We start from the raw sequence: 62,056 nt of genomic DNA on the forward strand, positions 1-62,056 counted from the left end.
GAGGCATGGATGGTGAAAAATGTTGGGATGGCATGAATCCCTTCAGGGAGAGGCTGTGCCAGGAACTGAGCTGCACGTGCAGCGACTTTTATGCTGTTTTTCTGAAGACAGTCTGGTCCAACGTGACTTGCTCTTCGGAAGTAAATCCAGTGTTTCCAAAGCAATACTGCGGTTTTCCAGAAAAAACGAAATCTTCAAGGAAAATCTACAAAATCACTTGGATATTTCCAGTGGAAGATATCCTCAGACATTAGATTGGGTATTCACCAGCTATTATATATATTAAAGAGGAAAAATGACACAAAATGTATTAAAGTGGCCCCATTGTAAAGAAGTCCAGTCCATTAATGATGGATAATGGACTTTCTTTTCATATTCAAGATTTCTTAATATTGTTTATCAGAATCACTCATAACACCTTTCTGTCTTAAAATTAAGCTGCAACTTTTTCACCAAAACCATTATTTTATTCAAAAATAATAGATCCATAGAACGTCTAGAGTGGTGCAGATTAAAGTTTTAATTTTACAGAAAAATGTATATACAGTATACAAATAATTATTTTATAAATTTTGGCGGGTCCAAAATATATAAATATTTACTTCTGGGTTTACTATTCCTATCGTTGCAGAATAGCGCCGATAGGAATAGTAGGGTGAAGTCATGTGAGATGGAGCTCGGTTGTCGCCAGATCGTAGTAACTCCGCGATGGCGCTGAGAAATGGCTTCCTCTCAGCGTTTCATTTCTCAGATTCAAGCTGACAAAAAATTAAGCGGTCAAGGTTTTGATCATTCTTGCCAACTTAAGGGAGCAAAGGGGCTCCGAAGCCATGCAGAAGTTAACACTTTCCTTCTGGACAGGTATGCTAAATGTTTGCTAATGCTAACTGTTATGCTAATGCTAACCGTTATGCTAATGCTAACAGTTATGCTAATGTTAACAGTTATGCTAATGCTAACCGTTATGCTAATGTTAACAGTTATGCTAATGCTAACCGTTATGCTAATGCTAACCGTTATGCTAATGTTAACAGTTATGCTAATGCTAACGTTATGCTAATGCTAACACTCCCGGACCTGGCAGCCAGCTGGCTAACAGTTGAAGGTTGGAACAAGAGTTTAACTCCTCACACGTACTGGCTGGGAAGAGTTAAACTTGTAACTATCTCCTTTAAATATGCAGATTAACCAAATTTATTTGTATCCTTGGCTGATTTATATCCAAAATAATTTTCATTTAACCAAGAAGTGTGTTTCTGATGAGAATTGATAGCTTACTGACATCAGGGAAAATATAATAAAACAATATCAAAGGGGATTCACTTTGGGAAAAAAGATAAACGTAGCTATTTTTAATGTAAATTTTAATAAAAAAAATGGCATGCAAAAAACATGTTTACCTTTCTCTATAATCAATGTAACAATCTTTGTTGGCACCGCAGCAATAAAACCCTTCTTATAATTGCTGAGCAGCTTTGTGCAGGTTTCCACTGGTATTTAGAGGATTTATCTTTGGTCCAAGTCTTTGATGATGGACAGCCTCTTTGCCAGTCCCCTAATCTATAGCTCCTCTGTAGATTAGATCATATTCACACAAGCTAGGCCACTCAGAAAAGTTATTATTTTCAGTCACACAAAACAGTAGTTAGCTTTAAATCTAAAATTGGGAGGGGTATGAATCATTTTAGGCTTTTATTTTCTTTGTAAGTTGATCAGAGTTTTTAGGAATTTTTAATAAGTAACCTATGACTTTCTGCGTCTCTGAGGTCTTTGTTCTAGTTATTTTACTTGCAGGCCACAAGGCTGGACGAGAACGTGCATTTATCCTGTCACCAATCATATTTAGGAAGCTGGTAAACTCCAACTGTTCGAGAACTGGAGTAAAAAGTAGTATTCAGAAGTCACCAAGTCTCCATTACAACTATTAGACACTCCATCTGTGCCAAACATGGTAACTCTAAGATTGAGTTTTTGTCACTAAAAAGAAATCCAACACTCCAGGTGGGTTTGGTGTGAAACACAGAAAAGCCACTGATGCCTAATGTTAACTAAGGTAGAGAATCCATGATGCTATGGGCCAATTTCTCTCCCAAAGACCTGGAAACATTGTTAACGTTGAGGGTATCATCCATTTTTTTACAAATAAAGGAACATTTTAAATATAATTCTGGTGGCCACTCAAAAGAAAACTGATAATGGGTCGTCCTAATCCGGAAAATATGGTCAAATCCAACCAGAAATGGTTCACTAAACACAAAATCCAACTTTCTCCATGTCTCTGTTTTCTCCGCCTTTGTTAAATGTTATAGCAGACGGCTAAAAGCTGTTCTGGGAAAAATGGGGGTAGCCAAGACCTTAAAAGCAGGGCCAATACTTATGCCCTGGACGACCTTGTGTAACACAGTTGTTTTTCCTTCACTAAAAAAGGTTTACATTTAAACTTGTTAGACTATAGTTGCACAATAAAATTCTGTACCCTGATGCCATAATTTAAAACATTTATTTGTTTTTTTTTAACACATTCTCATATGTAAAAATATGTAAAAATACAAAACATGGTTTTGTTGCTAAATCAAATCATAGAATAAACTCTTCAAAAAAAAAAAGTTACAAACACATATCAGATGAACATGAAAACTTCTTTTTTTAAATCCTACAAAAAAAGGCAATAATTTACCTTGACAATACAAACCCAAAAAAAAAAAGCCTGCATGGTTTCTCTAACCTGAGCCTCTCCAGCTAATGCGAACAAGCAGGCGGTGAATTTTTGAAGCGCTGAGCCACTTGGTGTCATCGCTCTCACATCCACTGATCTCACCTCTACAGACCAGGAAGTTAAAAAGGACAGTCTTCCTTTCAGTTATTACCACAAACATTGTGACGACCTTTTGTGTGCTGAAAAACAGAACATATGGCATATGAAATGGACAGCCCCTGTGAAATGTAGTCTGACACGTCCAGCCTTTCAGGCAGGGGGACTTTTCCCAGGATGGACTATCCCTCAGGGCCTTCTTTGCTTTCTGTATTTTACGACGTAGCCGGAAAGCGCTGGCAGTGGTATTATATTCCAGGAAATTCCCAAACGACCACTGTTTTCCACCTGGGATTTGGCGCTTTTTGCTGTTACCTCTTTTGGAAGCTGCTGTGACAAATGGAAATATCCCATCTGTGAAAACAGAACTTCTTCCATCACGGTTATTTTGGTCCTTGTGTGCTTTTTTTTTTTTTTTTTTTTTTTTGCTTTTTTTTATTATTAAGAAGTCATTTTAATCCTTACTCTAGATCCATCTGAGACACTTGTATTACTACATCTGTCCATTTAACAAATAAATTAAATTATGCTATGGCAGATGTTTTCGTTTATTTCTTAATAGAAATACATCTATCTATATATATACATATATATATAGATATATATATAGATATATATAGATATATATATATACATATATATATATATATATATATATATATATATATTTGTGTGTATATGTATGTATGTATATATATATATATATATATATATATATATATATATATATATATATATATATATATATATATATATATATATATATATATATATACATACATAAAAATATGGATGATTTTAATGCAAAGACGTCCAACGTTTCATGAGAATCCGGTGTGGTCAAAGATCTTGTAGAAGAAAAAGCTGGAGATCCACTTCAAACGATCACATTGTCCTTCCTGTGGTTTCAAAAGCAGCCTCCTCCATTGTTGTTTTGCTTCCAGAACACCCAGAGCCGTGTGCCATGGTGTATTTTTAGCTACACTTGCAGGACTTAACTACCATGTTGGACAGCTGGTCCACCTGTAAGTAGAAATGAAGCGTAAATCATACGCGGGCGTGCAGCTTTTCACATCGTCACGTTCCGTAAACATTTCTGCTAAAAATATCGGAGGCATTGATACCCTGTGTTGCCTTCCCACGTAGTAGAGGATTGGCAGCGGGTCCAGTGTCTGGGGAACGCAGCACGGCTGGGCGGACGCTCCTGGGTTGTGATGTTTATACAGAGCCAAAATCTGCCAGGGGGGGAAACAGACAGAGAACAAACGAGCTCAGCAGAGAACTTCAGGCGCCGGCCAAAGCGGGTTCATCAGGTCCGGTCCGGTTAAAAGGGCGCCGAGGTTTAAAAGAGTAACTGAGCCGAACGCGCTAAAGATTTCCTGCCCAACCGTTGAGCCACGCTGCCGTTTGATTTCCTCTGAAGGGAGGCCGGAGTTTCCTCTGGCCGTGTGGGGCCTAGAGTGATGCCCCCTCCCTCCCCTGTTGCTGCGCACTGCCAGTCAGCTGGCAAGTCAGCTCTTTGGGCTGCAACCGTTGGGCGATTTTTTTTTTACTAATGCTTTTATACATTTTTAAACATTAAGTGGGGAAAAATGCATCTTTCTTGGCTGAAACTGACGAAATACCAAGACATTTCCCCAAATAAGCGAAATCACAAGAAATTCACACGTACAGAGTTAAAGAAAAGGAAAAAAAGAACAGGAAGCTTTCACACCGGAACAGAAACAACTGCTGTGTACGAGTTCTTAGGCGGCTAGATCACCGCTCACTTCATCACTTTGCAGTGCTGACTTTGTAATATTTAAATATGAATTAAATGTGATTAAATCTGGTCCGTTTTAAGAGCAACGCTACACAACACGCACACACGCAGCAGATGGGCCCCCGCCAGCAGCTAATGTTATCTTGTTTGCTCACAGGCTGATAGCAGTCGGTAAATCTGTTTTTTCTGGGTCATAATGAGCAGATGGTAGAAGTAAAGATATAACAGAAGACACCCGAAATGCTTTCTAACCGTCATTAGACTGTTTGCTGCTTTGAAAGCTCCTCTAACTATGGAGAAGTGTTGTTTTCTGCTGAAGGGGGTTTAAACACATCTCCCTCTTCTCTGGGTTGCTGCCGTTTCAGAGCAAGTTCTTACTAAGCGACTGAAATAACTCATTAACTTATCAAGAAAAACAGCAGTCTGCTTGTGAAGAGAAGGTTGCGTACTGACATCCTACCTGAGAGTATTTATTTTCAGCGTTCCAGATGTATGTGCAGGACCCCATGCAGTAGTTAGCGTGGTAGCCTGTGGGCTTGTGTATCCACTTCCAGCCCAGATCTTTCCTGAAGTCGATGTACAGGCTCCGCACGCAGCAGTTCTCCGTTTGGCTACGTCGGACAAATAAAATGAGAACATGTTACTACTGTGTAATGTCAGATCTAAAAATTAAAAAACAACAACACATGAAGCATGACATACAGCTGAGTGAAAACGAGGCAATCCCAAAAGTGAAACTGGAACTTAATTCTGAACTGGACTGAGTGGATTTTAATTTGAACCCGTTTGCTTCTTTGTAAATGTGTTTAATTTCCATTAACTGGTGAAACACACCGTCAGTAAAACTGAATTATACTGAAACCAAACAGAAAGGCTGTTATTTCCAGCTCTGTTTAGTGACTGGCTATAAATGGCTTTAGTGTGACTTACCGGGACACTTTTAAAAGTCTAACTCTCCCTGCAATATTTGCTCAACGAGAACCCCGTCTATAGACCATGGGTTAATAATAAACCTGCTCTTATTGATTTGCACGTGCCAGCAGGGATGCCCTCAAATACGTTTTTGCACATTGATTATTTCATGCGTTCAACACCTACTCCCTGTGAGAAAACTGAGTCAACATAATTGTCCCCCATGCCAAATCTGTCTTAATTAACTGTGATTAAGCTGAGTTCAGTATCGCTAACCGCACCCAGCTCTCATTACTGTGAGACATCTCTAAAAAGCAAGCAACACTCTATGTCCCCATCTCACGATATTCAAGGGCAGAAAGGGATACAAAGTAATTTTTTAAGCTTTGGGACTCAAGCAGACCAAAGTGAGAGCCACCGTCCACAGATGGAGAAAACCAATCTTGGCGTCTTTAAAGCTCCGGGGTAACGTAGCTTGGTGCGACACCGCGGCGCCGTAAAGCTCCGGGCTCGTGATGCAGGGGTAGGAAAGATAGCGGGGGAAGTTCAGAGGGGAAAACCACTGCTGACCGGACCAGGAACAACACCAAGGCACGTCTCACATTTACCGAAAGCACTTCCTGGTGATCTCAGTACATGGGGGGGGGTTTCTGTGTGGACTGAGTTGACAAGGGATTTTGGAAGGTGTGGCTTGCTGGTACATCAGGTGTAAAACTAACTAAGCATGTTGGGAAAAATAAAATATGCCCGAGAGTTAAACCAGCAGAAAGGGCAATGTGTAACCGTCTGGTTGTGCAGAAGGACAACGATCCGAAGCAAACGAGTAAATCTAACTCTAAACTACTCTAACTACTTATAACAATTAGAGTGGGTCAGAACTGCTCTGCAGGGCTTTAAAACGCTTTGTGCAGTTCACACCAGTAGTTACTTTTTCATGTGAAGCCAGGTTGGTGTGGGTAAGGCAAGGCAAGGCAAGGCAAGGCAAGGCAAGGCAATGCATTGGGAAGGCAAGGCAAGGCAATGCAAGGCAAGGCAAGGCAAGGCAAGGCAAGGCAAATTTATTTGTATAGCACAATTCAGTACAGAGACAATGCAAAGTGCTTTACATGATTAAAATATAGGAATAAAAGCAAGTAGGGATAGAATGTAGAAACAAAAAAGAACATTAAAAACAGTAAAACAGTTTAACTGGAACATTCAAAGGCAATTTTAAACAAATGTGTTTTTAATCTCGATTTAAAGGAACTCAGGCTTTCCGCACTTTTACAGTTTTCTGGTAGTTTGTTCCCGATAAGTGGAGCGTAGGTAGATTTACGTTCCATTAATAAATGAAATTATCATTTGAAAACCTTTATTTGGATTCACTCAGAGCATCTTTGCCCGATATTAGCATTTGTTTGATGATCGGAACAATTTAAGAGCGACGACAAAATTTAAATAAAAACAAGAGGCGACAAACCTTTGGACCACATTGTTTAAAATGTGAGCAATAACATAAAAATATTTTTACCGTGAATTTTTTTTTTCTTTTGTTTTACCTGGTCAGCAATAGCTTGGACATTCAATATTTAATAAGACGTTTGCATTGATTAAAAAAAAATGGCTAGCAGTTTCCTAAATATTTGGGTTGAATGTTTTATACTTTGTTGGTGTAGAAAATGTTTTTAGTCTATTCGGCTAAAAAGGGTCTTTTTGAGTAAATAAAATATTAAAACGAAGGCAAAAAAGGGCAATAAAACAAAAATACTTTGGGTTGAACAAAACCTTTCCATTTAAAAAGAAATGCATTTTTCATGGAGCATCTAATCCTAAAAAATGTCATACAGTGTCTGTCTGCATCAGCTGGAGGGCCAAATTTGGATAATTCTTGAACTGTGTTACAAAGGTATTGGTTTGGACATCCCTGAAAGTGTTCAGGGTGCCGCTCTGAAACAGATTCTGCAGAGAGGAGACTCTTCCAGCTCACCTCACCATCCTCAGCAGGACGCCAACACACCACAGTTCTGTAGAAAGCTGTGGGGAAGCTGGTAGGCAGTTTCAGTTTCCACAGAAAGAGCCTCTACTGCAGGGCCTCTTTCACAATCCCAGCGGAGTTTCTAAACCAGGTGAGGTCGTTGTAATCTGCACGCTGAGGAGGTTCACGCTGTCCAGCCTGTCTGCTGGAGGGTGTTAGCGCTGCTCATGTTGGGAGACCTCTCATGATCGCCTTCGTTCTGTGACGGCGCATCGGGACGTTGTCTCTAGATGTTTGACTTCCTCCTTGTTCATCGTTCCTAAGAATTTCTCGCTACTCCATATCATCCAAAGAGCCAATGATGACGTGTTACAGTGTAAACTGCAGTGGTCCGAGCCCTCGGCCTTGTGGAGACCCAGTTCTGTCACCCTGTGGTTGTTTTAGAGCACAGGTGTCAAACTCAAGGCCCTCGGGCCGAATCCCGCCCGTCAAGGTAAATAATCCGGCCCTCAAGAGCCAAAAAAAAAAAAGGCACATCGAGTCATAAAGTAAAGGCATATATCCTTTTAAAGTGTATAAATTGGCTAAATCTGTGCCTCCTGTAAGTTTAACTCACCCCAATATCAACTTTTGTTGCAGACAAACTGTATAAACTGGGCCTAAGATTGCTACTTTTATGTTACTGTGCATTTTTTATACTTCTATGTGAACTGGAATGAAATTAGAAATTGAAAAGTATCCTCTATACACGTGCAGCTGGCCCTTTTAATGACTTCATGACACCAAAGTGGCCCCATATATAAATGAGTTTGACACCCCTGTTTTAGAGGGTAAACCTCTGCAGTGCGATGGGTCCTTCCCTCATGGCTGTCAGCTCTTACTCCTCTATGAGAAAGCCCCCCTGTCTCTCCACACTGTCATTGTGCTCACTCTCGCCGACAGGTAAGACACTGACTGCTCGTAATTTACACATTGCAGCTTTTAATTCAGCAAACCGTCAATTTAAATGAAAGCCCTATATTTGAAACACTCTATTTATCTTTTTGGTGCTAAGGTGAACTCAGAAAGTTGCCTTAAACTTACAGAAATCTGTAAAAGTGTGGAAAGCCTGAGTTCTTTTAAATCAAGATTAAAAACACATCTGTTTAAAATTGCCTTTGACTGTTCTAGTTAAACAGTTTTACTGTTTTTAATGTTCTTTTTTGTTATTACATTCTATCCCTACTTGCTTTTATTCTATTTTCTATCTACATTTTATTATTTTGCTATATCTTAATCATGTAAAGCACTTTGTATTGTCTTGTACTGAATTGTGCTATATAAATAAATTTGCCTTGCCTTGCCTTGCCTTGCCTTGCCTTAAAGCACTAAGTTGATGATTAGTATGAGGGATTGCTGCAAAGACATGTACAATGCAGACGACTCTCCCTGTGGCTCTACGGTTCTCCAGGAGTGAAAGCTGCTTGTTGGGACTTTGAAGCAATCAACTGGTTCCCTTATATAGGAAATTTTTGTATAATATTATTGAATTTGACTTTGTAAAGTGCCTTGAGATGACATGTTTCATGAATTGGCGCCATATAAATAAAATTGAATTGAATTGAGTTAATTCAAGGTGTAAACCTCTGTTTTAAAAGTACTGTATGTCACTTTGTGCAGGTGGGGTTACAGTAAAACACCACCTGCTATCTAATGTCTCAAAGTGATGCACAGGTGCGTTGTGTTTACCACAGCCAAAGGATGACCACAGCTTTTTGAAGGTAGATAAGCCGTTATTATGAATTGCTTACGCTGTGCAGGTTTCTGGTCCGCTGGTGGAGCGTTTCCTGCGTGACGTTTGGGGGCTGCTCATGTTCTTAGGGATGGACATGGTCAGGATGTACGGCGGTTGCTCCACCATCGATTCCATGGATGCCGTGTCTCCTCGTTTCTTCCCGATCCCCGAGATGGTGAAGGTGAACTGGCTGGATACCGCCTGCTCACATTCGCAGAACACGCGCAGTTCGAACTTCTGCTCATCCTCTGGCAAACAGACACGTTGGGAACATTTCAGCCAAACCGCACCAAGCCAACCGAGACACGGGCTGGACCAGAACACTGACCACGGGCTAAGGAGAAAATCTCACCTTTGTCTTTGAGCCACTCCTGCAGGGGTTCGGTGACGTCGAAGGACAGCCACTTGCCTTTCATTGCATTGGTGACGAAGCGGGAGGCGTGGTAGCGGGTCGAGGCTCCCGAGCTGTAGTACAGCTCCACGCGCTGCTCGTCGGGTATCGAGGTGGTCTTGACGAGCATCCGTAGCTCCGCACTCGTCAGCAGGTGGAAATCGCCCACGCTGTTCCGTATCTCAGCGATGTTGAAGGACATTGTTTTGGTCCTTTCTGAGGTCATGTTGCCTATGTGATGAAAACAAAAAACAGGTAATTAATTGTTTGGTCTTAATTTCAACGACCTAAAGGAAAGAAATGAAAAGAATGCATTTTGAAAACATTGAAATCTGGGGGATGATGTATGAATTACTGTGTGGGACGGTGTTTCCAAACCCGCTTTGGTCCAACAGAAAAGCACCAGGTCAGATGCAAATGTCAGAATCTAAAATACCAATCAGAAATACTCAAGACTGCAAGATAACGAGGGAATAAAATATCACTTGTCACAACCTCCACTGTGTCCTCTGTTTCTTTCAGCTCCTGACCACAACGAAAATACTTTAGTATTAGACTAAACGAGTCCATGCTTATCTTGGCTTGGGCAATCCTTTCAACCTGACGTGCCAGACAGTTTGTTACTGAGCCGTCTGTAAAGTATTCCTGTTTGGAAAATGGCCGGCAGATGGATGAAGCATCTGCCGATCCTCATTCATCGAACACCAGATGGATTCCCCAGATTCAGAGCAGCAATTATCTTTATATATATATATATATATATATATATATATATATATATATATATATATATATATATATATATATATATATATATATATATATATCTTTTTAATGCTTTATAAATGTAATTTAAATTACTCAGTGTCCTGCCACATGTTATTGGCACCTCTGGCAAACAGATGTCTAAGTATTGAAATAAGCTCATTTTCTAAATTGAAGTAGTATAGTCAATGAAATGATGAAAGCCTATTCATTGAATCCAAGTAAAGTTCTGTTTTTAGTTTACATTTAACTTTTTTTTAGTAACTTAAAAGTCATTAATGACTTTCTGTTTCCAGGGGGGACTAATATGGCGTGACACACATTTCGTGTCAACATGGAGACGATGCAAAAACAAACTATTCTAGTAAGAAATGTTCACTGATGTCAGAAAAAAGGGTGAAATAAAGAAACTCCTGACCTAAACTTTCACATATCTATAATCAGTGCTCTTTTACATTTTTTTACTTTTAGTAAAAAAATGTTTTGGACTTTTAGTTAGTAATCCTTAACTGCCTCTTTTTCCTGGGGATAAAAAAAGAGATCCCCATCTCTCTTAGCCTCTCTGCAAAATAGGAGAATCTGGTGAATATGGAAAACAAGAGAGGAGCAAACAATAACAATAAAAAAGGTTGAAAACTGTTTTAAATGTGAGAGACGAGGCCGGCCGAGGACCTAAGTTTGTCCTTAAACCTCAGATAGAGAGTAGGATGGTGAGCTGAGGTACAAGAGCTCACAGTTTTAGGATCCAGCAATCAAACAGTGATGTTTTTTACACTACATCTTTACCTAGGATGCAAATGTGGAATTTGCTTTAAAACTGTTTTATATTTGTGCCAAATATAATTACGATAACTAAGGTCAAACTTCTGGGTCCAAGAAAGCAAAAAAAAAAACAAACTCTAAATTACTTTCTTCCTCACACTTCACTTTTTATTTGAGAGGTATCCTACGGCAGGTGCAGGGCGGCGCCATTTTTACGATCTGTTCCCTCAATTCACACAGGAAGTTTTGGACGTTATAGTTTGCGGAGACCAATAGAAAGGTAAGAAAACTTAAAGGTAAATTCAGTGGATTTAATGCGTAAACCTTATTTAATACCTGCAGTTTAACCCCTCCCCTGAGAGCAGGAGGATGAGAAACCTAAACCTAAGACCAGTTGATTCAAGATTAGGGATGCACCAATATGAAAACTTGGGCTGATATCGATATCCGATAATAATATTGCTTTTATGTCATGGCAACCGATATTTACCGATGTGTATTTATATAAATATACACACATTTATATTTCTGTGATGGTCAAATTTTGTACAGTTTGTACCGAGTGAAAGCTATGCTAGCTGAACTTTTGAACGTGAATTATAATCTACACTTACACGCTGCTTTTCATGTCTTCTTTCAACACCATGAAAAATGGCCACACTGCTGACATTTCTGCTTCATTAAAAAAAAAAAAACGTGACCTACCCCCTCCCTTCCTCACACGCAGACACAAAGGGCAACTAAATGGATAAAAAAAAAACATCTGTTGGTAATATCAACCCAGTTTTACTTATCAGATGGATACCGATACCTTAAAAAATGACAAACATTGGCCGATACTGATATTATGGTCGATATATCGTGCATCTATATTTAATATGACTTCATTAACTTCCTGTTGGGACACTGTTTATTTTTCAGATTAAACCTGCAGGTTGTTCTCCATAAATATGAGTCATTAAGTTAGTCCTCATTAGACAACAAGTCCTTCCAGTTGCAAGTCAAATATCCTTTAGCAAGGCGCGCTCTTTGGCAAACAACAATTCTCATACTGGTGTTGGAAACAAATCCTCTGGAGTATCTAGTTTGCATAGGCCTCAGTAAGCCGATGATTAATAGATATGTATTTGAATGTTCACTTAAAATGGTTTAGGCAACGAACATAAAGTCCCTTTGATCCAGTATTTGCATCCTGCAAGTCTGCTTATCCCCATAATTGTGTTTTCATTACTAAAATGTTTGTTTTTTTCTCATAATTCGGCCATCAATAGCCATCTGCCGATTTCACAGAGTTACACAATGATCTCAACTAAAGCCAAACATTTATCTCTTCCAGCTGCTACAGCTGAGAGTTTTGTTTTCCCAAAGTGTTGCAGCAACTGTAATCCCCGAGCCTTCCTATAACATGACAAGCGGGAACATTTCCCCTGCAGTTTGATCAAACACAGAGTCAGGCTACTGAGCGCGGCTACCGACGGCTTTAACAGCGCAAATCTTCTGGTGTCATACAGTTCATTATCGCAGATAACGTAAGATTGAGGAGTGCACAGATAAGGACTGAAAAGAAGGGTAAACAGGCTTTCACCAACGTTTAGAAAAATAGAGATGGTGCAGCAGCAGTGTGCAGGAACAGGGTGGATGCATAGAAAAACAGCCTTCACGGCGTGCGAAAGGGTGTGAAGAAATTGGAGATGCACATATATCAATGCAATGCCTGGCACTGGACCAAATCCTCCACTCTGCCTGAGCCTGCCAAAGCCAGGAGGTCTCTGCTCCCGGGTCCAGGAATTACTCTGACAGGAACCCAACCCAGCCGTGCATACTTGCTCTGCACGCTCGGCCCAGGCCGTACCAGGATTCTCCCTGCCACGGCTGCTTATGTGTTGTTTACCGCCGCCGGCGCTTGACTTGTTGCAGCCGTTGTAAAGGCGGGGGGTGGGGAGGAGGAGGGGAGGGGGGGGGTGCCCAAAATGAAACTGAAAAGCGCTGATCTGGAGTGCAAGGGGAAATGAGATTTTTTTGACGTTCTGCCGGTCCCACCCAGAATGGAGTCAAATGTTTGGTGGAAAGACGGAGCATCAAAACCGAGCGCGGCGCGCAGCAACGGCCAGCTAGCTTAGCTGAAGTGTGTGAAAAGTTAACAGAAGTGCTTTTGCTACAGGAAATTAAGTCACTTCCCTTAAGAAGCGCGCCTGCTGCAGTTTTGTGTTTACAGCAAACGTTGGTCCTCGCTTCTACTTCTCCACAGCTCAGTGTCTCTGAGTGGCCATTAACAGCTTGTGTGCATGATAAAAAAAACACACAATGAGTGGAGATTTTCTGCTTTATTCTGGACTGAAACATTGAAGCCTCACTCCTTCAGAGGTAGCATCCTGCCACATAGGTGTGTGTTGGTGAGGGGGGGGGAGGATTTGTGTGTTGAGCTAGGGCCTATCTGCAGGTAAGCCAGGGACAGCTGTTGTGACAGGTTGGGAGACAGCTCTGTAATTACCAGTGGGAGGAATCAGATTCCAGCAGCTGGCTAAATGTCTGCCTTCTTTATGCTCTGCTTCCTTCACTCGCTCACTGATGTCTTGCTTCAATGATTTACTGACGGCCCACCGCCACCAACGCCTCATCTCGTTTCAGAAAAAGACGCTCGTACAGCACCTTGCGGTTGCTTGGCAGAGAGGTGAGGGCACGCTGGTTCGTTCCACGCCGCACACCGGCGTTATGGGAGAGGCCAATCTGTGTGGTCTTCTGGGGAGGGATGTGGCTGAAGCAATTTCGCCTAATCTACGACGAAATTACCGCAACGGAGACTTAAAACTATTACGTTTTAAAATGCTCTGCACCCCCCGCGAGCTGTTTCTGGTTTTCGGGGAAGAGTGAGTCATTCTGTAAAAAAAAATAAGACAGCAGATTTGGTAATGAACGCCCGACAGCGCCCTTCCCCTGCGTATCGCCACCGCTGGTGAAGACGCGTAAAACACTGCTTCTTTTCTGAAGAAGAAATTATGCAATCGCAAATTGCATATTTTCAAACGGGACTAAGTACTAAATGACTTCCAGTGCCTCTGGGGTACAAATGGCCTGACCCGGGCCTATTTCTTCTAGCCTCTCTCCAACACAGGAAAGACAAGAGAACATAGGCAAGGCAATGCAAGGCAAGGCAAGGCAAGGCAAGGCAAGGCAAGGCAAATTTATTTGCAAAGCACATTTCAGTACAAAGACAATGCAAAGTGCTTTACATGATTAAAATATAGGAAAATAAAACAGAATAAAAGCAAGTTGGAATAAAATGTAGAAACAGGGAAAATAAAAACTAAAAGCAAATATTAAAAACTGTTTGACTACAAACTTGAACTAATGATGTTTCAGTAAAACAGTTTAACTAGAACAGAGTCGAAGGCAATCCTAAACAAATGTGTTTTTAATCTTGATTTAAAGGAACTCAGGCTTTTACAGTTTTCTGGAAGCTTGTTCTTGATAAGTGGAGCATAGGAACTAAATGGAGCGACGTGGCAAAGAGGTTTGGGAGTTCATCTTGCAATTGGCGGGTTGCCAGTTCGATCCCCCGCGCTGACTGTCTGTCGTTGTGTCCTTGGGCAAGACACTTCACCCGCATTGCCTGCTGGTGGTGGTCAGAGGGCCCGGTGGCGCTGGTGCATGGCAGCCTAATTTTTGTCGGTCTGCCCCAGGGCAGCTGTAGCTACTAGTATAGCTCACCACCGTCAGGGTGTGAATGAATGGGTAAATGACTGAATTTTGTGTGAAGCGCTTTGGAGGTCGTCAAGACTAGTTAAAGGGCTATACAAGTAAAAGCCTGTCTCTACCATTCAAGCAAACCAGAAGAAAACAGCTAATATACTTACAATATATGTAACTGTAACTGTAACCACAACTGCAATAACTAATGTGCAATAATCTATCTAATACACTGTACTACAACCCGTGCAATAATCCTGATGTAGTGACTTCTGCTGCTATCAACACCTGAACATATGTCAGTACAAATGTATGTATATATGTACAAATGTATACACGAATGTATATGCACATATATACGTGTAGGTACGTATGTATGTAGGCGTATAGATATATGTATTTATATAAGTATATATATATATATATATATATATATATATATGTTTATATATATGTATAGACCACTATGAATGTAAATAAGACATCATATGCCCATTCCTATTTCCTTTTTGTATTTTTTTTTTTGGTATTGTTTTTGATCCATTGTATATATGAAGATTCACTGTATATAACTGAATGCACCTTCCCTACTCTGCACCTTCTTGTATGAGCCGATGTGACGAGTGAATTTCTCCACTGCGAGATCAATAAAGACTATCTTATATAAAAGTCACATAGCCACCCCCCCTCACTCTGCATGACGTACCAACATGGGGTGGCAACGCGGTAAAACTAATCATGGTTGAAAGAACAGTAGGATGTGTTGAGTGGGGTGGTACTAAAAAAACAGACTGCACCAAACAAATGAGTCCTACTGTACTTCCCACAGAAAAACAGAAGTTAAACTGTTTCCTTTAATGCCATGCGTGTGCATTTTTACATTTGCCCCCACCTTTAATTCAATACCTTCAGCCTTAATGTTGCTTTATTGTTCGCATTGCACAACCACACATGCATGATATTTGTGGAGCTGGCATTCGATTTGCGAGCGAGGCTGCTTGTTTTGTAGATGTGAGCTGGGCGAAGGCACAGGAGGGACGTTCTCTGGCACTGCGAGGGGGGGGGGGGGCTCGGAAACACATGCTCCCCGCGGGCAACGCTTGTACCGGACCTGAGTCACTCAGCATCGCAGTGGCCATCAGCCTGCCTTCCTTCCTGTCAAGCTGCCTCGTCACAAACATGCTGCAAACACACTGATAATAAGCTCAGGAAGCCCAGCAGAGAGAGAGAGGGAGAGAGAGAGAGAGGAATTAGAGGCCAGAGAGGAACAGAAAAGGGCTAATTGTTGTTAAAGAGATATGGGAATCCAAGGGAAATCGCTCGGGGAGAGATATGATGGAGGGCGGGCGACACGATAAGCAAGAGAGAAGGCAATTTCTAAAGTTCCAGTGTAGGAAATCCCCAATCCCTTAGAGACAGTGCAACAGTGTGAAAAAGGGAAAACCAAAAGAGAAATTATGGCAGTGAGAGAGGCAGCTTCACACGTATAGTCATCGTTGTTCTGCTGTTTGCCATCCTGCTCTTTGGATGTCATCTGAGCAGAACAAAGCCGTGCCCGTCATCATGGAAGTGGCTTTGTTCTCCCTTCTGCTCTCCACTCCTGAGCTTGGTCCATCCACTTCAAGACTTTCTTTTGATGTGGTGGATAAAGGCGGGGGGGACGGGTGGGGGGGGTGTATGCCTGCCTGATAAAGTGAGATGCACAGGCATGCAGAGAACAATGGGGCATTGAGACCAAACCAAAAAATTATGTTTATCGTTATAGCTTGGGAGCCATAGCACAATTACAGCCGAAGACCATTTGGCTGTGCAAACAGCAGATGCAGCCGCGCCAAGCAAACCGTGTTAATGGAGCAGTAAAAAAGAGAGAGCCGGTTGTCATGAAAGCCGCAGAGAGCATCGAATCTCGTGCAGCCGGCTTGTAACTCCTGTGATCTCTGATCTCATAAAGCTGCCTGATGTTGAAGGTGATGCGCACACGCTGAAGGAATTTATAGATCCGTTTTGATGAGCTTAGGCTGCAGTTGGTCCAGCTCGGCGTCGGCTTTTTACAAACAGAAATGTCCACCCTTCTTTCCTGTCTGTTCATTTAAAAGGGGATGTTTTAAAGATGAGGTTGGACAAATGAGTTGAAAAGTCCTTTTTCTCACCAGCCTTGACCTCAGAATCCAATCTGAATTCCTAGCATATTAAACTCTGTGATAACCTCAGAAAAATATGTTTTTATTTCCCACCCATCGCATTTCCCTTTGGGATTGATGACATGCTTTTGAAGTGTAGTGAATACTTATATTTTTATCAAAACCATAACATTATACAACCTCCTTGCATTTCTAAAAGACAAAATCCAGAGAAAAACATGAGTATTAGTTTTCACTGCTCATGGTAATCAGTCTGGTCACGCCGTCTATCAATTAGCAAACAGCTGAGGAGCTGGATGTGGTGAAGTTGGGGACGATGTCATTCCCATGACCAACACAAATGAAGCCTGGTCCTCTGTCAGCCAGTTCAGTGTCTCTGGGTTCTTGAAACCAGCTCCTCTGCACTTCTAAGAGGTTTCTGACAAAGCCAGCATCGGTGTAGAAAGACTCAACCTTCTGGCTGTTGGTGCTCATCAGCTCTACATCAGTAATTTAGTTCGAAAGTTCCTTCACTAAGCATTGTGTGAGAAATTCTCCGAGCACCACTTAAAGCTGGCGTACTTGCGTCCCTGTTAGAAAATCATGGATCTGAAGGCTAACTCTCTTCTTGTTTTGTTTGAACACCGATCTGAGTTCAGAAGAGTGGCAGTAGAAGCATAAATCACAGACATACAATTATCTGACGTTCTTACAGCCGTCCTAAGACCATCGGCAATTGCCCTCGTTCTTAAAAGCGGGTAAGGGTGCACGAGGAGTCACGATTTACGACCCACTCCGTCGAGTTAGCGCGTACTTACTGGTCATGTTGAACTTGTTCAGCACTTTGGCAAAGTACTCCTCCTCCTCCTGCTCTGGGGAGATGTTACTCTGGACTTTGACCTCTTGCTCCTCCAGCATGTCCTTGGTGCTGTTATAGAGGGACAGCAAGGTGTTGGGGATGTCCTCCTTTTCTCCTGCTTCTTCCGGCTCAGGAGCTTTAGGCAGACGCAGCTTGCTGAGGATCTGGCTCCTAATAGCCTCTATACGCTTTTGCCTCACTATCTCCAAGTCCAAAGTCTTACAAGTGGACATACTTGACACGTTCTCCAGCATGTGCAGGACCATCACCACCAAGAATCCCAGCTTCATCGTGACAGGTTCGCAGCTCAACCCCTTCTGCTGCTGAGTAAATCCCGTCTCACCTTTTTCTCTTTCGCCGCCTGCCTCCTGGTCGAGGATGCTTTGGGAGTAGTGAATCACTCCGAGGAGAGGTGAGACTGACGCAAGGTGTTTACACACAACACAACAATTACAGCAGTGTGGAGAGTCCAGAAAGTGCCGCAGCTGTCCCCGCTGCCGTGAAAACCACCTAAGAGTCCTGTTTGCATAGAAGCAGGTAGAGAGGATCGGGGTGGGCAGGCGGACGGCGAGCGTTAGGCCAGCCTCTGACTCAGCCACCGAGGTAACCCAATGATGGCCCACACTGGGAAGTAAGAGCTGTCAAAAGCTAAATAAAGCTCATCCACGCATTGAGAGCTCTCCAAACCCTGGCATGACTTCTGCAACACCCATCAGTCAGAAACAATCCGACGGGCCAACGGTCCTGCGTCTGCACTCGCAACCCAGCTTGTGACTCTCAGTCCTCCACCTGCAATATTTAGCGTAATCCTGTCTTGCTCAGAGCAAGTTTACGCCGCTCCACGTGTCAGCCCTGCACTGTTGCTCAGTAAGCAGTCTCTTATTACATGTCCCCGGAGGCAAGTGGAGCAAATGCGAACGGAGCTGCAGCCCAATAAGCAAAAAAAAAATGATGACGGGTGCTGGCAGACTCCGACTTACTCACTTTCTGCGCCTGAAGGCTACGAACCTGTCACGGGCTTTCGTTGCTGCTTGAAGAGCGGAATCTCTTCGCCCACCAGTTCAGACTATTCTAGATGGATTTGATTCTCAGAAGTATTTGTTTAAAGAGAGAAATATGCAGCTGAACCCTGAAGTGGTACGTTTTCCTATTTCACTTTGCAATAGTCCCAGAGTTCTTCACACACCAGCAAATAAAAACATGTGACAAACATAGATTGCACTTAGCTCTGACTACCTCTTTTCACAGATAACAGCATGTGATCGGCACAAAGCTGAGTTAAAACCAGCTTTCAACGCCTCCGACTCAATGCCAGAGCAGCTTCTCCCCTATCTGCCGTGTTCCTATCATGATAACGCAGAAGGATCATCTGCCTACTTCAGAGACAACATTAGTGCAAGCAGGCCTGCTATCGGACGTTTAGAGTGTCACCCTCAAGGCGACCCTGTCCTTGTGGAAAAGTTTTCTTTCAGAAATCAGACACACCTTCTCTTTACAACAGAGCACCATCCAGACCCAGTAGCAGCCAACCCCGGCAGTAGCAGGAGGAACAGCCCTGTTTAGGGAACTGGATCGCAGCTTTTCCTCTTATCCATCCACTGGTGTCACCTCGTTTCTGCCCTCTACCGCTCCTTCACACCTTCTCCCTCGGATTCTCCTCTGACACAGCTCCCCTCTCACACCTTCTCTTTGTCTCCGCTCTCTGCCGCTGCCTGTCAGAGCTTGCTGTTCACAAAGTGATTTGTGGGAACTCCGCGCTCAGATAACTTGTACACCCGTTCCCCTCTCTCTGTTTCTCTCTCTCTCTCTCTCCCCTCTTATTTTTTTCTCTTGTTCCTGTTAGTCGTCTAATAGAGCGAGAAGCTCTCCGCCCAGGAAATGGAGCTAACGGCAGTGCAGAAACATCTGCCTGAGTTATGCCGCCTCGCTTGTGTTTTTAAGCATGACCAGCTCTTTATTCTTTCCGAGTAGACAGTGACAAATGTCACTGGGTTGGCGAGCGCCTCGCCAACTCAATGCCACATTTACCTGGTGGCTGCAAAGTTGTAAGCCTTCCAGACCAAAGAAGAGAGGCAGCTCGAGTCGAGCAGGTTTAAAAAAAAAAAAAAGGGGAAATGTGAATTTGACGAGGTGAAGAGCCAGCAGGGCAGGGCCATGCGGTGCCCTCTCCCAGATCGAGGTGCTCTTTAAAGGGTTGGATTGTGTATTTTCATAAGGAAAGAAAGACTAAAACAGACCAGAAGGCTTCAGCCACTGCAGCTCCGTCTGTAGAGACGGTCCAACAAGATACAAACTGTTTCGTCTTGGGTTTCTTTTGCTCTTCTAATCAGTGTTTATTGTTTTTTTATAAAGAATGAGCTATTCATTCAGTGATGTAATTTTAGCAAGAGGAAATGCAAATAAAGAAATTCCCCAAAAGTCCACCAGACAACAGCCTTCATTCAAAGGATGACACTACGATTTATGGTTGCGTCTCAGAAATTCTTAACATCTTAATATACCTTTCCTGGTAACAGCAAGAAACTAACTGGAGGTTTGTTTTTAAATGTCAGCAGCCATTGTTTTAAAATCTGAGTTTAAATGGGTGAATTCTGCCATCTAGTGGACCGAGATAGTTTAATAAACTTCTTCAGTAAACTTCACACTTTTCATCAGAGAGATAAGACGAAGCGGGTTTAGGGTACTCACTCTTGACCTATGGGGCCTTAATCTTCCTGATAAAATCTGTCACACAAAAAAACCCAGTTAAACAAAAAGGAAAACAAAACCTCAACAAAAGACGGACTACAGACCTGAGATAAAAATCAAAACAATGGAATATGATAAGGAAGCGAGTACTTACCCCTTTTCTATTCATGCACCTGATGAGTTTATAAAAAAACACTTTCCAATGTCCTGTTTATAAAATGATGTCTGAAATAGCAAAGTTCACAGGAAGTAAAGCCGTCAACCATTCAGGCAACCTGTAAGTTGTATATATATATATATATATAGAACACACTGCTTAAAAGAGATCAATTACATTTTGTGATGACAACCTCCCTTCAGATGGACAGGCCTCTGAAAACAGCAACTGCATCTGCACTAGCAACACCTCTGACCAGTCGGCCATGAGGCATTTTGTACCTTCTGTATTTTACCACCGGACCTCCATGCCAGAACCGCGAGGTGTCTGCCTGTGTCAAGAGGGCTTCACATTCTGCTTTCCCATCATTCACAGTAAAGTCGTGGAAAACGTCTCTGAAGCAGGACGACAGGAAAAAAGGTTCTCAGTCAACAGAGAGATGAGACGGTCAATAAATCACGCAGCCGCATCAAAGCTGCTCTTTCACACAAAACTGCAGCTTCTCTGAAGTTCGCTGATGTTCTTTCATGGGAGCGAAAATGCTGACTCTTTGTCATTGAGGCTAAACTCCAGTATTATTTATGTTTCTGGCACATCCATTTTTTCCACTTTCATGTTATCTATAACAGAGAAAACAAACACATTCATGAAACAGAATCAATCTCAGAGCATAATCCACATGTATTATATTACATAATGTTACATAATGTTATGTTAGAACTTTGGAAGGAATATCTAATGTTTTGGCACTGAAACATTTAGTAAATAAGTTGTGTGCCTGGGGAGGTTTTTCTCATTCAAAACACACAAACTATTTTGAAACCAAGTCTGAATGTTATTTAATTAATCTTAAAATTTTAACTAAAACAAAAGCACAATAAAAAATTCTGAGGCAAATTTACAACATAGGTTGCATATCCTCACATCTCCATATTTTTTAAATAAAACCAAAATTTGCTCTGACTTTGAGGTTAAATGGTTAGCTGTCATTATCCTGAGTGTATTTTGGGTCTTCTGCATCCATTTAATATTTTATTTTTTACTGTTAGTGTATTTGTAGAAGCTGAATTTCTGTGTCCTAATCAGTTCTTTGACTATTTACCTGGTGCTAATTCAATTGAATTCAACTCAAAAAAGCTTTTTTACCCCAAAGGGAAATTAAATTGATGTATACCTCAAGATGAATGGAGATTAATGGAGCAGGAATGTTACAAAGAAGCAGCCAATATAAAAAAATAAAAATTATTAAAAAGATCTAAAATAACTGAAAGATTGATGATTAATTTGAAAGGTTTGTACAATCGATTTAAAGTTCCAAACAGAATGATTAATTCACTGAATAAGTAAAGTTTCTACAGCTAACTGTAGCAAAAGGTTACAACCAACAAAATCAACTGTCCTACTTTTCTAGGAATTAAATAAAATACTAGGAAATTTATATCTATATATAATGTTTCTAAAATACGTGACTTATAGAAGCTATCTAAATTTAATGAAACAAAGCTAAACTGTGTATTTTCCTTGTTTTCTCTAGTACAGAACGTGTGTTTTTCGTTTACATGGTAATTTTTGTGAACCTACAGCCGTTTATTCGAAGCTAAAGCTAAAGCTAACCCCAGTTTAATATCGGTCAACTTGAAATTACATCAGACGATTTTAAGATTGATGATTGATAAACTATGGCTGATAAGTAAACTTATATTTATTAGTACACCACTAAATCAACGGAATATTGTGTATTTCACTGTTAGCTCACTGAAACCGTTGCCCGCTGCTTTGTTTTCTCCATGGTTACGGCGTACGTCGTGCACGTCACGTAGGTGGGCTTTAGTTTACGTAGCTTTATGTGCGTAGCTTACGTAGCTTTGTGTGCGGAGTTTACGAAGCGTCTACGGTGCTCGTGAGCGGTTGCTTTTTCCTCCGAGCGTGTTATTAGAAGGTAAGTTCTCTGTTTATGACCTTTTCCACCTAAACGAAGACCAGAGCCGCCAGCTGAACATTTTCTGTTATTTAAAATGCTTCTAAATGAGAGAACAGATCCCAGATAGGAGAAAAAAAAGAAAAGAAAACAATCCGCAGGTGGTTACCCAGGTGACGCAGTGGAAGCGCAGACAGCAGACCAGAGACAATGACAGCACAGACAGCTGCACATAGCTTTGGGAACTTTTCTCTGGCTTAGAGGATCCTCTGCCGCCCCGAAGGATAATTTCTGAGCGTGAGTACATATGCAATGACATCTTTAACATTTAGAAAATATGTTGTTACGCTGAAAGCCTTTTGGTCAGCGGGGAATTCGTTTTTTTGTTGGAAGCAATCACCGGAGCAGTCACAGTGCATCTGCCATTTAAAACAGTAAAAGAAGCGCGTCTCTTTTCCCTGTTTGCTTCCCAGGTAGAAACGTGACACTGTCCGATGGAGAAGTACGAAAAACTGGCCAAAATCGGAGAGGGCTCCTACGGTGTGGTGTTCAAGTGCAGGCACAGAGACACGGGCCAGGTAGTGGCCATCAAGAAGTTCGTGGAGTCTGAAGATGATCCAGTCATTAAAAAGATTGCACAGCGAGAAACTCGTATGCTGAAGGTGAGACGCATGTCTTCTTAAAATATGAAGTTTTTTTTTCTTTACGTCACACTTGCAGAGGAACACGCTCTTTCATACACTCTTTAAAGCCCTGAAGCGCTTAGGTTTATTCACATTTACTCAAGCACAGTAATCAATGTTTTGACTTTGATAAACGTGTGTAATGTAAATCAATAAGCCATTAACAAATTATGTATCCATCTTCTTTGTTTATTGTTGTTGTTTTTTTACCTGTTGGTCTTACAGCAGCTCAAACATGTGAATTTGGTCAACCTGCTGGAAGTCTTCAGGAGAAAAAGACGACTGCATTTGGTGTTTGAGTTCTGTGAACAAACGGTCCTCAATGAGCTGGATAAGCACCCCCGAGGGTAAGACCTTCTGTTACAACAACATCTGCTAAAGTCCAGGGAGATATATGTTCACTGGACAAGAAAAAGCTTTAAACGTGAATGTTTTTAAGATTACTTATGCACCAATCACACTTTTCTCTGCTCATTCTGATTCCTTTCTTTTCTGACCTGACCTGCCAAATACACTCCTATTATTTTCTGGTAAACAAATCCTAGACTAAAAACATCCAGTTGGCAGCTGAAGCTCCAAGGCATAGCACCCAGCGAGCCTTTTCTATGCACATTAAAGCCGCTACATTTCTGCTCCTGCAGCTGTTTTTTTTAACTGCTTTGGCAGTTTTTCTTCTATGGTTGTTAGGGGTGTCCATTACTGGTGGGAAAATAGGTCAAAATAGTTCAAAAATGGTCAAAAAGAGATATTTTTTGTGAAATATCCAGAGTTATATGAGTTTATATATGAAAAAAGATATTGCCTGGCCAAATATTTCATGTGAGATTGGCTATTCTGGTGAGATATTCAGTTTAAATGAAGATATAAAGATGGAATGCTCAGCCAATATTTTAAAGTTGTTGAAAAGATGTACAAAGTGAACATTTTACAGTGTGGTGAAAAAAAACAGGGGGTTAAAAAAAACAATTATGTAATGATCGCTTTATTATTTAACCCAACAAACTTTAAGTTTACCACAGAATCAGCTGCAACGGTTAAATTTTGCCGGGTGGCCGTCACAAAGTGCTGAAGGTGGCTGGGAGCAAGGCGGCCTGCAAACCTGACTCCTGAATTTTAGCAAAAGTTAGAAAGTTCTCCACCAAATTCTCTTTAACTCTGGCATTCATCTAACAGAAATGACTTTGATAATCCCAAGTGACCTAAACCAGATAGAAAGTTTAGGCAAATTTAATATCAGACTCTGAGGGAAAAAAAAGATTTAGTCTCTCTTTATATCATGCATGTTAATGTTTAGTTTCATCTAAATCAGCAGCAAAAGAATGAATTTTAGCAATGTTTAAAGCAGACCTTTAAAGGGGCTTAGTCATAAGTCATTATGTCTTCAAATATAACAATATACGCCCAGTGTTCCTCCCCACAGTGTTCATTTAGTCCTTTTTGAGCCTGGAAATTATTTTTGCACGGGGTGCGATCAGCATACATAAACACCGTTGTGCCATCTGCCAGCAGTACATATGCACAAAAGTGCTTTCTTTACTAACAAATAAAGCTAAAACAAAGTGTATACCAGAAACAAAATCCAATAAGCTAACAGGGCGCTATAATTTAAAACCTTTGAATGCAACCAGTGAGCTACTGGCTCAGAAATGTGTAAAGTCACAGTATGTGACTAGAGCCCGTTAAAGTATTAGGAAAGTACCTCTCACAGGTTATCATCATAAGATCACGATGGGTCTTCCTTTACACTGAGAACCCAGACAGCTAGCCGAGACTACAAAGACTCGTTGTCTGGGCATTTCTTGCTTTTCCCACAAGGCTTTGCAGCAGAAACTCTAGATGCTCGTGGAAACAAAGGTGCTGCTGCTGTCAGAGATGGCCTAAGGTTACCTGGGTGTCAGAAGGGCTGCGTAAAGCACCCTTGTCTTTTTAACGCTTGAGGTATTAGATAAGACAAATATTACAGGTGAAGCAGTTTAGGTCCTTGTGCAGTGATCTACGTTGTCTTGTCTTTTTCTCTCTGCAGGGTACCTGAGGCTCAGCTGAAAAGTATTGTGTGGCAGACTCTGCAGGCTGTGAACTTCTGCCACAAGCACAAGGTCAGGGGAGATTTCTATACGCTCAAAAACCATTTACATGTCATTAGGGATAATGGTCATCGTCATTGCTACATACAAGGCGTTAGTATGAAGGGTAAAGACCATAGGGCTGTTATTAACATGCATGATGGGAAGTTTTCATCCTAACTTGACTGCTTTGTCAGGGGGAACATTAAAGTCCAATCCCTCAGACCAGGGCCTACGCACAAAAAACCTGCGGCGCAAAGTTTTATGCACAACTCAGGACGTATAAAAATTAATGTGTGAAGTTGTGCAGAAATCCACGCAAACATCTGACCTGCTGTGAAAATGCACAACTTTTTTAATCGACTATAACAAACTGCAAAGTCCTAAAACTGACCCAAATCCGCTGAAATTTAACTCAGTTCTGTTTTATTTAGCTCAAGAAGCACCAAACCTGATGTTTTTTCATGAGTTTAAGCTTTTATTTTGTAAACCCGTCGGCTTTAGTGTGTGGGGAGCAGACCTCCTAATAAAAGTATCTGAGGCGTGCTTACTTCATTACAATGATTTGGTGTACATTGCAATTATCAGCATTAAGCTACAATCGAGCTCAATGCAGCGTCTAGACAGCGGCGTTTGAACTCGATTGAGATTGTTGAGCAAAACAGGTTCAAACTTTTGTTTATTTAGCTTTTTAGGGAGTCACTGATGTCAATCAAGAAGCCGTTGGTTTCCCGTAATTAACTAGAAACATCCCTCAAAGTGTGTAGAGGAAGTCTCTGACAGCCTGAAAGCACCGTTGGTTATGTGGACAGGTGTGTCCAGGTATTCATGGTGCGTTCCGTTTGTCCTTGAAACTCGGGAGTCTCGACCTCCAGGTCGGAAAATGTAACTGGAACGGCTCCTAAAGTCGGTATTGTAAGTTGAAAAGTCGGTGCAGCAGGATGGTACCAGACTTTGGCATTCATGGCGGCTGCTACTCGCAGCAACATTAAGTAAAACCTCATACTCTGACTGTTTGTAGCAGCTCTCTGTGCTGATTTGCAGGTGTATTTAGGGGCGGGGCGGCCCAAAATACACCTGCAGCTTTGCTCAATTCCTCTCAAAACAGGAGGAAACAGGAGGTATGAAGGAAAGTTGTATGGTAACACGTTTACCCATGGTTTTATACAGCTGAAACGTTATTTGTGTGCAGCAAGTTTCAAAATTTCTCACACCTGCTAACTAACTTAACTCAGTATGAAAGCTGCATGAGGCCCCAGATTGGTTTGGTTTGGTTGTGACAGCTTTCATTTTGCCGGATAAACGCCATACATCCTTAACCACCTTCAGTTCTTCTGCCTTGTCTCCAAATACGAATCAAGACTTCCACTACAGTGACTTCTTTCCTGTTTAAAATACAATGTTTTTTTGTTTTTTTATTGAATTGAATTAAATTGTTGTTAAAACTAAAACAGAATCTACATTACCTCTCAACACACCTGTTAAAATGCCAGGTTTTGTCCTGTGAAAGTTTAATAAAAAATATAACACAGACTGCGCGTACGCCCTTAAACTCAAACTGTTAAACTGACATATCATTTAATTTCAGCATTCGGTCTTCTCTGCTAGAAGTCTATCAGGTTAGCAAATCTTCACTTGGTAATATTCACCCCTTCTATTCAGCAAAGGTTCCCAAAATCTATCAGACTCTGTGGACATATGTCGTCCAAAGCCGTCCTCAGATGACCCCACAGATCGTCCATCAGATTTAGTCAATCTGAAACTTACATTTTTTCATTCTGTTGTTGATCTGAATGCATCCTCGCTACGTAAACTGACAAAACACAACCAGTTGCTCGCCCAGCGTTGCCGACTGCATCACTGAGCAATGGAATGACTGCTCTGCACCCTACTCCCTACTCCCTACTCTGCACCTTCTTGTATGAGCCGATGTGACGAGTGAATTTCTCCATTGTGAGATCAATAAAGACTATCTTATCTTATCTTATCTTATGTTGGGTGAAGGAAGAAAGCAATAAGTCTGCTGTGCACCTGCAGACATTTTCTCATAGCATTAATTAAGTAGGGATGCTGAAGATGAATCGGTTTACAGGTTGACAATGCATCTGTCCTCTGTTCAAAGAATGCTGAAACTTTTATAGAGGAAAGGCAAATAAAATCATGCGACAAGGCCAGTAAAAAGTCTGGATCTCAGTCTCACCGGAAGCTTAAGCCAAAAACCGAAACAAACGCGTGTCTTGCGACGCTCCGTCCTGCAACGCTGATCTGTCAGTAGCTGGATGAGAACGTAGGAACTACATGGATGTAGATCATTGTTTTTTTTTTTTATTAATGAAGTCACAAACACGCGAGGATCCATCTCAACCGTTTGAGACAGAACCAAAACTGTTTGGGGCCAAACGCATTGCAGCATTACGGTTTAAGGCGGGACTAAAGCAAGATTAAAGCAGGAGCTGTTTAAATTTACTCACTGTAATTTATTTTCTAGTTTGATATCAAAATACAGCTGAACGTTAACATGGTCTGAAAATACAGTTTCAGGAGAGTCTTTAAAAGAATGAACTATATGTTTTGATGTTGTCTTTATTATCACTAGTAGTAGCATTAATGTTACCGTTAGTATTATCTCTAATTGATAGATTTCACTGCGCTGTATTTCTGTCTTTTTCTTAGTATTACTGCTGTTATTGTTACTGTTGTCGGTGGTGGTTTTATTGTAGTTTAGACAAACAACTATGACCACTTTTATTCCCAGTTATTGTAATAAATATGCAGAATAATGGAATATCTTGGCTGATCTGCTGAGCACTTGTGTTACAGACGCGATAAATCGTCACCATTCCCGCGGTTTTTCCAAACATAATTTATATCATCTGTTCCTGATCTCCAGACCCTGATTTTATTTCTTTATTTTCTGTCTGTCCGTGTGTCTCAGTGCATCCACCGCGACGTAAAGCCGGAGAACATCCTCCTCACCAAAACGGGAGTCATCAAGCTGTGTGACTTTGGCTTCGCCCGCATTCTCAGTAAGGTCCTCCAGGGGTCAGCGTATTTATGTGCATTTAGTGTTAATGCAGCTCCAATGACTTATTCAGCACGGAACACGGAGCGGCTCTGTGTTTGATCGACTGCTCTGCAGAAAAGGCCCATTCATTCAGTCAGTGTGTGTGTCTGTGCAGAGTGTCTGTTTACCCTCCCGCCTCAGGTTTCAGTGTTACGTTACCATACGTCCACATGTCAGCATCCCATGTAATCCCTTCCTCTGCGTTATTTAGTGTGCATTGTTCAGCGTCTTTAGCAAATATTTATGCATACGTGTAGTCTCGGTGTGTCTGTGTTTACCCAGCGGGACCAGAGGATGACTACACAGACTACGTAGCGACCCGCTGGTACCGGGCCCCTGAGCTGCTGGTCGGGGACACTCAGTATGGACCGCCGGTGGACGTCTGGGCTCTGGGCTGCGTCTTCGCTGAGCTGCTAAGCGGCAATCCTCTCTGGCCAGGGAAGTCGGATGTGGACCAACTGTACCTCATCCGGAAAACTTTGGGTACACAGAACAAACCTTTTAAAGTATACAAACCCTCCTTGAACTTCTTCAAATTTGCCACATTAACTTAAAGGAGCAATAATTCATTAACTTAGATAGAAAGAACTTAAAAATATCTTTGTGAAGAACTAAAGGTATCTTCTCAGATGGACTATGGTATGACGTCGTACTCCATCTCTCTGTTCTCCAGTCTTTTGCGCCTTCCGTGTGATCAGCTGCCATTCAGGTCTTAGCCGTCTCCGCCACAGCAGTGTAGCGTTGGAGAAAAATGGCAGAGAGCGTGCCCAGCACAGCAGAACTTTTTCTTGCTAACAGCATTATAAAGTTATGAGTTACTTCTTCACTAGACATGTTCTTCCAAAAGCTTTCTTGCTTTAAATTTACTTTGTTGTGATTTTATGTTGAAAACAGACAAAATTGGAGAAGAAAGCAATTTATGGTTTCCAAAGTTTTTTTTCCAAATCAAAATCTGAATTGTCTGAAGTGCAACTGCAACCCAGAGCTGCAGTTACAACTAGAAATATTTTTGGGCTATGCTTTAGTCTCAGCTTTGCACACCTAGAGACCAAAGATTTTGTCCCCTATCAGGACAAAGCACTTCCTTCCCCTACTCGCCTTCGCTGTGGCTTTATTTCATTAAAAGCGTCCTTTCTGTCCACCGTTTCTGACCAATATCTGTGGTGCCAACACACTGCAAAAACGGATCTAAAACTAAGTAAAATGTTCTTAAAGTTAGTGTATTTGTCCTTGATTTGAGCAGGTAAATAAGATTATCTGCCAATGGAATGAGTATTTTTGCCCCTAAAATGAGATATTTAGACATCCTGCACTTGAAATAAGGTGATGGAGATGAGTTGTTCCTATTTTAAGTGCAAAAATCTTATGCCACTGGCAAATAATCTTATTTACCTGCTCAAATCACAGATTTTCCCACCTAATCGGTGGATCCCAGTCTGGGCTCTGTCTCTATAGACTTTGCATGTTATCCATATGGATTAATTCTGGGTTCTCCGTCTTCCACCTAAACAAAATGACTTCTAAGTTACTTGGTCTCTGTAAACTTTCCCTACGTGAGTTTTTTGTATGTTTTGTCCTGTGTGCCTCTGTGCTGCCCTGTGACGGACGGGCCTGTCCTGAGTGGACCCCGCCTCTCTCACCCACTGACTGCTGTTGATAGGCCCGATCGCCGCCACGACCCTGCATGGATCTAACCTGACTCTGTCAGATAGATTTGCTCCGCATATCCATCTGGAAACCTTCCGTTGAAGTAATTTTGGGAAGGGGCAAAAATACTGGTTAGCTGATTGGCCTATGTTGGTGATAGACGGGCCAAATGAACCAATCAGATCAACGAAGCATATGACGTACTAACAGCGACGACGAAAACACAACCACAAGCTCTTGCCGAAACCAGTCGGGAGAAGAGCAAAAACATCTTTTCCTCCGAGAAAAGCCTCCAGAGCAGTGTTTTGCTCTTCTTTCAGTGAAGAAATACTCTGTAATTCCGATAAAACTTGCTCGATATCCACGCTAACGCTAGTTTCATCGGCTGAAGCCGCCATGTTCTTTAGACTGAACTGTCGCGCTTCTCGTTGCGTCACACCTCAACCCGCCTCAAAGCCAACGCTGATTGGACGTTCGTTTGGTGAACGGCTCCAAATTTTCTTTAACGGAGAGTATCCAGACTGATCTGCGAGTGAAACCTTGAAAGCTCGCGAGATCAGGATGGTCTCACGAGGCTATGGATCTGCAGGATGATGGATATTTGTAGTAAATGTTGAAAAAAAAAATCATTTTGCTGCCTCTTCCCATATATGCACTCCTTTGTGATGCTGTTTGGTATTAATGTGACAAAATATGAAAAATATGAGTGGACAATTCTTACTTTTTTTCTTTGTAAGGCAGTATAAGGTCAGCAGAGGACGACGCCTTTTCCACTAAGTATAAATCTCATTTCGTTACTCCAGGTGACTTGATCCCCCGTCACCAGCAGATTTTCAGATCCAACGTGTTCTTCTCTGGAGTCAGTATTCCTGAACCAGACACAATGGTATGTCTCACCAAGCAAACATGCTCAACTAGAGGTCACAAAGTACGCTTAATCTATTCATAAACTCTGCTTGTTTTGTCCCAGGAACCCTTGGAATGGCGATTCCATGGAGCGTCTCCTCAAGCTCTTCAGGTCATGAAGGTATTCAACATTCATTTATTATAGAAATACATCAAGATTCCCTTGAGATCAGTTGCTGGAGTGCTTTCAGATTGTCCCAGGTTACTTTAGAATCAGCTTTCTGTACCTAAATGGTATTTGGCCGTATTTAAATGTTCACAGGTGTAAAATATCAGTATATAATGTAAATGTATGGGGCCTGTACAGGCAATCAGTACCCTTCTCACTAAAGAGTCAATGTAACACTGTTTCATTTTCTCAATGCTTTTCTATGAATTCTGAATGTCTTGTCTGTCGTGAATCTCTATTTCATCAGTCCAAATCACCAACTATAAAAGGTATAAATGGGTGATTACGATAAGAAATGTTGTTTATCCATATTGTGCTGATTAGTGGTAAGGTGTTTCTGTAAGCTTATTGCACAAATCCGGTGTAGTAAACATGGGCGAGCCCGTTAGTAGGAATTCTCTTTGACTTCTTTCTTTAAACGGGACATATGATGCTTTTTAGTTCTACCTTTTCACCGTGAATTTATTCAGCTGTGGTCTATATAAAGTGGGACTGCAATGCTTTGGTCTGAGTTCCCCGTTTTTACTAATGTTCTGTGGTGCGTCTGAGAGCGACTCGTTTTTGTGCCATCTCTTTAAATATGCACTCCACCCCGCTCGGCCATTTTTGTAGTTTGTAGAGGGACGATACGGTGAACAACCAAACATTTTAACTTATCCACCTGTAGCTTCGGCTTCCTTCAGCTTGGACTAAAAAATAGGTCAAAGAAATAAAAAAAAACAGCGGATCCGTGAAATTGGTAATTCGGACCTCCGTGACTTTGTTTAATTTAGCAGTTTCGCAGTAAACACTGTGACCTAATTGGTCAAAAAATGTCCTCTAGAGGATAGAGGAAACTGAATGGACGGAAAAATATGACCCAAACAGAATGTTAAGGTATCTATAAAGCACCTGGAGAGGCTATATTAAAAATTTTCTACACTCCTAGAGACTCCAAGTACACAGCGAAATGTATTTAGGGGCTAAAAAAAAGAGGATTGTGCATATGTACCCTTTGACGTCAGTGCTCCAAACAGCTAATCTCACTTTAAAATTGTGTCGAGCCGGTAAACACAATGAAAGTCGGTGTTCAGACAGATATTTTGCGGCTTTGCATATATAGTCATGCCTGGTGATGGACCCCTCGCTGCGGCTGTCCTGTGAGGAGCTGCTGGAGCTGCCGTACCTTCAGGACGAGGGAGGAGCCAGCTGGGGCCGGGAAGTGGACCGCCCAGGAAGAAGACACGACAGAGCCTCCCGGCGCAAACAAGCCGGGGTGAGGATGGCACACTGGCAAATATCTTCCCATCAGCAGCCATGTGTTTCCTTATTCTGGTCACTGCTCCCATGATGCAATGCTTCCACTGAAAATGTTCCTTTCTCTGTGTGTTTCCCTCTCTACAGGTCCAGTACCTTCCTCAGCTGCCTCACAGTAACATCTCACCGGCCCCGGATGTCAAGAAGCTAGTAAAGCATAAATACCACCTGCCCAACATTTAAAGTCAAATAACTTCACCTGCAGCCGTTTTAAGTGGAAATAAAACGTTCAGTTTGCTATGCTGTGTGAGCAGTCGCTTCAATGCAACTTCACATGAATTCTTGTGCTGCTGGTGAAAATTTTCACTCATCCAGGTCATGATCGTTCCAAACAAAAAGTTAAAAAACAAAACAACTGGACTTTTTTCTGAAGTTTGAAGACGTTTCGCTTCCCATCCAGAAAGCTATGGCTGAGATAAATGTGACGCCATAGAAAGCTTTCACTTTTGAATTGAGAAATCTTTCTGGATGGGAAGCGAAACATCTTCAAACTTTGTAAAAAAGTCCAGTTGTTGTTTTTCTTTTTTACTTTTTTGGAATATCTGGTGCTGCATTTAAAAAATATATGCACATGTTTTGGGTTTGCTGGCAGTGGTGGAGAAAGACTACTCCATTATAATTTTATTAAAGGTACTTAGTTTTCCTGTTTTCTGGTTATGGTAGAACATCATTTTTATAGTTCTGGTTGTTTTACGCTTCAAATATAAGATGAAAACACCTGCCATGTGCAATTCTGGGAGCATCCCAGAAACAATGCTTTATTGAGCAATAATACACAGAGAGCACATGATTATGTAAATAATTTTTTTAACTTGTTGACACACTGAAGTCTCATAAAAGGTTAAATAAAACCTGCCATAACAGTTAAGCTGGTGGATGTTTAACAGGCCTTCAGTGGACGATGATCCCTGCAGTCTGACCCAGACACTGCTGCTCATCCAGGAGACGGGGACGACGACAAGCAGCAGCAGCCTGACGGCGTGACGCACGGTTTGATGGGATCGCCTCACCTGGACCTCATCGAGTTACACATACATCTCGTTATGCCGCAGCGCCGCGTTACCGCAGGTTTTATGTCCTCAGATGCTTCACGTCTAGACAAAAGATTCACACAGATACCAAATGGGGCTTTTGTATCTGTTTTTATTTTATTTATTGTATGTTTTTAATGGATTCCGATCCAATAAATGCACAATTTTAATTATTTATTTGCCCAGACAAAAACAAACAAAAAAAAAAACATTAAAAACAAAGGCAAGCAGATGATTTAGCACCCCTGTTAAATATGTGTAAAAAGCCTCCAAAACATTGTTTTTATTGCAGCAGTCTCAAATTGGTATTATTAGCTAAACATCCCCTTGAATTTGGTAAGAGTACATCTTCAAAAGGGTGGACATGTTCTGTAAAGGATGCAAACTCACATATGATTGAAAGACAAGCTTTCACTTTTGCCAACCACCTTAGCTGATAAAAGCGGGTCTTTACTAGTGGGCAAAGTTGGCTGTCCGATTTAAAATCACGGTCTAGCTTAAAACCCACATTGGTAACAGCTGGTTGAAAGTTTGTTGGTTCAACAGTAGTGGACTCACAGGGGCCATTTGGTCCAAAAACTCTCGCCTCTGTTTTCTTTTAATTAATAATTGAGAAGTTTGCCAAACTTTAATATTTTGTCAAGCAATCCAAAAGTAAGTTGACTGAAAAGTTAACAGCTGAGATACATGAATAACAGGTTTCTACATAACTCTTATTGTTGTTTTTTTTTTTTTTTTTTTGTTTGTTTCATAGCTGCAAGAAAAATAATCCGTATTCACACACTGCAAAAAGGGAACTAAAAGTAAGTAAATTTTTCTTGAAATTACGTATTTTTCCTTGATTTGAGCAGCTAAATAAGACTCTTTGCCAATGGAATTAGTAGTTTTACCCCTAAAATTAGATAATTAGATATCCTGCACTTCAAATAAGATGATGGAGATTAATTGTTCTTATGTTAAGTGCAAAAATTCTTATTCCATTGGCAAATAGTCTTATTTAGCTGCTCAAATCAAGTAAAAATACACTAATTTGACTTACTTTTAGTTCCCTTTTGCAGAGCATTTATAATCCAAAAAAATAAATAAAAAAATACATGATTTGAAAAGGGAATGGAAAAGAAGCAACCCCCATCTGTAGAGTACTCACCATCTAGACAACTCTACAAGTATTCACAATCAATGCGAACAAAGACAGAAAAAACAAAAACAGGTCCAAACACGCTCCGATCCCACATCTCTCCCTCCAGAACACATCGCCCAGCAAACAAACAAAACTTAAAGGGAGTCAGACAGAGCGTTCCTCTTCATCTGATTAAACTGATCCAAGCTCGGACCGAGCTCGGCATGGATCGGTTTAACAAGGTTTAGTGTAGGGTAGAGGCTTATGTTTAATGTGCTTCATTTCACAGTAACCTGGTTGCAGCAGGAAGAAAGCGTTTTTTGGTAACATTTGAAGTTTCCACCTCAAAGCAAAGGCAGATTAGAGACGCATCAGCTGCCTTCAATTCAGATTTATTCACTGTTCCTTGACCAGTTGTCAGTTATAGGTCATTTCAACCTTTTTAAAAGAAAGAAATAAAACCTATTAACCATCTGGTCCTTCATGGAAAACATGGTGAACATTATGTGTTAAAACACACATTCACACCGAAATTCATTCATTTTGGTATTTATTTTAGCAATTGTATTACAAAAGAGCATTGATATTTACAGAAAGGACAATATATATGAGCAGACAGGACTCAGAACTGCATAGGAATTAATGTTGTTTTATCAATATGATAATCTTGTAACGTCGGATCAACTAGTTAACAAACAGGACTAAGGCATGATAGTGGAATAAAAAAATCAAGCTAAAATAGATCCTTGGAAAAAATAAATTGCGGCTATATCGTTTCACCGAGGTGTTGCAATAACATTGTAACAACGAGGCACGTTGGCAAAGCTGCTGTACTCTGGAATGAGGTTAATACTGTCGGGACCGTCGGGACAAGAAAAGGTGAAGTCCTGCAGGAGCGCCACTAAGAAGATAAAGAGCTCCATACGAGCCAGAGACTCGCCGACACAGGCTCTTTTCCCTGTGAGGACAGACAAACATAAGCAGAAATAAGTTTATTGTGCATGCTAACTGATTTTTTTTTTTTACCAACTGTGTGGTAGCAGTTTTACCTGCAGAAAAAGGAAGGAATGCTGGGTTTTTCTTAAAGTTGCCATTCTGGTCTAGAAAGTGCTGAGGGTTGAAGGAAGAGGGAGCCGACCATTGCTTGTCATCTTTAAGAACCGAGTGCAGCAAGGGTATGATCACTGCTCCCTGCAGACGCATAAAAGTGAAGGGAAGCTAAAATTGGAGAAATGTGATGTCACCTTTTTAATTTTTTTAATAAAGTTTATGAGGAGGAGTGAGCAAAAATTACACCAGAGCAACTCATGAGACTAGTTTCTCCACGCAAGAGACGTCTTCAAGCTGTTCATTATCAAAAAAGGCCTTTTCTACCAATTATTGAGTAAATTAGCGCCATTTCACTAACCTGACTAAGCCAGATGGATTTGCTCCGCATATCCATCTGGAAACCTTCTGTTGAAGTAATTTTAGGAAGGGGCGAAAATACTGGTTAGCTGATTGGCCTATGTTGGTGATAGACGGGCCAAATAAACCAATCAGATCAACGAAGCATATGACGTACTCGTCAACATGCTTCGTCGTCGCTCGTAACAGAGCGACGAAGAAAACACAACCACAAGCCAAGCTACTCTTGCTGCTGCAGGTAAAGGCTCGTTAGCTCAGCAAAGAAATACTCTGTAATTCCGATAAAACTTGCTCGATAGCCACGCTAACGCTAGTTTCATCGGCTGAAGCCGCCATGTTCTTTAGAATGAACTGTCGCGCTTCCCGTTGCGTCACACCTCAACCCGCCTCAAAGCCAACGCTGATTGGACGTTCGTTTGGTGAACGGCTCCAAATTTTCTTTAAACGGAAAGTAGCCAGACTGATCTGCGAGTGAAACCTTGAAAGCTCGCAAGATCAGGATGGTCTCACGAGGCTACCATTTTACTGCATTAACTAAGATCTGGACGTATTTTTAAAACAATTCTTTTTAATGTGTTGATTGTCTGGGTCAACACTGACAGCCTCATTACAATTACATTTACTGAGATAAACCATTTGGTGCTTATCTCTAGGAGTGGAGAGTACCTTAGGGATGGTGTAACCCCTAAAGGAGATGTCCTCCAGAGCGTAGTGAGGGATACTGAAGGGGACGAGGTCCAGAAAACGCTGGACCTCATGAATGACGGCGTCTGAGAACGGGAGGGATTTCCGTTCCTCCATGCGTGGACATCGCTCTCTTCCAATCACAGTGTCAATCTCCTCCTGCATTTTTTCTGGAGAAGCAAAAATGGCCGACAGTTAAACTCTGGTTTTAACAGCCTGTGTAGTTACAGCATCCGTCTACACACACCCTGTATGTTCTGGTGTTTGATCAGCACGTTGAGAGCATATCTGATGGTGGAGCTGGTGGTTTCTGTTCCTGCCAGAAACAAATTCATCACCGTAGCAAACAGGTTATCATAGTGGAACTCAGTGGAGGGATTATCTTTTTCCTGAGAAGAAAACAGGACAAAGATTAAATTAAAAGATATTTAAACAGGAATTATTATTATTATTATCTGTCTTTGGGTCGGAGGTTTAAAATTAAACAAATCCCAACAATCCCTTTAAACGCTGTTCTGATTTACAAAGGAAAGGTTTTGCTTTCCAGTGTATAAAAGTAAAAGTTAATAAAAGTTTTGATTGAATGAAACAAGAAAACCTCATGATTCCCCCAACCTGATGAGCTCGGATGAGGAAGCAGTCAATATAATCTCTCGGTGAGTTGGGATCCAGCGTCTCTTTGTGCTCTTGGATCTTGATCTTGACAAAGTTTTTGATTTCATCAACCCTGCCGAAGACAGTGTGGTGCTGGCCAGGAAGCCGCTCCATGGCCCAGGGGAAGATGTTGTACATCTGTGGAAGTAAAGCAGCGTTTTTGTTTCCCAGAGAAAAAATTATCAAGCATGCTGAAATTCAGCATTAGTAGGAAATGTGAACGTTTTACAGAGTTAGGTGTGCATGTGTGTGATGCACTCATCTACCTGTAGTGAACTTATGGAAGGCTCCGGTCAAGTACTACTACTCAACCACATGAAACGGTCTTGTTTTTCATTAATATTATCTTCATTAGCTTAGACAGCTAATGATTGTAGTGACATGGAGCTAAACCACTTACAGGAGGTAGATGATGAGGAGTAGCAGAAAAAAATGGAACGCCCATGAAGTGGCCTTCAATTTAGCCCCGCCCCCGATGGCAAAACAGTGCCAGCTTGTAGTGACAATGTAGTGAGCTCTGCAGTGACAATGAAAATGTCTGTGGTAAAAATACCAGAAAATACTGCAGCAAAAAATGAGAATTATAAATTTTTACTTTCTAACAATGTTTGACTTTTCAGTGTCTGATTTTTCAATGTCAAATCTCTTTTCAATGTCATTGCAAGGGATTTTTCGATGTTTAATTTTTCAATGTTTGATTTTTCAATGTCAAATCTCTTTTCAATGTCACTGCAAGCCGTCACTGTTTTAGCTCCATAACAAACCTGCTAGTAACCTGCAGAGAAATAAACAGGGAAAGTTTGGAATGGTTTACTTAATGTGTTTTCGCTGTGTTTTCAAAACACATGGAGCTAACGGGCATAGCTACCGCCTGCTTTTTTAAAACAAGCTATGCTGATGTGGTTTTGAGTGTGGGTTTTATGGTTCTAACAAACTTTATTTCCATAAGGGTTTTATACAGTCATAGGATATTAATTTTTGTGTTTTCCGGTCCGCTCATTACGACCAAATGGAGCTTAAGGTCTTTTTAAATTAGCGCCTAATGTCCGCTACTATAGCGCTATTAGCTTCCCGGATAACATTCGTGCTACCACCGAGTCAAGGCAACTACAGTTTGTTTTAAACATAATGCTTGTTTTCCTTTCACACCACCATCGTTGGATAATGCTGTAAGCGTTATTACCGCATTAATATGGAAGATTAATGTCGATTTAATGGTGTTTTGTATAACTTTAGGATTATTCCAACAAGCAACCGATCGCTACAGTGACCTCTAGCTTTCAGGAGGAATAATTGCATTAATAAAAGCAAGTGTCCTAAAGTTACAGATTATACTGAGCAAATCATTCTTTAAAATGTTATTTTTATCAAATATTGTTTTGGTTTAACTCAAGATTTGCATTGTGAATGGGTTGAAACACATGCGAAATGTCGTTCTAAATTAGTTAAACTAATTTAACCTCATTCCATATTCTTAAGCATTGAACATCTTTAACTTAGATCTGCAGTGAACCAGGATTCACTGAATCATTCTGACGATGGTTTTCAACCATTTTATTTTGTCCTTTTGTTTCTTTTGTGTGTAAATAGTTCCTTAGCTTCTTTTTATCTTAATTTTGCTAAGTAGATTTAGCTAAGCTTTACTAGCCTAGTAGAGAGGATTTGTTGATTGAAATAGGGTGTTAATTCAGATAAACAGCATTCTATAGTGATGTTCTCTGGATGTTCATTTATTTCTGGTAATAAATTTGAACATGAAGAGAAGTTGTCACTCATTTATTCTATATGTGTGCAGAGTTTGCTGTTAAGCTTTCTGAACGCCAGTACTCGCATCATTCCTTTAAACTATTGTCCCCATATAAGCTGTTTAATCACTGGACAATACCTAACAGACCGAGAGTTATTTATTAAACTTTAAATAACTTAGAACAGTGTGTAACAATAGCACAACAGTGTTTTTCATTGTTTTTTGCTGGATCCTCCCGTTAACATGCCCATATTTCCAATTACTCTCCCTGTTGACTCTGCCCATGTTCCTTGTCCTGTTTTCCTTGTTAGCTCCCTGTTTTAACTTATTAAACATTATGTCCATCCAACGTTCCTGTCTGCATCTCGGTCCTATTCCTCAACCACAACCTCATGACGCTGTGACTGCTAATGGCATGTTTCTGTATTACTGTCAGCCTCTTGGGAAAGCATCACTGAAGGAGGCGCAGTAATGTCTCGTTATTACTGGTTGTGTTAGTTATTTGACAATACTAGGGAGCAGGGCGACAACACAGAAACATTTTAATCCAAAAAGTAAAAATAAAATAAAAAAATAAAAATCCAGGTCTGACTGAAATCTCCCAACGACATGTTTTGGTTATACCTCTGGCGTACATTAAGATATGTTTGGAAAAAAATAACACAGCACATCATTATAGGAAGAGCAAACCTGCAGTGAAACATGTTAGCAGGACCACAGTGATCTGGGATTACTGATGGATCTGAAAAGCCGGAGCTTGGTAGAGCAGGCACACTGTTAAGATGAGGAAATACGTATGGACTCCCACCAAATAAGACTGAACCCCTTAAGCCCCATTTTAGGGGGGCTTGATCTCTTTAGCAAAGATAACATGCTAGTAGTGGACGAGCTGAGACCTATGCACACTGATCATATGTCCAGATTTTAATCTGAGACTCCTCTATAAAAGTATCTGTTCAAATATATAATAGCATTCCACATTTTCTGTTTCAAGAATAAATTCCAGATTTTAAAAAAAATTGTGCCAAAATGGTACAGTAGGGGTCTAAACATGTATAACTTCTCAATTGCTTGTTGTGTGGACACCAGGTGTAACAACTTGCTACAGGTGTAACCAAGATGTTGTAATTACAATTTATTGGGTTTATTTCCTTCTTTACAGCAAAATTAGGAAGTTGTGTATGTAAACATCTGTTATTTTAGGCAAAATTTATTTTTTGGGCATTTAAATCTCATTTACTCAGAATAATTAACTCTGAAATGTTCATCTCCACATCATCCTCCAGGACCTTTATGGTAGTTGATAACAAGATTAGTAGTTTAGGCATTGTACAGGTTTAGAAATGCCTTATAAAGCACGAGGATGCATTTTTTGGAAAACGGACCCTCGGTCTTAAGGGATTAATCAAAAAATGATTCAACAAAGGTAAGTGTGTGCACACCTGTGATACTGGCTTACATTTTAATGTTCTCCTTTACTAACAGATTTGTTTGTTTTTCAGTTCAACCGTAAGATAATTGTTTAACAGGGGTGTGTACACTAATGAGAGCTAATGTATGTTTTTACAACGTGTATCTCATTGCAAAACAGGTCCAAAAGGAAAGCAAACATTTAAAAAAAAAAAAAAACACACACACTTACCATGCCCATGGGGCTGCTATTGAACCTGATCATCTTAGAAATGAGGCTGAGAAGGTTCACAAACTGCTTGTCTTCGTAGCTGAAGCGCTGGCCAAACACCAGGCAGCAGATTATGTTGGACACGGTGCGGCTCAGAAGGATGGACGGGTCAAAAGGTTCGCCTGGAGGCAAAAAACAAGATTCCGACAGAATCGTTTCACAAAAACTGTTCTCAGAAGGAAAGGGAGAAAAACCTTTTCAGTTATATTCCTCATATGTTTGCTCAAGTTTGAACTGTTCTAACCGCTAAAACCCGTTTTAATGCAGTGTTAATCTTATTTAGCAGTTTTTGGACTTTAAGGGTGTGGCACCAAAAAAACCTGTTTACACCCACAATTGATGTTCTGTTGCATATATCCTTGTGACAAACCAGTCAGGATTAGAACCAATCATTAGCTTATACTGAATTATAATAACTGTCACCAACCTACAACCAGATCTCATTCGTACCATTTATACGTTGGCAGACCGAATCACCGATTTGCTAGTTTGATAAAACTGAAATATATGCCGAGTTGTGGAGTGTTTTTGGTTGATTTTGTGGCAGCACAAAGATTCAATTTGTGTTTCCGATGGTGCTGATCTTGCAGAAATATCTTAAATTATCTTATCTATTTATTTTAATTTCACAATGACTTGTAGCCTTTTAGCTTTGCAGATTTTATGTTTATTTACTCTAAATGTTGAGTTTTAATGAGTAACATATGGCCTTCTAGTTTGAAACCAAACATTCAATTAAAAAAAAAAAAATCCTAGTTTTGAATGAAGCTGTAAGGAATCAACATCGACTGTAAATAAAAAAAAATGAAGTGAAAGAGGTGCAGTGAGCAAATAAACCAAACTTTCCTAAAAAGATGACTTGTTTACTTTGGTTATCCAGACCCAGACCGGAGTACAAACATGACCATGACTATCTTCCTTTTGTGTTTCATGTAATTTTAGCCTGATGCAACTTTATATGCATCTTTTTGAGAGCATTTCAGAGGCCTCTCCCTGCTGAGAAGTAGAATTCCAGTTATGTTGATAAAAGCATGATAACAAGGCAATTTTAAATGCTAAAAAATGTGGAAGTACATGTTTTAAGCTCTCGCTGTGAGGAATGTGGACACCACACCTTTGAATTTGTGTATGCTAGCCCTGAGATGTCTGCTCTCCTCCTGGATCCACTCCTCCATCCCTTTACGGCCCATCCCAAAATCCCGTAACGTGGTCAGACTGAAGCGGCGCAGCTGACGCCAGCGCTCCCCGTTACTGATCCCGAGACCTGTCAAGCAGAAACAGGGCCTTTGAATACGCAAAGAGAACGATACAACTATTAACACAAAAAAATAAAATAAATAAAGTTAGACTGAAGTGGTTACCGAATCCATTAGTGACTTTGTGAAAAAATGGCACAGGAGCTCTGCCTGTGAAGTCATCTGCTTGGTCCACCAAGGCTTCCTTCACGGCATCGTATCCAACCAGAACAACGACCCGCTGCCAGCTCAGGTATAAGGTCATCACAGGACCATAGAGCTTACTGAACTAAACGTAAAAACAAAAAGGAGCATTTAAGCATTTACATATTTTGCAAAGAAAAGAAAAGCATTGGAACTCCACATGTAATCTGATTTTTTTCTGTGCAAAAAGTCAACTAAAAAACAACAACCTTGAACCTCCCTTAGAATGAGCTGCAATGACTAGTTATGAAAATGCAAATGAATGCAATTCCCCAACTCACCTCTAGGAAACTTTTAAAAGGCGCATTCTTGTCTATTTGAGGCAGGTTTCCTATGAGAGGAAAGGGATTGGGTCCTGGTGGCAGACGGTACTTCTGGTGGCTTTTAACAGAGAAGAACCAAACCAGACCTATCAGGGCTGCCAGGAGCAGCGTAGTATAAAACTCCATAATGCTCTCCACAGCTGGCAGGCTTCTCTCTGTTCTGCAGCAATCTCTGCGCTGTCTGGCTCCCTGTGGAGGATTTATTTATGTGTGAAGGAGCTGGGCGCGGTGACGCCCATGTGATCTGACAGACTGGACCTTAACCTGTTTACCAGTGAAAAACTTCAGGAAGTTTGCAGGAAGAAACATGCTCAAAGAACCAGCTTACCAAAACAAAAGAACAGCTTACAAAACCAGAAAAAACATACAGTTCTCCGTCACAAATTATTAAATTTGGAGAGATTTTTGTTACATTTCCAACTAATAAATAATCCAAAAGTTCAAAGCTAAATGTGTTGGGGTTTGAGGCCAGCTCAAACTTACGGAAAGTTCATTTCTATCCAAATAAGACTAGTTAATAAAACAAACTTTCTTCTATTCAACTGAATACAATTCGGTTTTATTTATATAGCACCAATTCACAGCATGTCATCTGAAACAAACAACACAGTTTTCTTTCTAGGTGTGAGGATGATCGAGGGCGTTAAGGGACCATCTATAAAGTGCAACACTTTGCTCAAAGAATAAAATAAAATCAAATAAAGTAAAAGTAGTTACCTTTAACCTGGTGGCATGATAGTCCATCTGAGGACATTTCCATTGATGCGTTCAGCTACTTCAATCCCAAACAGTATTCCTGAGTCATTTTAAAGTCATTTTTAATTCTCAGAGCCATATCATGAAGTACATTTTCTGTAAGTTAACTGCTAAAATGTCTTCAAGATGGAAAAGTGTTAAACATATCAGTTACATTAGTTAAAAGTTTAAGTAGAGTGGAGAATTTTGACTGACAGCAAGGTGCCCAGGTACTGCAAACATCCCCAGTTATCACCCCTCCACCACCATGCTTGACTGTTAGCATGGGGTTGTTGTTTGAACATGCTGTGTTTATTTTTCTACTAATATCTCTACTTTATTGCTCTCAACTTCAAAGCACAATGTTTCAGAGGTTCTATATTTGGATGGATCTTTATAAACTCATATATGGTACCATAGTCTGTCGAGAGAGAAGAAGCTTTTTCTTTTTGCTTTACTGGCATAAACTTTAACATTTGAGTTCCTCAGTCGTGGCAAAGTACTATCATCTGTCGTATTTCACACTTCTTTGTTGATGATGGTTGGTAGTTAAAAAAGAAATGAAACCAAATCACTTGGTAACTGATACAACCACAATTAGCAGCAATACCACTTAGGAGTTGTTTACTGCTTGATTGCCAGAGAAATTTCTACTTCTCTAAAATTAATCCAATTTAGTGATGGACACCACAGTTCTTTTCAGTGTAGTAATATACTAGAATCAGTGCAATAAAAATAATTTGTTCAAATGTTTTGTTCAGCGAATCATTAAGTTCCTGCACCTACATTTCTATTTACATTACATTAGGGAACTATTCACAGAGCTTTAACTACATTTTATGTTCTTTTGGATTTAAAATAGGCAATAAGCATTGATTTATTGGCACTAAGTATGATATTTATAGACCTATACCTGCCTATTTTGTTTCTTTACGGGTAAAACGGACTTTTTAGGCTCTCTCTCCTTGCCTTATTTTGAAGTTCTTACAACCGGAAGTTAGTCAGCTGAGCTCGGAAAAGGAAAAAAAAAAATACGTCTCTAAATACAACTTTTGGGACAAAAAATATATTTAAATCACTGCCAGCTTGGGCCGTGAACAAAGCAACACAGTAGTTCCCCTCAAGAGAGGGGACCCATCTGCGGCCAGTCACGGAGCGCTGCTGCCATATTTCAATTCCACGCAGGAAGTTTCGGACTTTTCATCTGTGACGCATTGCTCATTAGAAAAAGGCAAATTTATCTGTAAAACAACTGACTAGCATCCCCCACTGTCGTAAAACCCATGACAGATAACCTTAACCTAAACTAGAGTGATATAAGTCTGACCTAAACTTGCGGTTCCCAAAGTGGGGGGCGCGTCCCCTAGAGGGAGCATAGTGTAATTACAGGGGGCCGGCATGATTAGGGTGGGAAATGGACTGGAAAATGACCAGTTTTATTTATTAAAATAAATAATAATAATAATAAATCTATCTATCTATCTATCTATCTATCTATCTATCTATCTATCTATCTATCTATCTATCTATCTATCTATATATATATATATATATATATATATATATATATATATATATATATATATATATATATATATATATATATATTTATAAAACCCTGCTCTCTCACCCACCCATTAAACACCTGAACAAGGTGGGTGGCTCTCCATTTCTCAAGCTCTGGTTGAGGCCTGGGAGCATGAGGGTTCAATTCAATTCAGTTCAATTCAATTTTATTTATATAGCGCCAAATCATGAAACATGTCATCTAAAGGCACTTTACAAAGTCAAGTTCAATCATATTATACAGATTGGGTCAGATTATACAGATTGGTCAAAAATGTCCTATATAAGGAAACCAGTTGATTGCATCAAAGTCCCGACAAGCAGCATTCACTCCTGGAGAAGCGTAGAGCCACTGGAAGAGTCATCTGCATTGTACATGGCTTTGCTGCAATCCCTCATACTGAGCAAGCATGAAGCGACAGTGCGAAGAAAAACTCCCCATTAACGGGAAGGAAAACCTCCAGCAGAACCGGGCTCAGTATGAACGGTCATCTGCCTCGACCGACTGGGGTTACAGAAGACAGAGCAGAGACACAACAAGAGAAACAAAAAAGCACAGAAGCCCACATTGATCTAGTAATCTGTTCTACATTAGATGATAGTAGCGGGTGAGCCGTCTTCTCTGGATGATGTCACAGTTAACAGAACGCCAGACCAGGTGTACCTACTATGAAGAGAAAAGAGAGAGAACAGAAAGTTAAAAGCTGAAATGACGACACATAATGCATAATTGAAGAACAGTAGAACTCAATATAGTGAGAAAATTAGATCCTGATATCCTCCAGCAGCCTAAGCCTATAGCAGTAAAATTATAAAGGTTGCTCAGAGTAACATGAGCCACTCTAGTTATAAGCTTTGTCAAAGAGGAAAGTTTTAAGATTAGTCTTAAAAGTAGACGGGGTGTCTGCCTCACGGACCAAAACTGGGAGTTGGTCCCACAGGAGAGGAGCCTGATAGCTAAAGGATCTGCCTCCCATTCTACTTTTAGAGACTCTAGGAACCACCAGCAGACCTGCAGTCTGAGAGCGAAGTGCTCTGTTAGGAACATACGGGGTAATCAGAGCTCTGATATATGATGGAGCTTGATTATTAAGGGCTTTATACGTTAGAAGGAGAATTTTAAATTCTATTCTTGATTTAACAGGAAGCCAATGAAGGGAAGCTAAAATTGGAGAAATATGATAGAGTTCATATCTATCTATCTATCTATCTATCTATCTATCTATCTATCTATCTATATATATATATATATATATATATATATATATATATATATATATATATATATATATATATACAGATAGATAGATAGATAGATAGATAGATAGATAGATAGATAGATAGATAGATAGATAGATAGATAGATAGATAGATAGATAGATAGATAGATAGATAGATTTTTTTATTATTTTGATTGATTTAAATTAAACAAATCAGTTAGCGTAAACCAACAAATTGGAAATGGCATTTTATATGAACTAAATGTATTTACATTTTTATAGATTAAAATTACAAATAAAGGCTCACTAATGTTAATTTATTGAACAGAAAAGATTCCCATCAATCCCTTAACGAGCCAGCAAGCCCAACCAACACTAGATGGTCGCACACTATTCGGCAGAACATAAACGTAAGGTGTGCAATTCCAGCATTTTGATTGGACGATCCGAGCTTGGCTCCGTAGTATTTATGCCCCACAGCTGTCTACTGTGTTGGACATGTGCACTGCGATTTCAGATGTTCCTTATTTAAACAAACATTGGTGTCCCAGCCCCAATATCAAGGCGCCTCAAGCGGATTTAGCCTACAGAGCTTGTCAGTTTTCCGGCAGACTTAGATATATAGACACAAATGTTTATAACAGAATTTTATTGGTAAGGGAATCTGTCATTTTTACAATATGACTGTATAAAGAACGATCCTGTCCCACTGATTATTGTGAACATAGAGCTCCACAGCGACATCTGGTGGGGCCAGACCCCACTGCCCCCACATGCAGAGACGATATTTTATATCTATCTATCTATCTATCTATCTATCTATCTATCTATCTATCTATCTAGATAGATAGATACATTAATGACACATTATGTTCCAGATCAGGACGCTGTGAAGACTCCTGCTTGTACAGATGAGGTCACACTGATGGTGGTTGGTTTAATTAGCATCCCATAAGAGCAGCGAGTTTACTCAGATGCCCCATGATTGTGCTGACCCCTCAAAGACACAAAGACCCAGAGACTGATTGTAGACTCTTCACTGCCTCTCGTTATGAATTTTCCTATCATTACTGACACAAGCGTCCGACTGTGTCCGGACTCATTCATTCAGGGTCTATAAACAGCTTCCTCTTCTTATGTGCACGTCTGTGGCATCATTCCCCTCTTCTCCAATCATTGGCCTGTTGTTTGCACTGCGGCTCTAATCGGCCGCAAACAGATTAGAAACTGAACTAGACTAGAGTAAAAGGCACAGAGTCGCCGTAGTTGTAGGGTTTATTTACAGTTCTCCATCATTCAGCGATAAATCCTTGTGCCCACTGTGGGTAAAGGGTCTTCTGACCAAATCAGGTGAAAATGTAAACGGGAGTTTGTAGATCACGTCAGCACGGTAGTACGTTAACACAGTTACAAGAAAACAAGTGAGGAAAGACCACTGATAGTAACAGGTTGGAGATGAAATGTTCTCATGAAGGTGGTTTTGTACGTCTGGAGTCAAATGTCTCGCCCTGCTAATGTCAGGCCAGTTGGTGGCATTGAAAGAGTGAAACAACACACACTTTCAGTGTTCAGCAGAGTCAAGACCATTAATTATTTACCTCAGGAGCACGGGGCGCGGAGCCAGGAAGAACACCTTCATTAATTTATACATCAGATGTAAAGTTAATTAAATAATTAATTAGCAACGACCTCGTATTACACAGGAACACCGATAAAGAGATTATGCTGTGAAAACTGGCCATTTAGACAGTTTTTCCTTTTGCTTTCTGCTCGCAATCAAAAGGCAAATCCTCCGCAATCAAATGCGTCGAAGTCGGAGTCGGCTTCGAAGTCGAAGCTGTTGAAATGTTGGGGGTCGACGTCCTGGCCGCAGGCGTGGAAGGAGCCTCCCGTCGGCAGATCCGAGAAGGCCCCCGAGCCTTGGCCCATCTCCGGGGCCCCGGCGGCCAGCGAGGAGGTGGGGGAGCAGGAGCTGAGGTAGCCCAGGGCGGACGAGGCCGCCGCCCCACCCATCAGCAAACACACCGCCCTCACCGCCCGGGCATCACTGCTGTTGCCATGGCGAAGGCAATCAGAGACACGGTGGGGCGGGGCGATGGAGGCGCTCCGCAGAGGCTGCCGCGGTGCAGCAGCTGTGACAAAAAGCAAGTGAGATACATATTATAAATACTTTGTTTGTCCTGAACTAAAGGGCAGGAGAACAGGTTGATAATAGAAATAAAAAAAAATAGGTAATGAGCATGGAATTAATCTTTTTTTTTCTAAATTGGGTGACATACTCTTCTGAAAGAACAATAATTACATTAAACTGAGCAAATTGCAGGAATGTGGTACATATGCAGTTGTTACGCTCAATTGCTTATATGAATATGAAAACATAATTAAATTATTTGACCTAATTAGATGTTTCTTGACTCTTTCACCCCTCGGTAGTAGGATGTCATTGCTATTGATAATTATCACAGCTGAAGCTGGTAATCCTGGTGAACCTCGGGGTCATCAAGGTTCATCGTGCGACTGGACAATTTTCCTCTATTTGTTCCCAAAGTATCTACGTTTCCTACAGGTGTCTGCAAATTCTTCAACGTCGTATAAACCACATTTCTTAAAAAAAAAAAAAAAAGTGGGTTCTTGAACAAGAATCAACAAATCTGACCAACGCATGGACAATTTCAAGTTCAGAGGAGCTTCATGAGCGTGCTGGTCATAGACATTATAAAGAGTAGAAGCCTCATTACATGTTGGGGGCTATTCTGCGTCGCCGCCATATTGGATGGGTCTCTCCTACTCAGGGCTGGCATAGGAGCTGACAGGAGTAAACGCAGAGGGAGCAACTTTGACCGGATTTTTTGCAGTTTACGGTTACAATAAATGGGGATCACTAATGAAAGTAGATCATGTGGTGCAGATCACCATTTTGGGCTGAGATTGGTTCTGAAGATGGGTTTTTACTTGGTGTGAACAATGCAGAAATTCGACAGATGGATGATAATCTTATGCTTTTTACTTTTTTTAATCACTATATTTGACCAACTAAGGCTGAGTCATGTTGCCAAATTAACTACCCTGGAGTTACAGAGTACCATCACATGCAAAAAGCTGTGCAAAACAGTTGTGTTTGAAGTGTCTTAAGCTCCAGCCCTAGTAGCAAGCAGGGTAGTGTAAGACACTGCAATGACCTAGAAAATTTAAAGAACACTTTTCCAGGCCGTTAAAAAACTCTCTATGCATGTGTGGATGCACTGCATGCAGAAATTATTGTTGGTGTGTAGAAAAGGATCAGGATTGTACGTGTGTGTGAGAGAGAAATAAATTATTTCAATAAAATAAATTACACTATTTATTTACATGTTTAATAATATGCCATAACATTGTTAGACAGCATAAATCTCGTCCTGCAGCCGCACCAACTGACCTCCTCCTTAAACAATGTCAACATCAACACACATTTTTTGCACACTCTTAACTATCAGGAATGTTTCATTGCACAGTTCTGTATATTGAGGTTTAAGAAAATTGCACAGTTTCATATTTAAATAGTACTGATCTTCCTAGCAGACCCTAAAGACTGTTTTTTTTACACCTTTCAATATGTATATATATATATGTGTGTGTGTATATATATATATATATATATATATATATATATGCATTTCAATTTTTGATTCTTTGCTTTGCTTACTCTTTCAGAGTACCATCATCATCTCTGGTTAAAGAAGAAAATCTGAAAAGTGCGGATGCTAACAGCTAAGGTAGAGTTTTTACGCCGCATGCCCTTCCTGATGCAACCAGGATTCAAACACTGACTTATCCTGTTACCACAGAGGGACCCTGAACTCATCACAGGATGACATTATAACACATGACATGAATCAATGCCACAGTGTGAGTTTGGACGGATAAAAGCTAAGATGAACTGTGGTTACTGGAGTCGAGCTGATAGCTGACCTTGCCTTCTGTCTCTCAATGAGCCGCCCCTCTCAGGGACCCAGGACAGAGGGGGCGTCGCACCAGCAACCCTGGGTGAGCCGGGGTCTTTATCACTGGATGAGTCGGGCAGAGGCTCTCTATCTGTGATGCAGGGACTGAAGCTTTGTTGTCTCTGAAGGATCAGGGGTGACATCATACCCTAGGAAACAAAAGTTAATAAAGGCTACTGTACGCTCTAAAAGATGCTGCTCCATGTTTACATTTTACAAGAAAAATGATTTCACCTCACTCAGGATAAAGCAAACTAGTTTATAGTTTATGGTTGACCTCCTGAAGCGCACAATCGCAAAGTACAGTTCACGTTTAAATCTAATAATATTTAAATACATTATGATCTTTAACACTTAAAGACAATAACATATAACACCATCAGGTTTAGATGGTATATTAGTTCCTGCCCAGCCCTTATGTAGTGGACAGTGAGCTATTTAAAATAAATTGCATGAATAATTTAAATTTGTAGACTGTTTAAAGTAAATTATTCAAAGTGAATTTTCTAAATTAAGAATGTCGCAGATTGTTTATGGATGTTTGTCTGTTTTGATTAAAATTGTTGGTGGTTTATATTTTGTTTTGTTTAAAGGTATTTGCACTTTGTAATGTTATTTTTTTATGTACCTCACGGGCTGCCGTAGCTAATAAGGGCATGCCCTATAAAAGCTGGTAGAATCATTGTACCAATGAAAGACTTGAACTGTCAAGATGTTTGGCACAAAGAAATCAACACTTAGTGTTCCCCAGTGAAAGCAGCGAGGTACGTTTTGTTTTATGGTTTGTATTGTAAGTTTATGTCTTGTATTCTAATATTTGTATATGTTTTAGTTTTCACGGTGACTGAAGTAACTGTGGTGACTGTGATGATCATGATGGATCTTCATCAAAGAAAATAAAAAGCTAAATTGTCCTCGTCGAGACTGGCCGAGTAATTCAAGTGCTGTGGAGCTGCTACACCTTATATCAATAGTTTTTCTCTGCTTGTGATCACGTTCAGTAAATCACACATCAACTAAAATGCTAGAAACATTCATCCTTGATTATTATTATTATTATTTTTTTTTTTTTTTTTTTTGCTGTTTCTGATAACAGAAACAATGAAACTGTCCTTCAAAAAAAAAAAAAAAACATTTGATGCAGTGGCGCCACCAGGGGTGGCCAGGGGTCGCTATGTTAACTGTATTGTTATTGGTCTATGCACCTTAGATCAAGAACATTAAAAATAAAAAGAAAACATTAAAAACCAAAAGATATTAGTAGGCGTTTACGACAAAAGTCTTTGTGATAGTTGTCTACAGGCAGCTTTAATACAACAGTAGAATAAAATCATGGAATTATGGCTTTTATTTTCAATGCCCCCTCAAGGGTTTAAGTGGCTCCATCTGGCCACCCTTATGAAACACTTCTGGACGCGCCACTGATTTGATGCTGGTTGCTTTTTAAGCTCATCCTCCATCCCTTTCACACATGACATTATCTTACAGAACCTCCATTTATGCACATTAAGACAAAGTTTGTGCAGTGATACTGGCTGCATCTATGTGCCAAAGGACTTCTTTGAGAAATAGCTGGACGGGTCCAATTTCTCAGGTGTCTTCTTTTGGCTGCTGCGCCTCTTGTCTGTTGTAGACCGTGAGCTTCATTTGTTACTTCAGGGCTGGACTGTTGTTATTCTTTACTATCAGGAAGTTCACAAAGTGCAGCTCTTCACTCCTAGTTACTAACGCACACTGGAAACCACGTCTTTAGCGGCCCTCATCCTGACCAGTGGGTGTCACCACCGAGAAAAAAAACATCTCAAAACAAACCCAAATGATTCTCAGAGGAATTTAGCAGAACATAAAAAATGTATTCCAAAATGTAACCATAGTTTTAACCCATTCACTTGACTTTTCAAGCAGTCTTGGATGTTCTTTTAAGGCAGTAACTGATCTTATAATTTTGAAATATTCACTAAAAAATGAAGCTCTAGACTACATTGAGGAAAAAATGGTAAAAACAGAATAATGAGTCTTTGCATTAGCTTTAAATGTCAGAGATAGAGATTACACTCATTTTACTAAGAACCTGAACAACGTTCAATATGGAAGTTAAAAAAAAACTAAGATTTACTCAATTCATGACTGACACAGCTAACTTGTCAGCATTTAATGACAATATTATAATAAAAATACTCAGCCTATAATTATGGTTGTACTGTGCTGTGTGTTTTTTAATGATTTAACGGCATCCAAACAGTCTAAACCGCAAACAATTTGTTTATTTCTGCAATGTTTCTTCCTGAGTGTGACTTCTATGCTGGGTCTTAAACTGAGGGCCGGTTTGGGACCTCGTGGGAAAACCCAGTCGACTTTTTCAACTTTGGAGCGGTCCATTCTGAATAAAAGTAGAAGGCACTAAAACAGGCGTGTTCAAAGGGCCATTTGTGGCCCTTGTACTTATTTTGAGTGCCCCCCCCCCCCCCAAATACATTTTAAGTAATGTTTGATCCACAAGTACAGGTGGCTGAATGCAGATGGAAACTTTTTTTTTTAATCAGGGCAAAAATTATTACAAAAGGGTTACTTTGAAAATATGATGCGTAGTAGAAGGCATTAATCTTTTAATAACCACACATTGTCTTTAATTACATAATAAAAAATTAGCCATGACATTTTATTACGCAAATGCAGACTTTGGTGCATTAAAATAGGCTTTAAATTAGTTTATTAAAATTGGCTAAGTGTTTTCAAATAACTGACCCAAATCCAAAAAGAGTTCAGTTTATTATTAATAATAATATGTATTCATTATGAATGAGTCAAATTAAATAATTAAAAAGTATTTAGCAAACTGGATGACCAACCTTTAATACGACACATAAAAAAAAAATTTTTACCTGTGGATCTACAATGATTTACACAGTCATTTCCTAAAGAAAACCTGATTAATTTGTTTTTTTAAAATTATCATATTTGTGCGAGCAAGTAAAAGATTAAAATCGTCACTTTTTGGCCCCTCGAGTTCCTCTGACATGACAATTTCGGCCCACCTGCCAAAACGTTTGGACACCCCTGCACTAAAAGATGCGGGTGCGCCAGATAATGGGAAGTTAATTTTAATCTGTCACCTGCCTCAGCATAAGATCTCTTTTTTGTTTGTTTGAGCTGAGAGTGAAAAATGAACCCTTTCTAACACCACGTCACCTCTTTTAGCTCTGCTCTGTGTGCCTAAAAAAAAGGAAGATTAACCGGACATAAATCCAGGATTCTTACTTTATGTAACCAAAACTGTGCAACTATAAGGAAGGAAGGTTGCACGCAGGGGCGGTTCTAGACAGGGGCCAACAGGGGCCCATGCCCCTGTAGAAATGGCCCTGGCCCCTGTTATGGCCCCTGTACTAAAAGCATGATGTTAAATAAACTTCTCATAATTATTTGCAATTGCAAAGAAACCATAACTGATTGGTCACTTTGACCAATATTATTTTTTACCTATACAGCTTTACTCTAAAAAGAATTTAAAACTTAAGATGTTTCACGTTTAGCTTTAGCCGTATTGAGCAGGGGGCAAAGTTTTCAACTGCTAGATCAGGGGTCTGAAACCTGCAGTTCCAGTGCCACAAGTGGCTCACTTAATATTATTATACAGTTAAATATTGCCATTTTATTGTTTTTAAATTTTTTTTTGTTCTGTGCCCCTGTGAAAAAACACTGGCCCCACCTTGGCCCCCCTGGTAAATTTGGTCTAGAACCGCCCCTGGTTGCACGTTATGAAAAGCTGTTTACAGGATGTTCACATTTTCTGATTGTTAAAGGCACCAATGTTGTTACTGGCAGTTCAAAGTTGCCCTAAGACATCAGGTTTAATGAGGCAAGAGGATAAATTTAAAGAACAAAACAAATGACTGACCTCTCTCACTTTCCTGATCAGCTTCAGCCAAAGACTGTGAAAGGTAAAGAAGGGATGTTATTATCTTTGACACAGATCCAGGCTGATAACAACTACAGCGGGGAAACTGTTTCAGCCTGACAAACATGTGCAGTAAACAGTGTGATAGTCAGTGGGGCAAAGGAGAAAAGGCCCACAGCACGGGTCTGTGGACAGGCCTGATAAGGTGTGATAGTGAGGGGGACAAAGAACGTCTGACATCCACCTGCAGTCGTCAGGGCTGTCGGACAGAAGCAGCAGGAACTTGTTCTGTGGCAGGATGAGGGCAAAGCAGCAATCCCTCCGGCCCCCTGGGGGCAACCTGGGCAGGTCGAGGATTTCTCGTCCCTCAGCAATCGACTCACAGTTGGTTTGTAGCGCCACCACCTGGTCTGGGGGGGACTCTGCATCCCGGCACACCAGCAGGCTTCCCTCCCCAGTAAGAACGAGGTATTTCTCCTTCCACTGCTTGAACATGAAGCCCCCTGCAGGAGGAAAGATGGGACATAGAGAAGTCAGCTTTACCTGTTAACGTGTGAATTTTTGACATACTTTTCATTCCGTTTTCATTTTTGAATGAAAATGGAAAACATTTCGTATTCAGCACAAAGGGGAGGTCCAGCTGTGTGTTTTTTTTTTTTTTTAAGACTGTTGACCTTTATTCATGTAAAAAACTGAAGAAAAAAAGATTTTATGATGGTTCAAACACACTTTACAATTTCATGATGCAGCTTTATCAGAAATGTTTTACCACGCTGCTTTACTTCACTAAGATTTATTGAAATGTCTTTCTGAGCTGCATCTCTTAAGGTCCTACCGCTTCATTTCACTCAGGCTCAGATCTGGACCATAATTGCAACGCCTGGATTTTTGTCTTCAGCCATTCTGTTGTACATTTGCTGCTGTGGTTGAGATCATTATGCTGCTGGTGCCCTGCTTGGGTGAAGCTTCAGTGCAAAAAATAAATAAAATAAAAAATTACCTTGCATTTAACTCTGTAATACTCTGTTATCCAGAGGAGATCATCATCAAATCAAGAACCTTAACATGCTCAGCCCATTTGGTAGCAAAAAAAAAAATCCCAAATTATCACTTTTCCAACACTGTGCTCATAGATGTATGTGAGGTTTCTGGTATGATGCTTGATTTTCTTGAAACATGGAGCTTTCCCATTGCAACCATCATTAATCCATTTGTCCAAAGGGCTGCTCCTCAAACCCTGTGGATCATTAGGTTTCATCTTGGCAAACCTAAGTCATGCTGCCATGCACACTCTTATCTTGGGATAAAGCCACAGGGCCCAGCTGTCTAGTATTTTACACTTGTAATTATTTTCTATTTGTACAATGATGGGCTCATAAATAATATGAAAAACAGTCTCCTAACCCTGCCCTTTTACTGCTTCTAGATCAGGGGAGTCAAACTCGTTTCTATATGGGGCCATTTTGGCATCATGAAGTCACTAAAAGGGCCGGTTGCACCTGTATAGATGATACTTTTGATTTAATTTCATTTCAGTTTACATAGAAATATAAAAGTAGCACCTTAGGCTCTGTTTATACAGTTTATCTGCAAAGAAAGTTGATATTGGGGTGAGTTACACTGTAAACTCATCATTCTGCATCACTTTTTCTCTTTTTGGACATTTCTGGGTTGTTTTAATGTGTTGTGGGAAAACTGACATCTAGTGGCAGGATGCTGTTACTACACAGTTAAAAAAAATCAACATTCTCCACAGGAGGCTCAGTTTTAGCCACTTTATACACTTTAAAAGGATATAAGCCTCCACTTTATGACATGATGTGTCTTTTTTGGCTCTTGAGGGCCGGATAAATTGCCTTGACGGGCCAGATTCGGCCCGCGGGCCTTGAGTTTGACACGTGCGTGCTAAAGGTTGAAGAGCAACATATCAGTTAATTAAAGCCGTTGATTAATTGATTGGCAGAGGAGAAAAAAGGAGCTTTGGCAGTTTTCCAATCTGGAAAGTGCCAAGAAGGTGAGGCGTCGGCAATAGGCCTTGAGAATTAAGGGTGTCCTCCTCCCGTGGCCCTGTTAACAGCCAAGGAAAGTTTTTAATGACTATTGCTAATATAGTTTCCCTATTTACATTACTGAGAGGATACTGGCTTAGAACAACAAATACAATGTGCTTTAATGACATTTTAAAATGCTAAAATGAAAAATACCTCTCAGTAAAGAACCTGTAATTTAAAAAATTCTCAAGAATAATTCAGGAAAAAAAAAACGCTTTTTGGTGAGTAATGGGACCCATCTTAGCCCTCATAGCAGAGCTCTTAAAGTAACAAATAGCTTTTTATTGTATTGCATTCACGCACTCAGAAGAACAACTAATCCAACAGCTGATGGAGCATTAATCCTTTATGAAACCCCGATCCAGTGAGGAAGATGAGCTGTAAACAGCAATCCACCGTGATTCAACTAACAAATAATATCGGAGAGGACAGAAAACAGATGTCAAGCATGAAATCACGGCTTGGCTTTAACATCCAAACCCCTCGTCCTTCTGTACAAACACATCTGGGAATAATTCTCTGAGTAATAAGCCTCGATTGAAGTGCTGATCTGAGAAATTTTCCCACGAGCCATCTGTGCAGAATCAGCCTGGGATTGGAGAATCATGACCACAGTTTTTGCCTCTTTGTGCAGTAAATTCTGGCTTTAATATGCAAGACAAGTCCAAGATCAGATTCTTCTAATGAATTTCAGAGTTTTTAAGAATCAGATAAAGGTCACCAGCATTTTTACCGAATGCAAACAGAAACAACGGCGTTAATGTGGAAAAAATGCTGTTTTATTTGGTAAGCAGTCAGCAATTAAGCCAAAAACAGCGATCTATATTTAGATAAGCTAGTGGCCTCGTATAGGAGGTCCAAGCACAATGTTAAATCCAAAAAAGACAACGATTTTACGTCTAAAGACCCTGTATTTCTGTTAAAAGAAAGATTAGGTGGACGCCTACCGTATTTTCTGAGGAATCCTCGATGAACACCTGCTGTGCTCATGTTTGCCGGTCAGAACTGCGTCAGGGACTGAAGCTGATGCTGGAAAATAGGCTAAGAGAGGGAGAGTCAGGCAATAATCCCTACTATTTGGGCCTTCCCCCACTTAAACCCAGGCCGCCTCTGCACACATAAACATCATCCGAGCACAACAGGCCCCGATAATCATAGCAGCGCTGCATAAATCCCACCAGAATGTTCTCATGGGTTTAAACTGCGTCATGCTGCTCCACTTACAGTGAAGCATACACCAATTTAAGGCTTTATCTTCACACTTCCACACAACATACAGCGTGTTAACCTGTCCTCTGTCACACATCTGTGCCCTGAAATGGCCTCAGGACCGGGGTTTGGATCTCCTCCTGCTGGAGCGGATTAAAACTGAGAGATTATTATTCCTGCGCAGCTGGAAACTTTGGATGGTTCTCAACCAGCGACGCCACGACCCTTCAAGATATTGACTGTTTTTTCAGTGTTGGATTAAAAATGATACTTTGCGTTGCATTGTGTAGTTAAATGATGTTAAAACGGCATTACATAAGAGGATGAGTCTCAGCGAGAAGCATCCATGTGCCAATGAAATAGGTTCTAACGTTTTCACCTAAACGGGCCTGAAGATGAGTTTGTTCTAGAAGAGAAACTGTTCCTCAGCCTGGAAGGTGGTGCTGATTCTGAATCTTTTAGGTGAAGAGGTGCAGCTGCTGGTCATTCTTTGGAATGATTTAATCCAGGGGTGTCAAACATACGGCCCGAACAATTTAGTCCGGCCCTGTGGCTAAATGCATTATCATTATAAAAAAAAAAAAAAAAAAAATTTTTTCCAGTGTCCTGTCTGGCAATGTGGCAAAAAGGTGCCACAAAGAGCTCATCAGATTTGACTTTCACAAGTGGACAAGATAAAAGGAAGAGAATGATAAAACAATTATTGAAAAAAACATGTACTTTGTTTAATTGAAAATATGCAGTTCCTATATTGTCCACGAGGGGCGCTGTGTTTTAATTAGCAGATTAAGCTTCAGGTGTGGAAAAATTCAAATCATTTCTTAATTTTTATCTGTTTGATGTATTTTGTCATGCAGGACAGTGTTTTTAAGTTCCAAAAAATTTGAATAAATGTTTTTCAACATTGTATAATCACTGTGATCAGTTCTTATGCATAATGCACAAGTAAATGTTTAACTGAGTAAAAGTATTGTTGAAATTGCACATACTTTTCTTAAAAACGCTGAGGTTATTCATAATATATTGTGTAAAAGTGAAATTAACTTAATATAAAAATCAACAACAAGTCCACATTTATTAGTTCTATTTAATCTTGCAGTGAGTTTACTCGTGTGGCCCTCTGGAGATCAGATTAAGCTGCATGCGGCCCCTAGACCAAAATGAGTTTGACACCCCTGATTTAATCGCTTCTTCCTGTCTGCTTTGAAGCAGTTTCCTTACCAGACAGTCATGGATAAAAAAGCACAAAATATATCTTCCCAGACGGAGCGACATGCAGAATAAATAGCATGCTGACAATAAAATATTCTCATTGGACTTATCAACTCATTCATTTATTTTTACAGCATCTAAAATTCAACGTATTTAATCAGTAATCTTTTGTGTGAAGTGTGTAGTTGGAAAGTGGAAGGAAATGTGTGCATTCTTTTAAATAAAATCCAGAAAGCGTTTCAAGTCCCTTTTATTCTGATACCCCTGAGTAAAAGTGTAATCCTGGGTGCAGGATCCCCGTGGTGAAACATGGTGGTGGCAGCATGGTGCTGTGGGGATGTTTTTTTTTCCCGAAGCTTGATTAAATGAAGCACAATCCTGGAAGACAACTAGGGTTTGAGAAAGACTGGAAACTGGCATCAAAGTCACCACAGAGATGTTAAACTAGACTTACAGCGGCAATTGTAGCAAAAGTGTTGAGTCAGGGCGGCTGAGTATAAATTTAAAATACAGGTTTTTTTTGTTAGTATGTGAATAATTTTTAATATTATAATTTTTCATCCACTTCACAGTTTTATTTGATACCGACTATCAGAGGAAATTTCAATGACTGAAGTGAAAAAAGCTCAAAACAGTTAGGGATAGCTTTGCAAAGCACAGTAAACTTCCCCAAAGTCGCCTGTTTAGATGGTTGACAGTTTCAGGTTCTGTCGTGCATTATTCCAAGAGACAGGGGCTATCTATCTATCTATCTATCTATCTATCTATCTATCTATCTATCTATCTATCTATCTATCTATCTATCTATCTATCTATCTATCTATCTATCTATCTATCTATCTATCTATCTATCTATCTATCTATCTATCTATCTATCTATCTATCCATAATATATATCATGTTGTGTGTGTATATTTTATATATATATATATATATATATATATATATATATATATATATATATATATATATATATATATATATATATATATATATATATATATATATATATGACGCATTGCAAGAGAGAGCGACAGAGAGAGATCTGGAGTATTTAGGCATTAGCATTAGAAACATACAGATTAGAAAGTAGCCAGAGATTTATATATAAAAAAAACAACCACTGTGATTTTCGCATGCAAGGCAAGGCAAATTTATCAGCATAGCACATTTCAATACAAGGATGACGCAAAGTGCTTTACGTCATTAAAATATAGGAAAATAAACATAGAATAAAACAAGTTGGAGTAAAATGTATAAACATCGAAACAAAATAAAACATGGGAAAATGGAAACTAAAAGCAAATAATAATGATTTTAAAAACATTTGGACTACAATGATGTTTCAGTAAAACAGTCAAAGGCAATCCTAAACAAATATGTTTTAGGAACTCAGGCTTTCTGCACTTTTACAGTTTTCTGGGAGTTTGTTCCAGATCAGTGGAGCATAGGAACTAAATGCTGCTTCTCCATGTCTGGTTCTGGTTCTGGTTCTGGTTCTGCAGAGCAGGCTGGAGCCAGAAGACCTGAGCCAGTAATGAAACAAGCAAAATGGAACAAAACTGCAGTTCACGCGCATTCATAAAGAGCACAATTCCTTTAACGCACACATGCTGCAGAAACAAACAGTTTTCTCACCTGAAGTGAGAAACAAAGTTTACTTCTAACAGTAAAACCTAATTTCAGTTTCGACCTAGAGACGAGTTCTGTTGTTTGACAATTAAATGACAAATCCTGGTCAGTGACAACTCCTACAACCCTATCTTTTTGGAAAAAAAATAAATGTTATCTTGTAGTATTGGTAATGAATACATCCAACACCAACTGCTTACAGTGAAGCGTACACTGATTTAATCAGCTCTAAACAGCTCAAACAAATATTGTTACTCAGCCGTGTGTTTTTCTCTGAATGTGTGCAGAGCTGAAGACGCGGCAGGAATCAAGTCAGTCAGACAGTAAAACAAGTAAACATGAAAGAATAAATCCAACAAAATGCCTTAATTAATAATTTAACCAAGCAACCATAACCCAACAGCTTTTTATAATGATTATGGAAATACTAATAAACAATCATCTCTTTTTATAATAAGTCCTTGTGTTCACCAGCCACTGTCTCACTTGCAGTTTTGGAGCCTGGCCAGCAGGGGGCGGAAGAGCCCTCGGATTCACGTGGTCACCTGACTGCACTGTTTACCTTTAAACCACTGAAAGGTGTCTCTGATTTGCCCTTAAAGCCACTGGAACCTCAGCCCTGACAGGGACAGGCTTTTAAATCTACAGTTCTCAGCTGAAGGGCTGCTGTTTCCACCCGTTTCCTTTATTGTTAAATTGTTGTTTTAAATTAACACGTTTATCTGAATAGTTAGTTTGCAGCCAGTTGTACTGGATTCATGGTGTTGGGCCGAAACACTGAATCCTGAGTCGATGCCCATCCCCCTCAAAAACCCAAACATCCACTTCTTCCCTGCAGGCTCATCCAGCTTCAAAGTTTGTGTTTCTGAGTAGGGCTCCCCTCTTTTCTGTACGGGAGCCCCTCCGTGACCCTCTTCCCTCCCTCCCCGCCTCTGTCTCCTATCTGAGACCACTGCTCAGGCTCCTAATGAAAGGAAAAAATATACAATGGGGTCTTTCTCAGTCCCTCTGTGTTTCCATTAAAGACTCTGGGAACACAACACTGTCCACAGAGACACTCTTAAAGGGCCAGCGGATCTGAGAGCCAGCATCCCCCCCATTGTTTCCACGAGATGAAGAGAAACCAGCGGGCAAAACCGAAAAGTAAAAACAACAACCCTGCAGGGTGCATCATCATCCGCACAAACAGAGATATGAGTCAGGAACAGATGTGCTTATTTAGTCTGCAGCTGATGGTGTTTTGGCCAAAACAAGACCAAAGCTTTTCACTCACAGTGTTGATGACGAGGACTCAGGGCCGGCCAGAGGCATGGGCAAACTTTGTGGCCCTTCAAGGCCCTCTTAGGGCTGCCCCGCAAAATAAAGATCAGATAAGTTGGACATAACCTTGAAACCTTTAGATCAATCAAGGAATAAACAACTAAATAAAATCAAATTATTGTGTCGAATAAACAACTCGATGAAAATGAGTCAAAACATTTCAAACATTTACCAAAATGTTTAATGTAATTTTTACTGTAATTAAATATAAAAAAAAATACCAATACTAATATCAAACATCCCAACCTGATCAGGTTTATCCCAACCTACCCTTCAAGAGCCGAGGAAAGCTTTAAAGAATTTATGTAATTTTTAAGTTGATAATGTTTGAAACGAGCTCTTAGTAAATGCTATTTATTTAACGGTGGTGGAAAAGCCAACGACTCAGTTACTTATAAATTATTGCTGATCCAGCACTGGTTAAACCAGTGGTGTTGAATGTCAAACATAAGATAAAAAGTCCAAAGTGAAAAGATTGGATGAAATAAAAGGGCTGTGGTGCCCAAAGGGGCGAAAATGAAATTTGCTTAGGGCCTAAAATAAGTTTTGACCGGCCCTGTAAGGAGTTTCTGCACAAATCAGTTGATGGGATTTTTTTTATCCAGAACTTCCAACTTGGTGTAAATAGTAAATAATCAAGGACTTATTTACCCGGCCAGTCCTTTTAATAAAAGCGAAACTCGTCAGACACCTTGTAGCTGGTTTATTTGAGTTTATTCCTCATGGGAAACGAGCAGACCTGCAGTCAGTGTTGCGTTTCA

General features: G+C 40.3%; 4 protein-coding genes across 7 annotated transcripts; 1 reads left to right on the top strand and 3 right to left on the bottom strand.

The window, feature by feature from the left end:
* Nucleotides 1-3,580: 3,580 nt before the first annotated feature.
* tgfb1a (transforming growth factor, beta 1a) lies at nucleotides 3,581-19,599 on the bottom strand. Its single transcript, XM_012872449.3, has 6 exons — nucleotides 17,758-19,599; nucleotides 9,567-9,836; nucleotides 9,231-9,462; nucleotides 5,035-5,185; nucleotides 3,937-4,047; nucleotides 3,581-3,835 (listed from the first exon to the last, which is right to left on the bottom strand). Exons 1-6 carry the CDS (start codon nucleotides 18,086-18,088, stop codon nucleotides 3,788-3,790), a joined length of 1,143 nt encoding a protein of 380 aa, XP_012727903.2. The 5' UTR covers nucleotides 18,089-19,599; the 3' UTR covers nucleotides 3,581-3,787.
* A 2,775-nt stretch (nucleotides 19,600-22,374) lies between these two features.
* LOC105933080 (cyclin-dependent kinase-like 1) lies at nucleotides 22,375-32,629 on the top strand. 4 transcript variants are annotated; one of them, XM_021321438.2, is made up of 11 exons: nucleotides 22,375-22,582; nucleotides 22,681-22,858; nucleotides 23,035-23,223; nucleotides 23,473-23,591; nucleotides 25,268-25,340; nucleotides 28,243-28,333; nucleotides 28,654-28,854; nucleotides 30,822-30,904; nucleotides 30,989-31,045; nucleotides 32,196-32,348; nucleotides 32,477-32,629. In XM_021321438.2, exons 3-11 carry the CDS (start codon nucleotides 23,056-23,058, stop codon nucleotides 32,570-32,572), a joined length of 1,041 nt encoding a protein of 346 aa, XP_021177113.1. In that variant the 5' UTR covers nucleotides 22,375-22,582; nucleotides 22,681-22,858; nucleotides 23,035-23,055; the 3' UTR covers nucleotides 32,573-32,629. The 4 variants fall into 4 exon arrangements, with proteins under 4 accessions (XP_021177113.1, XP_036006076.1, XP_021177112.1 ...); XM_036150183.1 differs by having other exon boundaries at nucleotides 22,392-22,582; nucleotides 22,676-22,858; nucleotides 23,470-23,591; XM_021321437.2 differs by having other exon boundaries at nucleotides 22,392-22,582; nucleotides 23,470-23,591.
* Nucleotides 32,630-35,073: 2,444 nt separating this feature from the next.
* On the bottom strand, nucleotides 35,074-42,998 carry LOC105933085 (cytochrome P450 2G1). The gene is made up of 9 exons (XM_012872463.3): nucleotides 42,434-42,998; nucleotides 42,075-42,237; nucleotides 41,828-41,977; nucleotides 40,675-40,835; nucleotides 37,247-37,423; nucleotides 36,879-37,020; nucleotides 36,614-36,801; nucleotides 35,590-35,731; nucleotides 35,074-35,498 (listed from the first exon to the last, which is right to left on the bottom strand). The coding sequence occupies exons 1-9, from the start codon at nucleotides 42,599-42,601 to the stop codon at nucleotides 35,317-35,319; spliced, it is 1,473 nt and encodes a 490-aa protein (XP_012727917.3). The 5' UTR covers nucleotides 42,602-42,998; the 3' UTR covers nucleotides 35,074-35,316.
* A 4,255-nt stretch (nucleotides 42,999-47,253) lies between these two features.
* On the bottom strand, nucleotides 47,254-57,137 carry LOC105933058. The gene is made up of 5 exons (XM_012872430.3): nucleotides 56,870-57,137; nucleotides 54,116-54,374; nucleotides 53,872-53,905; nucleotides 49,945-50,125; nucleotides 47,254-48,128 (listed from the first exon to the last, which is right to left on the bottom strand). Exons 1-5 carry the CDS (start codon nucleotides 56,910-56,912, stop codon nucleotides 47,773-47,775), a joined length of 873 nt encoding a protein of 290 aa, XP_012727884.2. The 5' UTR covers nucleotides 56,913-57,137; the 3' UTR covers nucleotides 47,254-47,772.
* Between the last annotated feature and the right edge of the window lie 4,919 nt (nucleotides 57,138-62,056).

This window comes from Fundulus heteroclitus, chromosome 18 (genome assembly GCF_011125445.2).
Source record: "Fundulus heteroclitus isolate FHET01 chromosome 18, MU-UCD_Fhet_4.1, whole genome shotgun sequence".
In the NCBI taxonomy this organism is placed as follows: domain Eukaryota; kingdom Metazoa; phylum Chordata; class Actinopteri; order Cyprinodontiformes; family Fundulidae; genus Fundulus; species Fundulus heteroclitus.

Coding starts and splice junctions, on each gene's coding strand:
- tgfb1a (XM_012872449.3), bottom strand. CDS start 18,088: ATGAAGCTGGGATTCTTGGTGGTGATGGTCCTGCACATGCTGGAGAAC. Junction 9,837..17,757: donor GAACAAGTTCAACATGACCA/GTAAGTACGCGC, acceptor TTCATCACATAG/GCAACATGACCTCAGAAAGG. Junction 5,186..9,230: donor GGACCAGAAACCTGCACAGC/GTAAGCAATTCA, acceptor TGTCCGACGTAG/CCAAACGGAGAACTGCTGCG.
- LOC105933080 (XM_036150183.1), top strand. CDS start 23,056: ATGGAGAAGTACGAAAAACTGGCCAAAATCGGAGAGGGCTCCTACGGT. Junction 23,224..23,469: donor GAGAAACTCGTATGCTGAAG/GTGAGACGCATG, acceptor TTGGTCTTACAG/CAGCTCAAACATGTGAATTT. Junction 28,855..30,821: donor CCTCATCCGGAAAACTTTGG/GTACACAGAACA, acceptor TCGTTACTCCAG/GTGACTTGATCCCCCGTCAC.
- LOC105933085 (XM_012872463.3), bottom strand. CDS start 42,601: ATGGAGTTTTATACTACGCTGCTCCTGGCAGCCCTGATAGGTCTGGTT. Junction 37,424..40,674: donor ATAGCAGCCCCATGGGCATG/GTAAGTGTGTGT, acceptor TTACTTCCACAG/ATGTACAACATCTTCCCCTG. Junction 37,021..37,246: donor TCCTCATCCGAGCTCATCAG/GTTGGGGGAATC, acceptor TTTTCTTCTCAG/GAAAAAGATAATCCCTCCAC.
- LOC105933058 (XM_012872430.3), bottom strand. CDS start 56,912: ATGAGCACAGCAGGTGTTCATCGAGGATTCCTCAGAAAATACG. Junction 50,126..53,871: donor TGATCAGGAAAGTGAGAGAG/GTCAGTCATTTG, acceptor TTTGTTTCCTAG/GGTATGATGTCACCCCTGAT. Junction 48,129..49,944: donor ATTGAGAGACAGAAGGCAAG/GTCAGCTATCAG, acceptor TTTTTGTCACAG/CTGCTGCACCGCGGCAGCCT.